At 46.8% G+C, this 64,357-nt stretch overlaps 1 protein-coding gene across 1 annotated transcript; it reads left to right on the plus strand.

The window, feature by feature from the left end:
- Positions 1 to 8,377: 8,377 nt before the first annotated feature.
- CUNH1orf94 (chromosome unknown C1orf94 homolog) lies at positions 8,378 to 52,466 on the plus strand. Its single transcript, XM_008829248.1, has 8 exons — positions 8,378 to 8,387; positions 9,446 to 9,722; positions 29,083 to 29,777; positions 33,797 to 34,057; positions 35,313 to 35,488; positions 39,813 to 39,890; positions 43,788 to 43,984; positions 52,181 to 52,466. The coding sequence occupies exons 1-8, from the start codon at positions 8,378 to 8,380 to the stop codon at positions 52,254 to 52,256; spliced, it is 1,770 nt and encodes a 589-aa protein (XP_008827470.1). The 3' UTR covers positions 52,257 to 52,466.
- Positions 52,467 to 64,357: the final 11,891 nt, after the last annotated feature.

Raw genomic sequence — 64,357 nt, forward strand, 5'->3', positions numbered from 1 at the left:
CCCTGGACCCTTTCACTTGACCCCCACATTCATGTTATCACTAGTTCTCTAAAGTCTGCCTCTGTCACACCTCCCAGGTCCTAATCAGGACCCTATCATCTATCCTCCAGGTGACTTAGAACCACTAAGCAACAGGCACTGTGCTTCTGCTCTTGCCTCATCCGATGTATCTTCGTAATTATCAGTTGTCTTTGAAAACACTAACCTAGTTTCATAGCTCCCCTACCCTCCCTGGACTCTGCATATAGCCTACAGGGTGAAATGCAAATGCCTGCCAGTCCCTCCCCTTAAGAGCCGCCACTGTCTGTCCTTAATCTCCTTGACAGGCTCAGATTTCCCTCTTCCTGGACCCACTCTCCAGCCCTTTCTAGCCCCTCACACTTCCACAGCAGTGCCTGTGTGTTCCCACCCTTCCTTCAAGGGGCCGCTGTGTGGCTGTGTGCTGCTGCTTCTACCTGGAATGCTTTCCTCCTCCTTCTGTCTGGCCCTTTCCTACTTGCTCTTCAAAACTCAGTGCAGTGCCATTCAGAGTCCCTTGGTGGAGTTTATAGTTTGAATGTGAAAAGCCCCCCGAAGGCTCACATGTTTGAATACTTGGTCCCAGGCTATTTAAGAAGGTTGTGGGACCTCCATGGAGGAAATAGGTCACTTGGGATAGGCCTTGGGACTTCATAACTCAGGCCCACTTCCTCCTCAGCCTCTTCTTCCTGAAAATGGAAACAATGACCCGCCAGCCTCATGCTCCTGCTGCCATGTCTCTCCTACCCAATGCCTTGTCTTCTAACCGTGATGGACTGTGTCCCCAGAGCTGTAAGACGAAAATAAACCCTCTCTCCCTTAGGTTACTTTTGCCAGGGTATTTAGTCACAGCAACAAAAAGCTAAGACAGTGGACATTAAATGAATTTGGATGGATAGATGGATGATGGATGGGTGGGTGGATGAGTAGATGGATCAATGGATAGGCAGATAGATTAATGGCTAGAGAGATAGGTGGATGGATAAATGGATGGGTAGACGGATGAATGGATGGATGGATTCTTGAGAAGTACTCAGTAATATTCGTAGAATGGACTCAATGCTATCTCTCCTGGATTTCATTGACTGAGTTTCTTAAAGGAATGCCTTCACTGAGTTATGATTTAATGTTATGCTTTCTGTCTTTAGAGAAGCTTGATATGAGAAACTGACCAACTTAACAGCAGTCTGTCTTTTATGAAAACAGAGTTGAATATATTGCCCACTATGTCACTCAGTGTCCTTTATTCAAGGACTCATGATAAATTCATGCTTGGGGTTATTTCCAGGAAACATTTTGTCTCTGCAGATGAAGATGGGTATTTTCTGCTATCAGAAAATAAAAACTGTGCCACCTGACATGTCTTCATTTTTGGTTTAGCTGACAAATAGGGATACCCAGTTTTATTACCTTATTACCTCTATGCAGCCACCCAATTCAAGGGCCCGAAAGTAGCAACCCTTGAAGCCTTCTTCAGATGGAGTCAGTTCCTGCTTTATCCTTCAGTCTGTATTTTGTACTTTTAACCTGAAAGATGCCTCAAATCAACCCAGCACCAAGCTAATAGAGACCTTAAAGGAATGCATATTTGTGACCAGTGTCTCAAGTCTGGAAGTCAATAAGGAAGGACAAAGCTGGAAGCTTCTGATTGGCAGGGACAGAACGTCTCCAGGAATCTCTGAGGTCCTAGTGTAACTGGGGGCTAGCAGAAAGACCAAAGAAGAGGTGATGAGCCCACAGATTCTACTTTCGTTGGTGTCTTATTAGGCTACCCCATAAGCCATACTTTACCACCTATGGCCTTTCTTTACCTCAACTTTAAGTGGAGTTTTCCTAGGCTGCCATTTTCACACGGTTGCTCACAATAATTGCTGATAATAGTTTCTTGTACTGAGTACACACTGAGAGCCAGGCCTTATGCTAGGAACCTCACATGCACTCCCCTCTTTATTCTTTGGTACTGGGGATGGATTGAGTCCCATTCATGCTAGGCAAGCGCTCCACCACTAAGCTACACCCCCAGCAGCATTTTCCTGTTTGAAATCCCTCACTTGTTGCTTTTGCTACTTTGCATATGAAAACATGCCAGAGAAATTCTGAATGTGCACAGCACATGAGCAAGGAACAGAGGGGGCATCAAGCACATCTGTTGCTACCTTCCAAACTCCCACCTGCTTCCTTGCAAGTGGTCAAGGAAGGAGGCCATTAGGAGGAGTCATCCCCTACCACACCCCCAGGGGTGACAGGGACTACAGGTGGTATTGCCAGGCGACAGATGCCACCGAGTCTTAGTCTTGCTTCCGTAACACTGCATGTTTCTTTCTGAAGCACTGGGAACGTCCTGCAGCCTCTTCCCTTGTTGAGACAACATGGTGGGCGGCAAATTCCTCTTATTGTCTCTCAAGAATTTGCCTGTAGTTACCAGATGCTCCAGTCCCACCTCTGGGCAGTTTGACTCTTCAGATATAATCAAAATAGAAATTGGGGTCTCTATAGATTTGAGGGCCTTCCAAAAGAAATTTTATTAGCCTCACAACAAAGAGAAGAAAATGGCAACATGGAAATCAGTAAATATTTAATTAAACGCAAAGTGTAAGATTATGTCAACTTCATTAACTGTTGAATTTAGTAGTCATAAAAATTTCATTACATTTGATAAGGATTTGTAGGTTGCAGTTTTTCTTGCTGCACAAGATTTCCCGAATAGGCACCAAGATTGGTAAGAAATCATAGTTGATCATAAATTAAATAAATTACTCATGGCCAAAATCTTTCTGAAACAAAATGGCAAAAATCCTTGCAATTTTCTTTTACAGCTGAAAAGTTTACTTGTTGTGAGAAGTGGGTATGTTTAATCAAAGATGTCAGGTAGTACCTTCCTACACAGTTAGCAGGCTTGGGGCCAGTGAAGAATTTGGTTTTCTGTTTTTTGAAACAGGTTCTACTCAGTATTCTAGGCTGGTTTTGAATTTGTGATCCTCCTGAAGATGGCTCTTTGGATTACTTAAAATTTTTTTAAAATTATTTTTGTTTTATGTGTATGAGTGTATTGCCTGAATGTGTGTAAGTACACCCATGTCGTCCAATACCCGAGAAAGTCAGAAGAAAGTGTTGGATTCCCCTGGAACCAGAGTTAAGGACGGTTGTTAGCTGCCATGTGGGTGCTGGGAATCGAACCTGGGTCCTCTGCAAGAGCAGCCAGTGTTCTTAATTGCTGAGTCATCTCTCCAGCCCCTGAATTTCTTTTTCTTCGTATATGCTAGGGTAAGTACTCTGAGCTATACCCTGCCTCCCATTAAGACTTTAGAAGAGCCCAGGCCATTCCTACTTCTTTGAGTTTTCCAACCTACCCATGTTTATGTCAGATATGGAAGACAGCCTTTGGCTATAGATCAGGTAGGAGTGCTGCCTCCACCTAAGGCTTCCTGATTCTAAATAATAAGTAAGAGGCTAGGTAAAGTAAGGGGCTCTTTTGGTAGACGGCTTGTCTAGCATGCCCTCTAGACCCTTGGTTCAATCTCTAGTACCCCATAAACCAGGTGCGGTAGTTCATGCCTGTAATCCCAGATATCCTGGGAGGTAGAACCAGGAGGATCAGAAGTTCAAGGTCATCCCTAGCAACAGCACAAGTTTCAGGCCAGTCTGGACTATATGCAACTGTGTTCCAAAAAAAAGAAGAAGAAAAAAAAAAAAATGAAAGGAAGAATCCCAGAATCCTACCCAATGACCGCTAACGTGCACTGGCAACACAGTATGTGCCAGACTGACTTCTAAACTCTTCACATGTCTTGTCTCAATTGTCACCAAACAACTCTCTGAGGTCAGTGTTTTATTATGTCTATTTTACAGAGAAGCCGACTGAAGCGCAAAAGGGTGAAACAAGCCGCTCAAGGTCATATTTGGAGTAACGGAATTTAAGAACTTTTCCAAGTTAAAAATAATTCAGAGATAAAATAGTGTCTATGACCATTAAATGCCTCCCGTTGAACTCTAAAAACGTCAGGTGCCAAGCCTGTCTTGTTCAGCACTTCCACAAGCACCAGGTGCTGGAGGGACAGAGCTCCCCAAACACTGGTATAAATTCAGTTTGTGCCATGCCTGCTCTGTGCCAGGCACTGGTGGGATGTTTCCAGGCTGTGACTCTATCTAGGGTAGAGGACTTACTCATCTCTAATCCTTATGCCTTCCACTATGAAAGCCCATGGCTGGTGTTCAAAAACACAGTCTGGAAATCAGGGAGTTGGTTTAGCGGATAAGCACCTTCCACACAAGCACTAGAAGTATTCAGGCACGTAGTACTCACATAAAAAGCCAAGTGGATGTGGCAACCCTTCTGTAATCCCGGCATTTGGGAGGCAGATAGGAGATCCTTCCAGGCAAGCTAGCTAGACTAGTCCAATTGAAGAGCCTCGAGAGACCCTGCCTCTGTGAAAAGCAGACAGTAGTCCAAAAAGTCAACTGATGGCAATTTCTGGCCTCCATATACATGTGTCCATATGCAAGCAAAATTGAATATACACCAACTATATGAGTGAAAACAAAACTCAGGCTGGAGATGCTCACATGGTGACTTCAGTCTATCACAGTACAATTTCCCCAGTACAGATAAGATTCTCCCCCCCGCTGTGTTTAGCCCAAAAGCTCCAATGGCATACATTTCCATGTCGTCAACAGGAGAACCAATGTAGAGTGCCTTTATAGGTCTCTTCTGTGCCAGGTGTTGTTCCAGTAATTATTATGTGTTAAGCAATTACTCAGTAATAGAACATCTACCATCATTCTACCCAGCCAGCGTTCTTTGTTACCATTCTGTACAGAGGAGGGAACTAAGTGGTATGGGTTGGATCTGTCTTCCTAACATTCAGATGTTAAAGCCCAAAGCCCCAGTCCCTCAGAATGCACCTTTATTTGGAGATAAGGATTTTAAAGAGATAAAAGGAAGCCATTAGGGTGGTAACTAGTGAACTCTGTGTGTATGTGTATGCGTGTGTGTGTATGTGTGTGTGTGTGTGTGTGTGTGTGTGTGTGCGTGCACGTGTGTGTTTACTCAGGAGCTGTTCACTTTTTTAAAAATATTTTTATTATTTTTATTTTACATGTATGCGTGTATTGCCTGCATATAGGTAAGTGCACCTGTGTTGTGCAATGTCAGCAGAGGACAGAAGAGGCTGTTGGATCCCCTGGAACTGGAGTTACGGACAGTTGTTAGCTGCCATGTGGGTGCTAGGATTTGAACCCGGGCCTTTTGCAAGAACAGTCAGTGTTCTTAACTGCTGAGCCATCTCTCCAGCCACCATTTTTTTTTTTTTTTTTTCGAGACAGGTCCTCTCCCTGAGATCTGGGACTCTCCAGTTAGGTTGGACTGGTAGGCCCTTGGGTGCTAAGGATTAAAAGCAAGTCCTTCAAGCTTGCATGGCAAACACTTTGCCAAGTGAACTGTCTCCCCAGTCCTCATGCCCTTTTCAAAGGAGGAGATGCCAAGTGAACTGTCTCCCCAGTCCTCATGCCCTTTTCAAAGGAGGAGACTCGGGGGCTGGAGAGTTGGCTCATGGTTAAGAGCACTGGCTGCTGTTCTTGCAGAGGACGTGGGTTCATTTCCCAGCACCCACATGGCACCTAAAACCATCCGTAACCCCGGTTCCAGGGACTCTTCTGACTTCTGCAGGCATTACACGACACAGGTGCACCTACACACAGGCAGGCAATACACTTATACACATAAAAAATAACAAAATATTTTTAAAAAAGAAGATTGGGATGCAGTCAAGCACAGAGACAAACCATGTGAAGACGGGAAAAAAGACTCCCTCCACACTAAGGAAGGGCTCTCCTGCTTTGCTTTCTTTTCCTATTGCTGTGATAAAATACCCTGACAAAAACAGCTTGAGGGAAAAAGGATCTATTTTGGCTCAGGATTCTAGTTCCTCATGGCAAGGAAGTAAAGGCAGCAGGAACCTGAAGCAGCTGGTCACATGACATCCACAATCAAGAGCAGAGAGAGATGAATTAATGCAAGCCTGTTAGTGCTCAGTCCATGCTCTCCCTTCATAAATAATCCAGGATCCTGGGACTGGTGCCAACCAAAGTAAGCAGGTTCTCCCACCTCAATTAATGTAATCAAGATAATCCCCCACAGGCATGCCCAGAGGCCAACCTAATCTAGTCAATCCCTCATTGAGACTCCCTTTGTAAGTGGTTGGAGAGTGTATCAAGTTGACAGTTAAAATGAACCTTCACACCCCAGAATGAAACCAACCTTGATCTTGACCTTCTAACTTCCAAAACTATAAAGGAAAGCAAGTTCTTCGTTTGGACCAATACACTTTGATGACCCTAGCAAACCATCAGCACATAGCACACACAATAGCTTGCCTCAGTTTACACTGCCAGAAAATTCAAAATGTGATGAACTCTGAATATGAGCTCAAATAGTCTGATTCTGGAGTTCACGTGTCTTGTGGTAAGATGTTCTCTATGTTGTTAAATATGCCCTAGGCTTGGGTGGTTTTTAAATACTTGAGATGTGGCTAGTGTAGGTGGAGAACCATTTTGTTGCTATTTTATTTATTTATTTATTCATTTATTTATTTATTTATTATTTAGTTAGTTAGTTGTATTTGTGTTGGTGTATATGCATGTTGTTATGTGTATATGTGCATGTGTGGAGGCCAGAAGTTGTCACTGGGTTTCTTACACTATTACGCTCCTAATTTTTTCAGTCAGAGTCTCTCACTGAACCTGGAGTTCACTGATTCCACTAGACTGGCTACAGCAAGCCCTCGGGATCCTTCTGTCTCCCCCTCTGCAGTGATGGCGTTATAGGCACACTGTTACCCACATTTTTGTACATGGGTTTTGGGAATCTGAACCCAGGTCCTCATGCTTACAAGGCAAGCGCTTTACCAACTGAGCCATCTTCTCGGCCCATGAGTCAAAATTTTAAACTAATGTTAAAATACAATTAAAATGTCAATCACCCTGTATGGCTGGTGGCACTTGTATTAGACGTAGCTTTATGCAGTTTCTAAATACAGCATTACTCTTGTAAAAGCCTGTGTGCGCCAGGAAACCCTACCTGTATCTTTGTTCATTCTCCTGGCTTTTTTATGCAGTCCTTTCTGATTTAGCCCCTACTGCCTGGTTTCCTGCTAAGGGGGGGTGGGGGGAAGCGAACAGAGGCAGCAGGGTAAGCTGGCTGACTTTCCTGAATCCTGTGGCCTGGGCACTGCAAGGTCTTGGTGCTCTGCTCGGAGCATGGGTGTTAGCCTACCAAATGCCAAGCAGCACAAACACTGGGTGACATTTTCAGAAATATTAATATTTCATCAGAAATGATCACTTTCCCTTTAAATACACTATCTTAAAAGGTTTTTCTACATTCTTAACTATAATCTTATTCAGTCTAGGTCCTTGGAATTTTCCCCAAAGGAACACAGCTTCAATTTCATAATGAAAATCAAAAAGGAATGAAGCCCGGATTTCAAAACTCAGAGTCAACATTTCCACGAACTCAGTCTCTCTGTAAAGAGCAAGGTTTTGTAGTGGGCACCTACTGCATACCAGGTACTTTAGATACAGCATACCATTAGTTCAACCAACATGAATTTATTGAGTGCCTACTATGTGCTGGAAGTGTGATGGGTCTCACTCTGCAGGCTTAGACTAATCTGGAACTTGAGGTCCTCCTGCCTCAGCCATCGGGCGGGCCCTTATCTGGACCACCATCTACAAGTGGCTGCAGCTCTGCCCTGTTGCCTCAGGTTGGTCAGTTTTGCCTGTTAGTGATTGGGCTACCTCCTTGGAAAATGGCTTCACTAGAGCAGGCAGGCACCAGACCTTCCCTTTGCCTTCTTGCCTGTCCAGTCCTCAGAAGCTTACCTGGAACAGAGAGGGGTCCATGGGTACTGGGGGAATGGTAATATAGCTAAGGGATACTGTGCCAGGTCACTGCAGCCGGCTTCTAGGGGAACCATCTTCATCCGTCTCCTTCTTCCTCTGCCTCTTGCAGTCCCTTCCCAGAGGGACACTTGCAGGAGTAACTACAGATTTAGGGGACCAGGGAGAGCTTGCTTAGGTGCTGGATTGGCTTTCTGTAGAGAAGATGATTCATTGAGTGGGGAGACTACTGATCCTCAGTAAAGAGCTAGGGAATGCCGCACCACCACTACCACCCAGCACCTGGGCCAGCCTCCCTGGCCCCGGACCCCTGAAGCTTGCACCAGCCCAGCGGCTGCCTGTCTGCCTGAGAGCCACCAGGCGCTATCAGGTGTAGAGTCCTGGCGTTTGAATCCCAAGCCTTGCTTCTTGAGCCCTGGACCTTTATGACTCTGAGACTCCGTTTCCACCATGTACAAGAATCATGGAGAGCGGTACTAACCTCATGAGTTTAACTAGAATTAGACTTGAGGCAGCACTTGGCATTCAATGCCCCACGGCATGGCAGTTAGGGCTAAAATCAGAGCTCAAAGGGGCGGGTCCCCCACCCCCGCAGGCCCTGAGGTTTTTTTGAAGTGGTGGAGTGGGAACAGACTTCAAATGGGGGAAGCGCCAGGGGGTCTTGCGGGCTCCATCCCAGTCCATCCCACGTGCTGGCCTTGGGTCCGAACGCCCTGGCCCGTGCGCCCCCCCTCCCCGCGCACCTAGCCGAGCCGTTGAGCTTGAACCCACAGAAAGAATCCCAGGTCTCCAGGGCAAGGGTGTGGGAGCTACTGACAAACAAAGGCGGAAGACACCCGCCTGGGCCCGCCCTGCCCAATCGGCGTCCTTTTAAGTGTTTGGGACCCTTCCTCTGGCGGTGTTGGCCTGGTCACAGCTCTGTGCAGGGACAGCAGGTGTCTGCTGGGAACCCGACCCGACCCGGCAAGCTGACCAAACAGCGCCACATTGGAGATTTCTAACCCCCGCCCCCGCACAGCAGAGGTGTCGGGGCAGCAGAGAGAGCAAAAGCCTGCCGGGGTTGGGCAGGGGCAGTTGGTCCTCTGGGTGCACTGGGTTCTTGGGAAGGTGGGAAGTGACAGTTCCATGGCCTTACCCAGGCACCGCAAGGTGTCATAGTGGTGCCACATAGGGGGAATGCTGGGTTTTGCGGGGAGAGCCAGTCCTCCCCTCCAGCTATTCCCAGATGTCATTCTGCCGGCCCAGGCGCTTGGTTCCTGAGCTCCAGGGGATTCCACGGTTACTAAGTTACTGGTTTTTGTTGACTTTTAAATATTTTCTTCTAAGGGAGAGGGGGAGGGGGGCAAAAGTCAGCAAAGAGCAAATAAAAACAAGTCAACTTAAGCCCCCCTCCCCAAAAGGAAGTTGCCCCTCACCCTCCACCCCACCCCAAACCAAAGGCTTCTGAAAGCCACTCTCTGGCTAGAGGCACAGCAGGCCAGCACTGACTGCTTCCGGGGCCCAGTCCTCAGCTCCCTTTCTGGTGAATGAGCCCTGGGTGGACAAAGGTGCTTCCGGAAAGAGAGGAAGAGGATGGCCAGTGGGAATGGGCTTCCTCCATCCTCTGCCCTGGTGGCCAAGCACCCCTCAGCCCTGGGGCCATTTCCCAGATATGTCTGGATTCACCAGAATACACCCCAAGACAGCCTAGACAAGATTTGCCATGAGATCTGGAAGAGAGTTCAGGGCTTGCCGGAGTCCCTGCAGCCCACGACCTCGATGGAAACGCTCTCTACCCAGGTGGCTGGGACTGTCAGCTTCCAAGAAGAGTGAGTAGCCCTCTATTTGGTTGGTAGCAAAGAGGGAAAGGGAGGGTGTAGAAATGGAAATCTCTGGTCTTTGATTCAATCTTCTGGCCCAGTGTTAATCCCTATCCCTTATGTTTTGTCTCCACCCCCATAATTATGGTAGTTTTAAAGGAAGGGCTGACCAAGGTTCTGAAGTTCTGGGGCAGAGAAGAACCAGGCCAGAGTTGCATTCCCGCCTGCCTCTTTTCCAGCTACTAAGGAGACATTTCTCATTCTAAAGGCACAAGCAACTCAGAAGCCAGTCTGGGGTCCTTGCTTGAGCATCCTAGCCAAGGCTGAGGGTTAGATGACTCATGAGTGTCCCCAGAGGCAACTTACTAAAAGATCCTTTTCCTCTCCCATGCAAAGTCCAGGCAATGGGCACAGATGAGTCTGGTGGTTTGAAACCACATCTGGAATTCCCTAATACGGGGAGCAGCTGTCCCATTCAGCCTCCACAGAAGCTACTGCAAGAGCGCACATCAAAATATTTACTGGGAAGGCATTGACATATTCAGAGGACATAATAGAAAATTAAAGTGCGGGAAGATGGCTGTAAATAGCTGGTTTCCTAGATAGGAAATTCCGTGTCTGGGAAACACAGAACTAAGTGTTTCTCCACTAGGGCAAAGTTGGGGAGACGTTGTTGGGGATGAATATTGGCAAGGAGAGGAAGGGGGCAGAAGAAAGGACCTCATTAAAAAAAGGGAGCACCTCAGCTGCAGTGATTAATGCCACATCTTCAAGGCTCTGCATCTTCAAAGTGGGCTACAAATATTAATTAATCCTTTCAGAGTCCCTATGAAGGGGTATTAGTGTCCCCATTTTACAGATGGATTAAGTGTTAATAATTAAGGGCTAATTAAAGACTAAGTGTTAATTAAATGTTTTCTGCTCCAACACATGTTCCAACTCAGTTCAGAGATGCTCTGGAGTGAGGAGACCATTCAGGCATTTAGTAATTGCCTCTGGTTTCAGGGCTATCTAAGGAAAAGCTAGGGAAAAAGTGTAGCTGATCCTCAGGTCATTACTCCCGCTGGCTGCCCCTTTACAAGCTTCTTTGCTTACTGCAGATGAAGGTGGAAGGCAGGCTGGCAGCTCTCGCCTCCCCTGCCTGGTACTCAGCATGACCCAGTTCAGATGGAAATGGCCTGTCTACCGCCAAAATCCTATGGCTAGTTCATTCAGTGGCGCTGGGCTGTTCTCCCCTGTTCGTTGCCATCTGTCTGGGACAGGACCTTGGCAGAGGTTTGAAACCTTGGGGCTGTACTCAGCTCTCAGTGGCCAAGGAGCTGATTGTCCACTTTCAGGACCAAAGGTCAGCAGCAATTTCCAGTAGATGGCACCTTCTCTGCCAGGTCACACTGAATTCATGGAGACGGACTCTACTTCCAGTCTGTTCTTGGCCAGAAATTGAACTGGCAAAACTTTGTGGCCAGTTGCTTCACTTCGTTTGGCCTTGATTTCCTCATCTGCAAATTGAGGATGATGGGTCCTGCCTTGTCCACCTCAGAGATGATAATGAGGATCGAATGTGATGGGAAACAAGGAAATGAAAGATGCATTATACAGGCAAGGCTGCCCTTAATATGGAATCCACAGAGTTCACTGCAGGGAGGGTTACTGCTGTTGGCTTCTATCTGGGGTCTTTACACTGTGCTCCAAGAAACCTAGAGTCAAGTAGGTTGGTGCCTGGGCCCCAGTCTGCCCCAACATTTCAACCAGAGCTGTTCAGATTTTTATCAGTTTTACTAACTGGAGTTCTGAGTATGGTTTTATTTGAAAAGAGTCTCGCTACTGAGAAAAGAACTGGGAAACCACTGACTTAGATGAATAAACGATATCATAATTGTGTCGCTATCAACGAAGTAGAGCACAATGAGCTCTTCCTGAAATAAAAGGCAGCCATGCTGGTAGAGTCAGATAACTGGGTTCAGATCACACTTCAGCCCCGCACCAGCTGCAGCATCTGTGCCTCATCTGTTGATCCGAGCTTTGGTTACCTTGTCTGCCAAATGGGGCTGACAGCTGTGTGTTTGGTAGGGGTTGCTGGAGTGACAAAGAGGGATAGTTGGACTGATAAAATTCCTTGTAATAATGATGGTTGTCAATTCTATACACCCTACAGTTTTTATGCAAGGTAGGCACTATTTTGAACTCCATATGAGATAGGACGGTAAGAGTTTATGTTTGTGTGAAACTGACTTTCGATAATTATTAGACTGTGTCATTCTGGTTTCAATTACTCCTTTCTCCCACTTTTAAATTTTTAAAAGATTTATTTGTATGGTTTTATTTATGTGTATGTGTATGTGTATGTGTGTCTACTTGTGTGAGTGTTTGCCACTTGTGTGAGTGCCTGAGAAAATCGAAGAGGGCATCAGATCCCTGGGAAATGGAGTCACCGGTGTCCATGAGCCTGCCTGGTGTGGGTGCTAGGAACCAAACTCAGGTCCTCTGGAAGAATGGCAAGTACTCCCAAACACTGAGCCACATCTCCAGTCCCCTCTCCCATTTTTAACTGAAGCTCATTTGTTTATCTGTTTGTCATTTTGTTTTTTGAGACAGAGTCTCACTGTTTAGTCCAAGGCGGCCTAGAATGCACTGTGTATCCCGAGATGAACTCAAACTTATGGAAATCCTCTTGCCTCAGCCTCCCAAGCATTGTTTTACAGATCTGGCTAAGTAAGCACTTTGATACAAAAGAGGCAGGTGAGATTTGAAGGGGCTTCTTTCTTTTTTTATTTATTATTGTTATTTTATGTATATGTGTGCATTGCCTGCATGTATTGCCTGCACCCATGTGTCATACATAACAATGCCTGCAGAGGACAGAAGAGGGTGTCAGATGCCCTGGAACTGGAGTTACGGACTGTTGTTAGCTGCTGTGTGGGTGCTGGGATTTGAACCAGGGTTTTCTGCAAGAACAGCCAGTGTTCTGAACTGCTGAACCATCTCTCCAACCCCTGAAGAAGAGGTAGAATTCCAAAACTGAAACCAAGACCATCTTAGCCTAGATGCGAGATGGTGGCCATCCTCCCTTGGAATATAAAGTATTTCTACACAGATTACTTGGGAGCCCTGTGCTCTGAGTGATCATGAGTAGATTTTTATATCCGGGGAGCAGTCCACAGTGTCTCACGCTCATTCAAGGCCTTGAAACACCTATCTACAAGCCTTTCCCCTGCCTACTGTGTAAAGTTGTGTTTGGTGTTATCCTCTTCAGAATAGTTAGTGAGCAAGTTCTCAAACCTTGTTATCCAGAACCTTTTTCTTGACCCTGTCCCTAAATGTCATAGAAATCTTGGACACCATCTTATGCTGCCTGAGTCACTTCCTCAACATTTTTGCCAAGTAGGCAGTCACTCATACCCTTTCCCGGAGCTGGAGGTGCTGTGTTCTGAGACAGCCCTTGCTGTGAACTCTCTCAAAGGGTCATGCTCTCCCTATAACTGAAATCTGTTTCTATCAAGCTAAGTGATCTGGATTCTGCTCTTGGGGCTCCAGAATGAATTTATCCCCTCTCCCTTCTGTAATGCTTTAGATGGTAAAGGATGGCAGCAAGATTCCTCCTGGGATTTCTTGTCTCTACAAACTAAATGCCCCTGGTTTTTTGTTTCCCTTCACCTGACGACTTGGTTGTTTCCTGCCTACAGTGCTGGTGATTGTGGCAGCGGGGACCCCAGAACCAACTGCAGAAATAGGAATGTGAACAATGCACACTGACTGGACTATCCCCCAACTCCTGCAGGTGGTGATTGACACCACATTCGCTTTCATGATGAATTTGCGCCATGGACACATTTGAGTTCATTCATTCAATTAGAAAAATACGTATTAGGCAGCTGCTGTGTGCCAGGCATTGTGTTAAGAGCTGGGGGACAGGATTTTGAACCAGGTAGAATAACAAATAATGAGAGCAAATTTAAAAAAAAAATACTGTGATAACTTCAGAATAGGAATGTATTCTCATTGGAGGGGACCGATGATAAGCACATAAATTAAACGAGCTACTTTCAGATAGCAACAAGTCCAAGGCTGGAAATAAAGTACAGCAAAGTAATAGCTAGAGCCCTTTTAGCTGAGGTTTCAGTTTTGAGCTGAGTCCTGGACAACAATCCTGGAAAAGACATCCAGGCAGAGGGCAGAGCAAGAGCAAAGACCCTGAGGGGAAGATGTGAGCTTTGAGAAGGATACCATGGTTAGAGGGTTGAGGACACAGTGACAACGGACACCTGAATCAGGCAAGCCAGGTCTCAGAGGCCTGAAGTGTCACTGTACAGAGCTGAAATTTATTGTATGAGTGGTGGAACGCTTTAGGAGTTTTTCAAAGATCCTTCAGCTTCTGTGAAGAGATGTCTTAGAATGTGTGAGAGAGAAAGTCAGAGGTCTCTGAGAAAATGCTGCAACAGGTCAACTGAGGCCCACAGGGGATAGTGTCTGGACCACAGCGAGTAGAGCAGAGATGGAAGGAACTGGGAATTCAGTGTGTAGCCCAAGAGGAGCCACAGGCTCTGCTGATGGCTTGGAGCACACAGAGACATGGAGACTGAACCCAGGTTTTTGGCTTGGGTTTCTGGTTGACCAATGGTGCTGTCTGAAGAGGTGGGTAAGAAGTGAGAAGAAATGGGTTTTGGCAAGAAATCAATAGTTCTGTTTAGAGTCAATTAAACTCCAGAATCTTGTTCAGTTATCTTTTAATTAGTCTTAAATTTGGGCTTGAGAATTGTGGCAATCCTCTTTACTGACTCATATTCAAGGATTACATCTTCATTCATTGCCTCCTCACTAACTTTCCTCAGCCAAATGAGGGCTTTGGGTTTTCTATTGACCCCATTGCTCTGACTGCGGAACAGCACCTGTTCATTTACTTTTGGGTTCCTTCAACAAATGCTCACTGTTGCCTTCTGCAGGGCAGACTCAGTGAAGACCTCCCAACTCAGTGAGTGACACTGAGCAAACATATACACTCACACAGTGACACTCAGCAAATATTTATCGTGCACCTGCTGTTTGCCAGATAATGTTTGTAGACAGAATACACTCAATGGAAAGATGGAAACATGCTCTGAACTCCTTCATGGACCTTCAGTGCTTTGCAAAAGATAGAGGGCAACAGGTGATGATAAGTGTGTTGATTAAAGAACACACTGAGGGCACGTGCTTGAGATTTGGTTTAAGCTTTTGGGGCAGGGCAGGGAAGCAAGTTGAGAGCTCTACACCTTGAGTATGACAGAAGGCATGGGTGCAGTTCTCTGGGAGATGGTGTCCTGATTAACAGTAGCTTAGCTGTCAGGGTTTCCTGAGGTGAAGTTTTCTCTAATCTTGAGACGAAGGAACAGACTGTGGAAAAGTCTAGCAGGCATGGGAAAGGAAGGGAGTTTGTAAGAACAGAATGCATCATGGGTGAGGAAAAAGAGTGGGAAAGCGGTCCTGGATTGGCTGGTTGTGATCAGCTTCCCTGAGTGCTTCTAGTCCCTTCCTGAGCACATGAGATCATCAAGTTAAACAGAACCTGGTTTACAGAGGCAAAAGGCTTTGCGGAGCATCATTCCAAGCCAGAGTCTAACGGGAAGAGCAGTCTGCAGGAAGAAATCTGTGTTAAGCATTCCAAATCCAAACAACAACAGAACCAAGATCAAGAAAGAGCTTCTGGCTGGTAGCCTGGTGCTTCACTCTGTTCACTTGTTTCAGTAGATCCTTGTTCAAACCAGTCTTCCACACAGGGGAAACCGGAGACATGTGGGAACCCAAGCCACTGCCTTGTTTGAATGAGTTTCCCAAGAGGGCAATTCTTTCTACTGTTGTTATTAAGCAATTGAGTAGATTTTATTTTTCTGGAAAATTGCTTCAGACACACATTGTCTTTTTACTATCATTTTGAAAGCTTGAAACCTGTCGATGGGAATGAGAAGGACAAAATCCACACAAGGAAACCCAGACTGATGTCCCTTCCTAGGAGCTAGCGATGGAGATCTTTGCAGTGTAAAGTGCTAGGCTGTGCTTTCTTCTCCTTGAGAGTCTGCGGAAAGCAGTTAAGCACCCTTCCATGGAAATAGATATTCCTACATCTCTTAATATTTGGAGAATGACTGCAGAGGTCATTTGGGATGAATCTTTTGCCCTGAGACCCAGCACTGGAACAGGAGTGCCTCTTCTTTAAGCTCCCCAGTCTGGGTCTCAGCACCTGTCGCTTTGACATGGAGGCACCCCCATTCTTGCCTGCCACACGAGCTAGTGCATGGCACGGTGCTGGCAGACAGAAGCTCAGGAGTTCCTCGCCCGTCTGCTCCAGCCCCTCCATCATGGCTTTCTAGCTCGCATCCCTGTCATTTTCTGCCACCTTCACATCTTGCTCTGCTGCAGTTGTTTCCTCTCCCCATAGGAAACCTTCTGCCTCTTACCAGCTTCATCCTCCTGAAGCGCATCAACAGCATGATCGGACATCTCCCAAGGCTCCCCATTGACCTCCGCTCCCTTGGCTGGGCCTTTGGGGGTCTGTGTAGCAGCGCTGCTTATATCTCTAGATACAGGTCTTTCTGCTGTCCTTCACTTCAGCGGGCGGGCAAAGCCTTGCCTCTGCTCAGGCTACTCAACTACCAGGAATGTCTATTGAATTCCTTCTCACTCTTAAAGATCCAGAGTAAGTATGCTGTCCTCTGTATTCTTACGGCTCACCGTTCAACACCTTTGCCCCTTCTTCAGTGTTTCTTTCTCCTTTTACTTTATTTTTGGTACTGGGGATTGAACAAGGGCCTGTCAGTTCTACCACTAAGCTACATTCCACAGTGCTTCTCTCTCTCTCTCTCTCTCTCTCTCTCTCTCTCTCTCTCTCTTCTTTCTCTCTCCTTTGTGATGGGGTCTTTCTATGTTGTACAAGCTGGTCTCAAATTCCTGGAATCAAGCAATCATCTATCCCAGCCTCTTGAGTACTGGAACTACAGGCATGAGGCTTTGGTCTGGCTCCATGTTCTCCTTTTTAACTTAAATAGACAGTGATATCTCATCTCTTTATTAAAGATTTGTAGTGTTGTCACATGGCTGGAGGATTAGAATCACAGCTCTTGCTAGCTGAAACCAAGTTCCTTAAACTGTGTGTGTTTTAGTTTCCTCATCTGAAAAATGTGAAAAGGTCATAGTGATGACCTTCAAGGGTTGTGTTGATGGAGTAATGACTGTAATGCCTACACAGCATCTGGAATGAGATAAATGCTCCATGTTCATCATTATCACCATCATCGTCATACGACACCACTGTCATCACTGCCATCGTCAACATCACCATCATCACCACCATAATCACCATCATCACTATCACCACTCTCATTGTCATTACCATCATTATACCACCAGTCATTGTCATCATCACCACCATCATCATGTACCACCGTCATCTTCATCATCATTGTCAACATCACCACTATCAACACCGTCCCCATCACCATTATCACCATGACCATTATTATTACTGTCATCATCATCATCGCCATCACCATCATCATCACCACCATGGCCATGATTACTACCACCATCATCACCATCACCATTAATATTATTATCATCATCACATGACCATTATCATCATTATCACCATCACCACAATCACCATCATAATCACCACCATCATGAAAATCATCATCATCATTATCACCATCACCACCATCACCATCTTATCACCAGTACCAGCACCATGATCACCATCATCATTATTACCATTATGACCCTCATCACACTGTCATCATCACCATCACCATCGTCCCAATCAGCACCATCACTATTATCTTCACTATCATCATTGCTGTTATCAAAGATGAAATGATAGAATGAGGATAAAAACAGGGTGAGTTTATTCTTCATGAAACAGTCCAAGAGAAACTGCTCAAGTGACCAAAACATTTACTTTGAGATTTTGGGAGCGAGGGCAAAAATGTAGAACAGGGTTGGCTTGGTTTCCATAGCTCATATTATTTAATGAGAGAAAGCAGACAAGATCACTGTTAAGAGACAACACCTCCCTGTCTCTGAGGGACAGGTGGTGTGATCTTTATAAGAGGGTGGTGGAATGGAAGAGCCAGATTCAAACCAGCACCCTCGCTGCCTTTTGGCCAGAAGTATACCTTGTAGCTCAGTCCTGGGTGAAAATCTTGATGTTCTGATGAGGGTGGCGACCTGGTTCTTATTGTACACTACCTTGTGGCAACTACTCCCTCTCTCTCAATGTGCTATGGACTCCTTAAGGTCAGAGCTTGTGTCTTACTCATCTTTGTCTCCCCAGTGTCCAGCCAAGTTCCTGGCACTCTGTGACTAGGCACTGTGTATGAATGAGTGAAGAAGTAAATGATGGATGAGCCATTAAAATGCCACCTGCAGGAGAGTGAGGCCCAGAAGTGGCCAAGATCCAAGCCAAGGGTTGCAGGCATCAGAGAAAGTCCCGAGGCAAGTAGGGACAGGATATCACCTAAGCCAAGACAAAGCAAGTTTTCTTCCTCTTTCTGCCTTAATGCTGCATGGAATGGAGCTAACACTTTGTAGAGCAGCTGATGTGTGCCAGGCTCTGCATTCCAATGTTCCTTCTTGTTTCATTGTTCTGGCAACCTTTCTTAGTAAATGGTCAAAATTCCTATTGTTTTATAAATGAGGATGATGAGGCTCAGAGGCGACTTGACCAGGGTCACCCAGCCAGAAGGGACCTGAGGAAAGATGAGAGTCCCATGGGGCTTCAAGAGCTCACTGGACAGCAGGAGCCCTTCGAACAGCCCTCCATGTGTCTGCTTAGCACTAGGAGCCCAGAGCCGAGAAAGAAGATGAATCATGATTAACGTCCCGCTTCCCGTGTCCCCCTTTGTAATTTAATTTTATGGTTTCGGGAGCTGTGTCGCAGGTTGTGGGAGCCTGCAGAGATGGGCCACCAGTGGTTTGCTTTAATCCCCTTTTTAATATCTTTGTTGCAACGTTCTTTCCAATTCAGCTCCCAAGTCACATTAAAAAAATACCTCTTCCTTAGGGTAAGCCTTCCCTTATTAAACAGATTCAAATGAAAAGTTTTAAAGATAATTTGAACAATAAGAATCACTCGGTAGCTCACAGCTGAAGCTCCTTTATTGCTGAATTTATTCTCCAGTATTTCCTGTCTCATTCCCCAGCTCACTGAGTCCCTCATTCTTCACACCCAGCTCTCCCAGGCCTTGGCCCAACTCAGCATCTGCTTCCCAGAGGGAGACTCCTGGAAGCCTGCGGTGTGGAGGGGCGTGTCTCATTTCCATCTGCCAATGCATCTTCTGAGGCTGTCACACTGCCTGACTGTCAGTCACAGAACTGCTGTAAAGAATCTCCAGGGAGATATAGATCTTCCAAGGTGTCTCTAAATATAGCATACAGAGGAATCAGGAGGGGTGATGGGAGGAGGGCAAGGGGGACCCGCTCAAAATGCACATGCATGGAGCTTCTCTCACACTCTAGGGGTCAAAGATGAGCAACCCCAGCCCTAAAAAGGTAAGCACTTTGAGAAGTTTTAAAGAAAATCATGGCACCAGGCGTGGTGGCACATCTTTAATCCCGGCACTTGGGAGGCAGAGGCGGGCAGATCTCTGTGAGTTCAAGGCCAGCCTGGTCTACATAGCATGTTCCAGGCCAGCTGGGGCTACAGAGAGACCCTGTCTCAAAAAGACCAAAGAAAAGCGTGGCAAGAAGAGGCTGGCCACTGGGTTCTGTGCGTTCTAGGGACAGTTAAGGAGATGGACTCTATCATGTGTGAAGACCTTTGCTGAGAAATACATAAACAGGCTTACCATTGTAGGGGCAGAGTGATTTCACGGGGTTGCCACCTTTAACCGGGATGGTGTCGCCATCCCATCTCCACTTAGCAGCTGCAGAGATGAGGTCTCAGTGACTTCACACCTTGATCAGCATGGTGGTGGGGCTCCAGGCTGTGAACCTGGCCTGTGGGACTTCAAAGCCTATAGCCAGACCTGGCTCTGCTGCACACCCCTGGGCTGCCTCCCAGTTAGAGCCGCTAACATTTGCATTGCACTCCTTACAATTTACCAAGCACTTTCACATTCATCATCTCACTTAATCCTGCTGAGGCCTGGAGAGGGGAGGATGGTTAAGGGGATGAGGAGCAATGGAAGCTTTTCCAAGGACTTCTGTGCACCCCCTGGCCCCAGCATAGAGGCAACAGCTGATAGCTTGGCACTGTTCCAGGTACCTTTGGGACACAGCCTACCTAGGTGACTCAATCTTCAGACTCTCTTAACTGCAACACCCCTAAACTGAGAGAACTTGGTGTCTCTCAGGTGACCAGAGAGGTACTTCTCACCTTCTTCTGCAAGCAAGAAGGCTATGGTGGTATGTATACATGTGTATACAGGCCGGGGTGTACATGTGCACCAGTATGCACATATGGATATATAGGTGTGTATATGGTTGTGGTGTGTGTGCAGATGTGTATGTGCATATATATGCATGGCTATGGTGCATGTGTGTACATGACTCTGGTACATGTCTACGCACGGGTATAAGTATGTGTGCCTCCCCTCTGCTTCCTTAGTCTATAGACACTTAGTCCCTCCCCCCTTGTGAAGCTAGTACAGGCTGATTGGTTGGGAGGTATGACTGACTCTCCCTGCCCCTCCTTTCTTGCAGAGTATAACAGTCAGCAAGGGGCTTGGCTGTGATGATCCTAGGCAAGTGGGCAAGTGGGTGCAACCAAGCTTGGGAAGACAGCATCTGTCCATGGAAGGACAGTCCTATGCAACAGCATGGCTATGGTGTGTGTATGGTGGTGTGTGTACATGCCTGTGGGATGTATACGTACGTGTGTGTGTGTGTGTGTGTGTGTGTGTGTGAGAGAGAGAGAGAGAGAGAGAGAGAGAGAGAGAGAGAGAGATCCAGTAGTCTTATAAAGTATTAGACCTGAGCAGAGGGAAGATGCACGAGGACACAAGCAGCTTTGGTGGGCTAGCTTCCTCCCTCCCCTCCATTCTGGGCATGGGCTATCCTGAGTGCTGTGGCTATGCATCAGGGGAATAGAAGGGAACTCCTGATCCCCATGGAGGCCGGAGGAGCAGGAACTCCACCAGCCTCACCCCTATCCAGGGTGGGATTCCCTCGGGGAGGATGCAGGCTGGGTGCCAGAGCCTCTGCCTCTCCGGGGAGGCCTTTCTTTGTCTGGGGCCCTGGGCGCTGCTTCTCCAATTCAGTGCCAGTCTCTGCACTGAATGACTACCAGTCCTCAGATTCTGTCTTCTCCTGCTTCATCCTTCTGGCCCCTGGCAGAACTCTGTAGGACCGCTGTGCTACCTGTAGTCAGTCTTGGAGCAGGAACATGACTAGAAAGTCACTTTTTCAGGAAGGTCTCTACTTGCAAAATCCCCATGTTCTCCTTTGGAATATGCAGGGCAATGGTGGCTTCTAGGGGTTTGGAGCCACACGGACCTGGGTTCTAATCTGGTCCCAGCCCTGATCCTTTTAAGTAAACTTGAACAAGTTTTTCACCATCTCGAGCTTCCTTCTAAGTTGGGAAGGGAGGTGTCCCTTGTCATTCACGGTTCTTGTGGGGACATATGGCTCCTAGCAGAGTCTTCACGGGTCCTGGGCTCATCTCTCCCATCCTCAGCACTCCTCTGCCTACTCCCTGTGAGGAACTTCCCACCCATGGAATCCAGAGCCCGACACCTCCCTGATGAAATCTCTGCTGCAGCTTTCCTAGGCTTTTCTAGTAAACTCTTGACATAACCCTGAGGCCCAGCAGGCTGTGTCCTCATCCCATTTGAGCACAGTTCCCGCCAGTGCATAGGCTCTTTCTCACCCTATGGTCTCTGCACACGCTGCTTCCTGTGTCTGGAAACCTTTACCTAGCTAAAGGATTGCGGTGACTCTTTAGTCCTGGCTTAAAGGACACCTCACAGAGGCTTTTTTGCTCTTAGAGCTGTGTGTCCCTGGTACCCTCACACACATTTTATTCTTGCTTTCCCAAGCAGAATAATCAGCTGGGTAAGAGAGAAGCTGCTGGGCCAGACTGCCTTGGATCACCCAATTTGTCCCCTCGTAATTCTGTGACCTTTGGAAAATTGCCTAATGTCTCTGTCCCCTGGCATCTTCATTTTCAAAAGGGCAATTGCATAGATTTTTGTCAGTTAGCTTTTAATAGCTTATCAACCACCTCAAAATTTAGTAACTTGAAACTATAACTACATAGGTAGACCCCATTTTCGCGGTTAAGCAGTTTTGGCTGGGTTCAGCGAGGCGGTTCTTCTGGTAAGGACTAGGCTTAACTGAACCGGGCTGGTGCAATTGTATGTGCTTTCAGCTGGGTCTGGCTAACTATGGGCGGAGGCTCCTTGGGGGTTTCCTCCATTGGATATGTCATCCTCCGGCAGCCTGGCCTGGGCTTGTGTGTGGTGGGGAGCGGAGTATCTCTCTCAAGAGAAAGAACCAACTAAACCCCAAATCTTAAGCATATTTCAAGTCTCTGCTTTTTACTGACTCCTGAAGAGAAGTAACCATCAAAGGATGTGATAGAAAAGTATGATAAAGTGGAGATCGTTATCAGATGATCACACCACCTCACTGGGGGTGAGGTGTAGTGTCTTTCCCATGCGTAATACTAGCATACTGTTTGGCGCAATAGTTGGTACATAACTGCTGACTCTTATTGTTATTTTGAGGAATAGTACGTGAGGCTTAAATATGAGACCACTTTAACGGAGGTCTGGCTCTTAACCGCTGAGCCGTCTCTCCAGCCCCAATGATGGGGGTTTGAATAAGCCCCCAAGAGCTGACCTCTTAAATACACTGCTGTTTCACTCCCATCATGTAGACAACACAGAGAAATCAGAAACTCACCCAAACCTGTGAAGTCAGCCTGCAGAGTGGCCACATTTCAAGTCCTGGTTTGCCTGTGACTCCAAAGCCTTCTACTTCTTCTGCTCTGTAATCGGCCACGTGGACAGGGCACCCGGCCTGGGTCCTGTGTTTGTCGTTGGTCTGAGGTGCCACAGCTGGAAGAAATACTTATCCTGGTGTCCTCCTCCGGCACTAGCAATTTCTTGTTTGTGTTTTTCTGTTGTTTGGCTCAGCTGAGTAGCAGTTTTCATCTTTGCTCTGTGTTATCATGTACAGAGAACTGCTGCTGGGGGAGCTAACAACATGCTTGCTTAGTCATTATGCTGGGAAGGGGTGCCAGCCAGCCAGTAGCCTTTATTTTTATACAACTCTATACATTGAAAAAGCAGAAATAACATACAACATTGGAGCCACGTTCATACACCTGTCATTTCCAGGGGTGGGTGAAACAGAGGGGCCGGTGTGGACCTGGAGCCCCAGAGCCCTGGCTCAGAGTCTGATTTGCTTCCTTTGTTAGGAGCCCAGGAGTTGGGTTGCCCTCCTGGAATGATTCACTACATAGAGTCTGGTAGATTTTTATGGCGTTTACCAGCCCAAAGGAGAAAGCAAACAGCACAGGAAAAATGCTGGGACCAGCAAAACTCAGGAAAAAAATTAGGGACTGGTGAGAGGGTTCAGTGGGTAAAGTGCATGCTGGGCATGAATGAGGGTCCAGGCATGGAAACACACACCTGTAACCCCAACACTGGAGAGTGCGGACAGAGATAGGCAGATTCCTAGAGCTCTTGGCCAGTCAGCCTAACAAAATTTATGAACTCTAGGTTAGTAGGAGACTCTGATTCAAAAAATAAAGTGGAGAGTAGTGACCAAGTAAACCTCTGGCATGATGTACAGTCATGCATACATGCACAGATCCACATGAACTTGTAATGTAACATTGCCAACCCACACAATTTAAAGGTGGGTTCTACGAAATGCTTGCCTAACTTTGAACTTAGCAAAGGTGCATGATGCGTGGGAAATCTTATTGTGACCGGCAAAATGACCACTCAGAGTCAGCGTGGGTTCTCTGTGGATCTGTTCATCCTAAACTCCACCTCGTTGCCAGTGGGAGACTGGATCGTCTGATGAAAGGCCTCTACCTCTGCTTTGCAGAGATCAGAAGTTCTCAGGTCCAGGCTAAGCAGGAGAGTGAGGGGCATCTGATCAGCTTACAGGGATGCTGGACCATAGCTGAGACCAAAGCCAGAGAGACTGTAAGCAGTGGGTGGAACTGGCACAGTTCTTGGCCAGGAGAGGGAAACAGGAGTATACAGCAGGGGATAGAGATGCCCTGAAAGGGGGATGCAGGCAAGAAAGCATCTTTTTTCATTTATTCAACAAATTATTTGCTAGAGCTATGTGCAGAGCAAGGCTCGGAAGCCTCTGTGGTGACCAAGGCAGAATCCCTGCCTTTTTGGAGTGCATGCGAAAGAAAGTAAAGACTTTAAAAAGATACCGAATGATAGGGACAGAGGCTTATGAAGGAAACAGACTGATGGAGACCCCACAGAGCATGTCTAGCAAGAAGGAGAGGGGCAGTTCTTAAAAAACGGATAGGAAAGGCCACTTTGAGACTACATCTGAACTGATACCTCCATGATGTGGAGGAGTCAGGCAAGGGGCAATCTTGGGGTTAGTAGATTATTCCACAGGAAATGCAAGAGCCCCAGGACTGGAATGAGCTTGACAGTTCAAGGAGCAGCTAAAAGATCAAGCTGACTAGAAGGAGTAGGAGATGGGGCCAATTTGTGTAGTATCCTGGGGATCATAAAGGAGTTTGGATTTTTATCCTGTGAGTAATGAGAATCCACAAGACGGTTTTAAGCAGGAGAATAGCTTGATCTGAGTTCTGAGAATGTTCTAGCTCTGTGACCGTGCAGTTTTCTAAAACAAATAAGAATGAGCAAATCTTATTTTCTTGGGGATGTAGGGAAGGGAGGTAGGGGAGACACAGGATTAGGGACCTCTGAGTATGTGGGGAATCTTGATTGCAGCAGGATGTTGATGAAGGGCTCTCATGGAGGAGTTGAGACAGGTGATGGGGGTGATTTATTTCTCCCAAGTGCTCATCCCAGATTGGTGTCAGGCTAGAAGTGTGGTCTTCAGGGGTGTCCCCATGGCCCTGCTCTGGACTCTTTCCTGTTCAACATTTCTAACTATAAATTGCCAGAAGAGTCAGAAGACGCATTCATCAGACATGCAGCTGACATGGAGCTGTCAGGGATGGCTAATGCCATGGATGACAGACTCAAGATTTACTGTGATGATCCTCTAAGGGTTGGAGTGATGGGATGAGTGAGGCAATATGCCTGATTGCATTTAGATTGGAGAACAAAGCCCAGCCAGGAACTGGGGGACCTCATTGGGGAACTCTCCAGAGAGGAAGCCCGCTGAGGGAGGCGGAGTGAGTGCAGGCAGTTGGGCCAGTTGTGTCCTTACACCAACCTCCTCCTGAGCATGGTGACAGGTCCTTGGTCAGTCGGGGTTACTCTCCCCATCTGTGAAGTGTGGATGATACCGTCTGGTGTCCGTGGATGTGGAGAAGATCAAGCGTGTGACTACTGGCTACCCATCTGGCCCGTGGTGACCTCAAGATAAACAATGCCTCAAGTGGCCTTTGAGGGACAAGTGGAGGCCTTGCCAGGGAGGCACCTCTGTTTTAAGCGTGCTGCTTATTCTCTAGATTGCTAAAAGCCCCACTGGCCTCTGCAGAGTGTCCAGAGGGGAATGACCAGGATGGGTCAGTAGAAGCGATGTCCCCCAGGCTGTGGATTTAGATGGTGAAAAGGAAGTGGGAGCAACCAGGAGGAACATAAGTGATTCCTCAGATGCCACAGGGCTGTGGGGTAGAAAGAGGAGGGGGCTTCTGTGTTGCTGCAGGTGTCTGCAGGGTCTGGTGGTGGTGGTGGTGGTGGTGGTGGTGGGCTGTGCAAGAGGTATGTTGGGTGACTTTTCACAGATTTAGTCACAAATGAATATACACTTGTGCTGAGTGTTTGCCTGACTTACCTCACAGCATCTTTGCAGTATAACCCTGAGAGGAGAGTGTGACCCTACTAGACAGATGGGAAAAAGCAAGGCTTAGAAAGTAGCTGTTAAGGGGCAGCTCAGGAATTCCCACTTGGCACCTGCTGCTCCCGCTCCACTGCCTGGCTCTTGGACTAGGGATGGCAAGAGGGTCAAGATGGGTGTCAATTAAGGGCCATACTTAGGTGTTTTGGTCCAAGGACCTCAAGGTCCCTTAGACAGTGCATTTGTGGGAGCTTAGGAAACGACTCAGAGTGCTTGCCTTACAAGCAAAAGGACTGAAATTCAATCCCCTGACCTCATGCAAAAATTCCAGGCATTCTGATATGCACTTGTAATCGCAGTGCCAGGCAGGTGGAAATGGGTGGTTTCTAAGGCTTGCTGGCCAGCGATTTTAGCCTCATTAGTGAGCTCCCAGCCAACAAGAGACCCCTGTCTCAAAGGAGGTGGACAGTGTTCCCGAGGATGATGCCTGAGGTTGACACCTGGCATCAACATGCACACACATGCATGTACATGCACACCCCCCCCCACATCCACCTATCCCCCAGAGGCATTGGGAAATAAAGCTGCTTTTCTGCAGCTTGGAGCTGGTATTTTAAAAGATTCAGTGGTGACTTTTTGTGTGTATATGCATGTAACATGTTTTATTAAAAACCAAAAAACAACAGAAACCAAATATAGACCCAAGCAGAGTGACTAGCATGGTGACCCCACGTGTCTGCCTCCAGCTTTCCCCACAACTGACATGTGTAGCCAATGAGGGGCTTTGTTTCGTCTATTACATCCTCTCCTTCCCTCCCTCCTTTTCTCCCCCCTCCCTCCCTTCCCTAGCCGGATTAATTTTAAAGGAAACTCCAGACATAATTTGATCTATAAATATTTAATGTGTAGCTCTGAGAGATAGGGACTGCTTTTGTTGTTGTTTAAGTGTGACCACAATACCACGATCAGTGTTAAAAATGAATATCATTGAGGTGAGTGTAATTCTGAAAAGCTATTGGCATTCCACCTGCTTTACAAGTGGAGGTGGGAGGGGGAACTAGTCCTTCAAGTGTCTGATTTCTGGGAGTTGAGACTCACCTGTTCCCTTGGAGAAGGAGAAGGAAGAGGAGGAGGAGGAGGAGGAAGAGGAGGAGGAGGAGGAGGACGACAAGGGGGAGGACGAGGGGAGGAGGAGGAGGGGGAAGAGGAGGAGGAGGAAGAGGAAGAAGAGGAGGAGGAGGAAGAGGAGGAGTAGGAGGAAAAGGAAGAGGAGGAGGAGGAAGAGGAAGAGGAGGAAGAGGAGAGGAGGAGGAAGAGGAGGAAGAAGAAGAGGAGGAGGAGGAAGCAGATCTGAAAGTTGGGGCATCTTCTTTATTCTGATTGTTCACAGGGCACATCAGTGAGCATGGGCCTATTTATAGCCCTAAGTCTAGACATGGGAAGGAGGCAAAAGGAAAGGGATAAGAAAGAGGGTCAGGGAGGAGGAGAGAGAGCATGAGGGAAAGAGAAAATTTCAAGTAGGAGGTAAGCCTGCCTCACACACAGCCCCAATGGCCCTGCAGGACTTGTCAGGTCCAGTTCTCATTGCTAAATGCTCATAACCCATAGTAATTGGGTTACCCAACACGTGCACGAGGCATGTTCCATTAGGTGTTACATTCATTTTATAGGGGAGGACCTTGAGGTTCCAGGGCCTGGCATGACCTAAGTAACATTGCTAGGGTTCAAACCCAGGTCTGTGTGGCTGGAGTTGGTTGGAGTTAACTTGTGCTAGGCATTCTTTTCTGCCTCCAGGTCTGGAGAGGATACCCAAAGGGCTGAGGTTCAGGGAGTGGTAGAGTGGGCTCAGGATGGGGGATTGGAATGTAGAGACATGCCCTATATATCTTTGGTATGTAGCTCACCTCTAACATCCCAGCTCCCTGAGTACCCTGGCTATTCAGCCTTTCTCATTAAGACCCAGCAGCTAAAAGGGTCATGTGTGGCACAGAAGAAGCTTTTAAGACTGGAACCTGTCCCTATACTGCAGACTCCCAAGAGCAGGGGCTACATCCCTGGTCCTGCAGGTGATGACATCATATAAGCTGAGTACTTGCCTGCTTCTGTGCAGATGTGTGTGCATCAAGATGTGTATGCATTTTATTTTGCGTGTGTGTGTGTGTGTGTGTGTGTAGACAGCACTACCAGGAAGGTAGGGGCATCTCACCAGCACTGTGTTATGAACACCTTGTGCCCTCTTAATGGACCATGTCTTGGTTATGCACTGTGAACCAGCCGAGGCTAAATTCTGCCCATGGTTTCCTTTCATTTTTTCCCTGACTCTTCATCATCTTCCCTCTTGGTGTGCCCAAGGTGGAGCGTTGAGTGGGTTTCCAGAATGTTCCAGGCTTAGGCCACTCCATCTACACCTCCCAGGATCCCTTCGAGTAGGGATAGCAGATGAATCTAAGCTGGGGGGTCTTGGTTCCTTTGGTAATGCAGTGTGAGAAAGTATTCCCCCCCAAGGATGCTGGTGGGTAGCTTGGATGGCAGGCTTACCTTCTCTGTCTCCCAAGGAGATTCAGTAATCAGGAGCTCAGTGTCCATGGGACTATCAAGTGTCATCAGACTGTGGGAGTCCAGGGCCAATGATGTGGGTAGAGGACAGGAGTATGGGAATACAAGGGAAGCTTTATGAACCAGTTCAAGGACTAACTAAGTGCTGCTGTCTCCTATAATTTGAAACCAATCCAGATGCCATGATCCAGTCAGAAGTTACCCCAGCAAGGGTAGACACAAGTACCTAGATGGTCACACTGAGGAATCTAGGATACAGGGTCTGGTCAAACTGTGAGTCCTGTGGAATAGCAGCTGACAGGTGTGTCACCCTTGGGATACTGTGTCTGCTCTGTTCAAATGTACTTCTGTGATATCCTTTGTAATCACATGAGAAGACGGGGGTGACCGAAATCCTGAAAAGCTTGCTCAGAGTCATACAGATGAGTAGTGACAGAGCCAGGCATGAGGTTGACTGTCTGTCCACTCCTCCAAGAGGGGGGCCAGCTGTGCTGTGTTCCTGGGGACTTCTCCAGGCTCAGACTCAGTGCTCTGGACCCCTTGCTTTGAGCTGCTCACTCACTGCCAGCCCCTTTCCTGCTGGGCAGATTTTCCTCAGTGAACCACCTCTCTGGTCTTTGTTGCTTCAGGTCCTCATTATGAGGGATCAGGGTATGATGGATGCTTTCAGCACTATGGCTCAGTGGGCAATGTTGAGTCCTGTTGAGAGTTCAGTGCATCTCTGTCTGGTCCCTTTCCTCTCTTGAGAAAGCAACAGGTTTTTCTCAACAGGAAACGTGTTCATCAGGCTGTGAATCCACTCCCTTTCCCTGGGGCCCATGTCCTACTGACAGAGCCAATGGTTGAAGAGCAGACACTAACTCATCTGTCTCTGACCTGTTTTCAGTGCTCTGGAGCTGAGCAGTGGCAAAGATGAGATCTCCCTGCTTGTGGAGAAGGAATTCTTGAGCCTCACCAAAGAGCACCTCATCTTGGTCCAAGAGGGCCTTGGGGAGCTGGCAACACCTGTCGGCCCTCTGCAAGGGACCCAGGAGCTGGATCCCTGTTTTCTTGTGCCTCCTTTGGGGGCAGAGAACACCGAGTACCCAGGGACCTCCATCATGGCTGGTGACAAGCTTTGGGAGCAGAAGTTGTCCGTGCCCATGCCCGTCATCGCCACCAGGCAGGACTGTGATTCTGCCATGCCTACAGTCACAGGAATCCTGAGAGCTGCCAAGGCCAAGAGTGCCAAAGGGACTAAGGACAAAGGCCAGAGTCTAGGTGCCTCTAATTCAGAGATCAGCAAGCTCCTAGCCCAGTTTCCGCCGAAGTCCACAGAACTTTCCACGGCCCCCGACAACAAGATGGTACTGGAGGAGACCAAGGTCATCAAGGACTTCCTGCAGAACAACATGTTCAGTGGCTCTGGACCCCAGGAGCCCACGGAGCTTGGCCCGTTCCTGCTGCTGCAGCCCCCACCTCCTCCTGCCCTTTCTGACAAACCACCTGAGTGCCCACCTCCGGAGAGGCAGCTCCCTGTGTTTGCCAAGATCTGCTCTAAGAATGAGGCTGACTCCACCCTGGAGAGGCACCACTGGACGCGTGAGTGGGGCTGGGAACAGGGAGGTGAAGGAGTTTGCCAGGAGGAGAGCCTTCTAGGAAGCTGATCAAGGCCGATGCAGATCTTTGTGCAAAGCAGGGCAAAGCAGCCTCCAGGGGAGGTGCAGGCTCCCAGTGCAGACTTTAGTCTTGTAGCTCCTCAGCTGGATACAGATGGGCAAGGCACAACACACATGAGGTATGTGCAAACACACATGAGGTATGTGCAAACATGGAGGCCCTGCTTCCAGCTCATTTTGAGAAGAGATAAGCACTTCATGGGCTCAGTTCCCATCTGTGTGAGTGGAAGGGTGTATGTATATACACATGTTCGTGTGTGCACATGTGTGTGCATGCATGTGTATGTGTGAAGGCCAGAGATCACTGTTGGGTGTCTTCTATGAATCTGCATTCCACTTTTTTGATTTATTAATTTTTATTTTATGTGTATACGTATATTGCCTGCACGTATGTAAGTGCACCTGCGTCATACAATACCTGTGGAGGACAGAAGAGGCCATCAGATCCCCTGGAACTGGAGTTACAGATGGTTGTTAGCCACCATGTGGGTGCTAGGATTGTTAGCTACCATGTGGGTCCCAGGTCTTCTGCAAGAGCAACCAGTGCTTTTAACCGCTGGGCCGTCTCTCCAGCCCCATCCATTCTATTTTTTGATATAAGGTCTCTCACTCACTGAACTTGCAGCTCACTAGATGGCCAGGGAGCTCCAGGGATCCTCCTAACTCTGCCTACCCCACATTTAGGATTACACACACTCACTACCACACAGAGCTTTTGACACAGATGCTGGGAATCTGAACATATAATCCTCACACTTATGTATCGAGCATGTACCAACTGAACCATCCCTGCAGTCCCTGGAAGTAGCAAATCTCTGACTCTATCAGGTACCCAGGGCACTCCTACAGGAGGAAGCCCTAGCCTGGGGATGAGGCTAGAAAGGGAAATTGATTGGCAGTTGGGGTCACTGAACTTCTGATGAATCCATCTGCTCTGGCCATCAGGCTTGGTCCACCACTTAGGGTGTAAGTTATCCAGGCACAGTTCTGATTGTTGGTCCTGGGATTTGTTTTCTGGGACTCTAGAGGCTTAGATAAGTATATTCCCAACACCTGATTGAAGAGTCCACAGCTTTCCCTGGAAACCCAATCCCTCCTGTATCTCCCCACCTCTCCCTGAGATTCTGTGCTGTGTACATTCAGATTGGATGGTTCCAAGAAGGCTGATAGATGACAGGCTCATTTGCCTACAGTCAGCACCCACTAGGAGAGTAGATCATGCTTGTGCCAGTCAAAAGAAAGGCCACCCCCCCCCCGATAAGGCTGTGGGTGTGAAGCAATAACTGACAGTGCCTGTCTGGGGAGAGCCCAGTTCACCTCCCTGAAAACCAAGAACAGTCACCATCCAGAACATTCTGTGTTCTGGTGCACTAGAGGGAGCCCAGGAAATCAGAGCAAATATGGCAAGCTGGACTCAGTGTGCAGCAGGTCTAGAGGAGTCGCAGGGTTTTGGGATGACAGCTGTGGGTGGGAGAGGCTTGATCCCTTCCCTAGGGAATAGAGGGACACCCAACCTCTTCCTTCTAGAGAGAACCTTCCATCTTCCTTGCCTAAGGGATTGCTGGATTAGAGGTATCATGCCCATTTCCCCCTAACTACCTTCTGAAAGTGTCTTTGTGTACAAATCTGTAGGCAAAGGTGTGCCAGAGGGAGCTTTGCCAGGGTGAGTGCATTAGAGAAAGCACAGGAGTGGTTCATCTGTTGGGTGTCTGCCTGTTTATATGTTGGTATTTGTACTTATCATGTGTGTAGTTACATAGGTGTGAAGCAAAAGACAGGAGAGAGAGAGAGAGAGAGAGAGAGAGAGAGAGAGAGAGAGAGTCAGCCAAGAAATTGGTAAGTAAACCCAGACCCGGACCTCAGAGGGGGCATATTGCAGACGTTCAGGGGACTGATTGTAGGTGTATGAGAGGTGCAGGTGTACCAGTCTAGTCTCTGGGGAAAGGGCTATTATTAGTGGGTTTGCTGTTATTTCAGCACACTAGCTGGGGGCTAAACTCAGCAACCAGAGAAGCTCCTGGAAGAGACTCTGGGGATATGTTCTGCTAAAATTGTCATTGTCTCCTAAACTGGCCCAGGCTGGAGCGGCTCTTCCCTTTGCCGGAATGACTCTGGGATGGCAGGTCTGATGTGCAGATCAGTCCTGGAGACCGATGGGCTGGGTTAGGGATTCATGATCTGGTGGGATCATGTCCACTCCCAATAATAACACTGAGACACAGGTCCTCAGATCTGCCCTTTACCAGAGTTTCCAGATGCCTGCAGTGTGTCCAGGGCAGTACACTGCCATCCAGTTGCAGGTGGACTTCACGGTCAGCTTTATAGCTTTATGGAGGCTTTCAGAGACAGTCAAGCTGGGGAAACTGAAGGAGCTAGAGGGCAAGCCCACTTCCTGCTTCCAACACTTAAATGTCTTAATAACAACGTGTATGTATACGTATGTATTCACATGTGTATATTATATAACATAGAACACAATTTATGTATACACGTGCACACATATATAAAGCTGTCTCTGTATTTTGGTTCCAGTCTCAAATACCCAACTCCACTGATGCTGAATACCCGTATGTGCAATGGCGTACAACCTACACACATCCTCCTACGCAATGTAGTTTACTTATGATACCTAATACCACATAAATGCTGTGTAAATACTTGTTAGATTGTGTTGTTTAGGGAATAATGACAAGAAAAATCTGTACGTGTTCAGTACAGACGCAATTTTTCTTAGAATGTTTTCCATCCTCTGTTCCGCATATACACACATGCACTTGATTTTTGAAGAAAGAATTCCAACACTAAGGGGAAAGGTAAGTGAGAGCCTTGTTGAGGAGGGGGGCTCTGCTGTGTCACCGTGTTCTTGCAGGAGGGATGGACACTTGGTGTGTTTGGAGTGAGACCTGAGTTTGGCACCCATCGTGTCCTTCTCCAGCCAATTACGGTGACTCACTGTGTCTCTTTGATGTTTCCTGATGTTTGTCTGCAGTTGTCTAGGCCTGTGGCACCTTTCTCCCAGATACTCTTGCATGTGAGGCCTTGCTAAAACTTTACTTCCTTCTTGGTTAAAGGACTCACTCAGACAAAAGTGATCCCAGGCAATGTCTTCTCCCATTTTGTCTCTCTGTCACCTCATGGTGCCCATCTGCCTTGTCCTAGAGCTATTTCTGGGCACATCTCTCCCTCCTTCTCTGTGTGAGCTCCTACAGGGCAGTCTGGTTCTGACTCATCACTGTGTCCCCAGTACTCAGGGCAAGGCCTGGCACTGGCAGGAGAGCTGAATTGCCTGTAAGAAACACAGCAGAGGTGAAGTTCGTGATAAGCAGCCAAGCTATGTGGCTCAGACTGTGTATTTTGTAGTGTTATGTGCCTCCTCAACTAAGCCACGTGCTCCCTCATGGCAAGAACTATATTCAAGTCATCTTTACATACTCAGCCTGGCACTGTGTGTGGAAAGAAGGAGGGAATGAATGAAGAAAAGGAAGGAAAAGAGAGAGGGAAGAATGAAGATGTAGATGGATGGATGATGGATGGATGGATGAGAAATCACTAGTAGATGATGAATGGATAGGTGGATGAATGGATAGATGAATAGATGAATAAGTGGATAGCTAGGAAGATGGATGGATACATAGATGGATGGGAATGGATAGATGAGTAGATGAGTGGATAGGTGGATGAATGAATGGACAGGCAGATGGATGAGTGGATGGGTGAATGGGGAGATGGAGAGATGGATGCACACAGCAGGAAGGCCAGCATGAGTAGCAATCAGAGCTACAGAATGAGCCTGGGGCTGTATTTGACTGCAAGAGTCCCTAGAGTGGCTTGAACCTCTAGCATGTGCTATAGAAGATCCATCATTTACTCTACAAGAAATCACTCCCGGCTTCCGGAACTTGACTTTCCAGACTCATTGACTCAGTTTCCCTTCTTCTGTAGAACGGAACCCTGGCACCAAAGAGCTGGCCAAAGGTCCAGAGAGCCTCTTTCTCAGCCAGTTGCCCCAGAGCTGGAAGGATACCTGTGGTGAGGAGGGCCACAGTGACCCAGTGGGCACTATCTCCATGGCCCTGCCAAGCAAGAAGCCCATGTGGCCTGCTGAGAAGAACCTGCTCTATGAAATCTTCGGGGCCCCCAAGAACCCCAGTGGGCAGCTGAAGCTTCGTAGCAAAGTGGATGTGGATGGGCTGGATCTGAAATGTAAGTGGACTTTTCTTGAGGAAGAAAGCTTCCCAGAAAACCTTGAAGACCAGGCAGGGTGCCTTCCTTGTCTTCCCCACGGGAAGTCGCTACCTTTCCTCAGGTGTCAGGTTTTTTTAAAACCATAAAAATGGGGAAATAACTTTCTCCTGGAGTCCCTCATGGGAATCAGTGTAGTTGGTTATCAGGGATCCCATGGGCACTAACAGTGTCTGATAGGAAACACAGCCCTTACCTAGGATAAATTACAGTTTCTCTGGTTGCCCAGTTCACAGCAAAACCCACTCTTGAGAATCTTTTTACATGGAGACTAATTAGCCTGGCTCCCTCTCCTTTCCCTTCCCTTCCTACAACTGCCTCAGTCAAACTTTTGTTTTTTAAAGAAATGCCTTTGCAGGGGGAAACCGAGGATCCATTTCTGATTCTATAATCTCACAGAATGTCTTTGTAGAGGAAGAGAATCCAGCAGGATTCATATCCAGAAACAATTGAATGTAACCGTATGTTTTTAGATTCGGTTTTGAATTAGCCCACATTGAACTATTTCGTGTTTTAAAATATTTAGAAAAGCTTTGGGAACTAGAGGGATGGTTTAGAGGTAAAGAGCACTTGCTGCTCTTACAGAGGAGCTGAAGGTTCCCAGGATTCATGTTGGGTGGCTCATAATTGCCTCTAACTCCAGCTCCAGGGGATCCAATGCCCTCTTCTAACCTCCACGGATACCAGCACACATGTGGCAATCTCTCTCTCTCTCTCTCTCTCTCTCTCTCTCTCTGCCTCTCTCTCTGTCTCTTTCTCATACACACACACACACACACACACACACACACACAAATAAATCTATAGATACAACTTCACACAAAGTTCTCTAGTTTTGCTGAGTGTCCAGCACTGGTGGGAGCAGCTGTAATCACTAAAGAGGAATGCATTACAATAAACTTGTACTTGTTTGTATAAAGTATAAATCTGGAATTTGATTTTTCAAGCAGGTAAAATGTAGTCTTAGCAACATTGTTTACCACACGTCTTGCTAAGGAGCCTCATTTACCAGTGAATGATGAGAGAGAAACCAGCCCTTCCAACTAGCAAAGTGTTTTCCCGGAGTTGTGTATCATCTAGACTTGGAAGGACCCTCTTGGAGCTTAAAAGGGCCCCACCCCTGAGACTGTGATTCCCTGTGTAGTTGTGGTACAGAAGGGATCCTGGCCTCTCTCCGCCTCTCACTGAGCTGCCTGCCTTCTGCTGTGACTTGCAGTTAACCCACCAGCAACAGTGCCCGACAAGAACAACGTGAAGTATGCAGGCAATGTCTTCACCCCACGCTTCACCACAGCCTTGACCTCCACCACCCTGAACCAGCCTCTCTGGCTCAACCTGAACTGTCCGCCTCCACCAGTATTCTCTAGCCACTCCACCTTTCCACAGTACCAGGTGAGCAAGCAGCTCTGGCTCTCTGTAACCATGCCATACATTCTGGCTAGCAGACTAGAGGGGCTTGGAGGGAGCCTACTGCTCAGAGAACCTTGGAAGTTCCCCATGAACGGCATGGCATCAACTCTAGAGGTCACGTGGGGAGCAAGACACTATCAACCTGTGAGCTCCTGTTACTGTAATCTTATCAGGCCAACCACTTGGCACACACATACACACACACACACACACACACACACGCACACACGCACACACTCATGCACACACGCATAATGGTCTTGGGCTTCTAGATGAAAGGGAATTAGTAGTCACACACAAAAGGATGGTGAAGAATTTGTAGCAGGGTTTGAAATTTTACTCACAGAACATGTTTATGCAGGGAAAATGTAGTTTCTTCATTTTGTCCATTTAACTTAATATCCCTTAAGAGCTGTGGTCCACTCAGTAGAAGAAGAAAGAATCAAATAAATGTCCACTGTAGTTTAAGCCTTTGTCCAATCCAATAACTTAACAGTCCCTTTATGTAGTGCTCTGTATTTTCAGGAGCGATGCTCAGCATCTAAGATTTCTCCATCTTCTGTTCCCGCTCCTGGCTCCTCTCCAGCATGCCACAGAGCTCTGAAGCATGGGGACTTAGACCTGTGCAACCAGGGCTTTGGCTACCTGCTAGCCCAGCCCAATTCAGTCCAGCCCAGCCCAGCAAAGTCTGGAGAGGGGAGATGGAGGAGGAATTTGCTCCATGCTCAGCTGCTCGGCTTCCTACCCTTCCTGCTTAAGCCCAGTGTTTTCTCGTTCTTTTTTTTCTTTTCTTTTCTTTCTTTTTTTGGTCTTTTTGAGTCAGTTACAGACGAGGTTTGGCTTTGAACTCCCAGATATCTACCTTCTGCCTGCCTCTGCCTCTGCAGTGCTGAGACTAAAGGAGTGCACCACCATGCCCAGCTGTCTTCTCCTTTAACATGCTTGTGGCATACACATAGGTATTCTGTATTTGGACTTTTATCTTAATCTTAAAGGAGTTTCACAAAGAATCAGTTTTTATTTGGTTCTCAAATTTATTTGTTATAAAGAAATACTTGCTCCCTGTAGGTACAAAAAGTCTTGCACTCCACTATTGAGGTGGGAGATGGCAAAGGGGGGAATTAAAGTGCATCAGTTTCCTATTAGTAATAATATTTTAAAAAATATTTCATTTATTATTTTTATTTTATTTTATTTATGTGTATGAGTGTATTGCCTGCATGAAGGTAAGTGTACCTGTGTCTTGCAATGCCCACGGAGGACAGAAGAGGCTGTTGGATCCCCTGGAACTGGAGTTATGGACAGTTGTTAGCTGTCATGTGGGTGCTGGGATTCGAACCCGGGTCTTCTGCAAGAACAGTCAGTGTTCTTAGCTGCTCAGCCATCTCTCCAGCCTGGTAATAATATTTTTGCATACATCCCGAGAGAAGCCTTTGGGTCATTAACCCATGGCTTCCTTTGCTGGTTTTTCTCTCCTTGGGATTTGAAGCTTGCTTAATCACCATTAATTTATTCGCACACTCATCGGCTTACTCATTTCTATTTATTTATTTGTTTAAGTGATTTAAAAGACCTCTGCTCCATGCTTACTGTAGGCTGAGCACTGTGCTAAGTGAGGGAATTCAAAGGTAATGAAGAAGCTTGGAGTACAGCGCAAGTTCAAGAGCAAATCAAAGAGCAGAGGGATGTGCCTCTCTCAAAATGAGGAACAGTTGCACAATTTTATATAGTGAAAGGATATTCATTCTAAACGTATGCACGGAGCTCTCTGTTTCAGGCTGCGTTGCGATGGTCTGCTGGCTTGGCTTTTTGGAGTGTATGAGATTTGGACACATTTTCTGAACATGAAGGCCATTCCTTGTCTTCAGAGACACTGATGTTTGCACTGTAGGGCTGAGTGTGATGAGGTTTCCCAGCCTCTGCCCAGAAGTGGTACAGGGTCCCTGGCTGGGAGGGCCTGCTGGGTTCTGTGAGGCAGCAGAGGCACTGAATGGACCCGGCTGACGCTGGCAGTAGGAGTCGACCCTACCAGGTGGCGACAAAAGACAGCACCTCTGCCTTCTCTGCTTCTCACAACCATCTAGTGCAGGACAGATGGTCAGGAGGCCTGATCCAATAGAGAGAAGAAAGATCTGGAAACCAGGAGACTAGCATGAGGATTCTGCTGCCTCCACACTGTGTGGCCTTGGGCAAATTTATTAACTGTTCTGAGTTCCAGCTTCTCTCCTTGTGAGATGGATTTATCATATTTACAACAACAGCCTAAACTGATTTGTTTGTAAGGATTAATTGAGACTAAGCACAGGAAAGTACTCTTAAAATCTAAGTATGACAAAGATTTTTTTTTTTAATTGATATTCAGCTCTGGTTTTCCAAGAGAAGGGGGTCAGGGAGCTCAGCTAACCTTGAGGGGGACACAGAGGAGAACAGGAGGTAGTCTATCATGACCTCCCCCACATGTGACCTTAGGAATAAAAATGAGCCCCCAAATTCAAGTTACTTATAGCTCCATGATGGAGAAACTTAGAGATGGGAAGACAAAGTTCCCAACACCAAGCTCCTGGACCATTTGGAATAACGGCAGCTCCAGATGAAGAAGGGAGGCCGTGTGGGGAACATCTATGGTCTCAAGCAAGAGGAGAGATGCTTATTTACCCAATTTTAGAAAACTGTAGGGTTTTTTTTTGTTTGTTTTTGTTTTTTTGGTTTTTTTGAGACAGGGTTTCCATGTAGCCCCAGCTGGCCTGGAACTCACTATGTAGACCAGGCTGGCCTCAAACTCACAGAGATCCACCTGCCTCTGCCTCCCAAATGCTGGTATTAAAGGCGTGTACCACCGCACCCGACAAAAACTGTAGTTTTAGCAACTGGGAACGTCCCTAAGTCAGGCTCATACTAAGAAACATAGCATAGTCTCCTTCAAGGATGGAGCAGAGCTGGCCAGGTGTTTGCTATGGGAGGGGTTGGTGGAGGCTTGCTTGGTGTTCTCTGACCTGGAAGAGGTGGCGAGTTAAATGTATTAATCGGGTCAAAAGGGGGTAAAAACAGTAGAGGGGCCCTTAGCAACCTACCCATCTGCCTTGCAGTTCACTGAGGGCTAGGAATGGGTAACACCCCTGTGACCTAGGCAGTGGTTGAGCCGACAGTTGGAGGGGTCATGGGATGACCCACCCCTTGCAGCAGTTATTCTAGGTACACGTATCTTGTGTCTGTGTGTGGATACATGGAAATCCCAGGCCTTACTTTGACAAGAGTTGTGAATAAAATTTCCATTTCCCTTGGGCTAAGCTGCCAGAGAGCCTTCTGGAAGGAGGGGGCAGCAGGGGATGATGGACAGACCTAACATTTACAGAGTCCTTACTATGTGCCGAGGTACTTTCTCCTGCTCTTCCTCACGGTGAGCTACAGACACACACAGAACACCAGTAGCAGAAACCCAGATGAACATACGTAAAAGCACAGTTGCACATCTGTACACAGAAACACAGCTGTATAGACACAGGCACAATCACACATGCAGATATACTTAAGCATAGATTTAAATCAATATGCACACAAGGGGAAGTGTTGGGGACACCTCATATCTTAGGAAGGAATGGGCTTAGGGTATGGTAGAAAAGGTATACCAGGGCCAGGGGACAACTCAATAAAGTACTTGCCTTGAAGGCAGGAGGATCTGCGTTCCATCCCTAAAACCCAAGTAAAAAAAGCTGGGCAAGGTGGGGTAGGCTTGTAATTCTAACACAGTGGGGAGGAGGAGAAAGCAGGATCTCTGGGGATCACTGGCCAGCCACCCTAGTCTACTTGGTGAGCCCCAGGCCAGTGAGAGACCTTGTCTGAAAAAACAAGGTGGACAGCACCCGAGGAATGAATGACATGGAAGGTTGACCTCTAGTTTCTACACACGCTTGTGTAGACAATAGCACAGATAATGTGGTTATTTCTACAGGCTTTGCCACCTGATCACGTACACCTCTGAAGCTAAGGAAAAGAGTCTCAGGGGTGTAGTAGATTTCCCAGGGCCACAGAGCAGCCACTAAAGGGCAGATCTGGGCTCCAAAACATGGTCAGTCTCCAAAGCTCCTTTCCTAAACTCTTACCAAAGAGGTTTTGGAGTCTGTGGAAGCGGGGTTTCTCACATGGCCTGAGCTATCTGGTCAGGTCTAGGCATGGGAGGCATGGGAGGACCTCAATCCAGGCTGCAGATCTGGGCCTGTGAGCAGGCAGGAGGCTGCACAGTGCAGCTCTTGTATTTGAATTGTGGACCTTCGCCCAGCGTCTTGAACTGCTCTCTTTTTCTCCCTAGGGCCTGTACCCACAGCGGTCAACAAGAATACCCTATCAGCAGCCTGTGCACCCCCAACTGGGTTGCTACTCCAGACAGGTGAGCGGGTGACCTTTCTATGCCCCAGCTCCACGAGGACTTTTGGTCACATTGCCATCTTCTCTCTCATCATTACCCAGTGGTCACTGCCTCTATTTTCTGGCCCATCATTGGCTCCTGGGGACAGACACACATACCAACATGGGTGCCGAATCATAAACCAATGTCTTTACATGATGATAACAGGTGACATTTAGCAGAGCCCTTACTGTGTGCCAGTGCCAGGTGTTTCCACAAGGGCCTTAGCTGTAATAATTTAACCTTCTTAACCTACCTTATGAAGTATGCTAATGATGGGGAAACTGAGGCTATAACATTAACATACAAGTTAGGGTTTGCTGTGGCAACAAATAGCTTCAATGATGTAGACTGATTCAATAATGAATCTTAGATTCTTGCTCACAAGTCTTCCGGTTGGCTGAATGGGCTGTGGATCAGGTTCAGGCCTGCTCTCCTCTCTGCCCTTTGGGGCCTGGGCTGAAGATGTGGGAGCTGTTGCTCCTCTCCTGTTGGGTATCAGGAGCAGAAGAGACAACAAAGACACTCACAGTGCCTCTGGGAGCCTTGGCGCTAGTGCGTGGTGATGCCCACCCACTTTCCAATTGCCCAAAGTGAACCCACAGTTTTGCCTGGCATCTTCCTGCTGTGTGGGCTAGACAGTTCCAATATAGGAATACCCAGTTCAGTTTGAATTCAGGTAAATGATGATTAAGACTTTAGCATATGTCCTAAATATTGCACAGGACATATTTATGTTAAAAATACATTCATACTTTATCTCCAATTCAGATTCAACCTGGTGTTCTGTAGTTTTATTTGCTGAATGTGGCAACACAACTTGTAAAGATACTTCGGTATAATACCCCCTGTAAAGTAACGCAGAGCAGATCTGAGGCCTGACCTTGGCAACCTAGTATTCTGGTCACCAGGTCTGACACTCCTTGTACACAGATGAACAAAAGTACTGTGTCAGAATAAGGCATCGGACATGGTAACAGATACACAGAGAGAAGCAGACAGAAGTACAGATGGTGGGCTATGGAGATGGCTCAGTGGATATAACACCTGCTGTGCAAGCATGGGGGCCGGAGTTTTGATCCTCAGAACTCACATAAAGCCAGCATGTAATCCCAACATGCTAAGGAATGATGGGAGAAGGAGACAGGAGAGTCCCCAGAATCATATGGGCCAGCTAGCCTGGCATACACAGCAGTAAACAAGAGACCCTGCCACAAACAAGGGGGAGAGTGGGGACCAGTGCCCAAGGTTGTCCTCTGACCACCACGTGTGCGCCGTAACGCTTATGCACTTGTGCGCGCGCGCGCGCACACACACACACACACACACACACACACACACACACACACAGAGTGGACAAAGAAGTGGTATTGGATCTTGAGGCAGAAATGAGACACGAGGAAAGTAACTAACTGGGTCTGGAGACAGAGAGGGAGCTGAAGACTAGCCTGTTACATTCCCAGGCTGGACCAGGGAGTCCCACCCTTCCCCTGCAAATCACAGCTCTGACCTGAAATCTGCTAGTATGGTTTGGGAGGTTTAGAAAAGGGCCCACAGGTGCGAAGTCCTTTATTACCTGGGTCAGGACTGCTTAATCAGCAGTATGAAGTCTTTTTCATCCTGACTAAGGTAGAGATGTGAGCCTGTCTCAAGCAATCCCAGCCCCATCACCTCCATCCACCAACGGTGACCCTCCTCCTGGCTCAAAGTATCTTTTTAGGCAATTATAAACGTGCATATATTTGAAAAACATGATACAAAACATGGTGAAAATTTGAAAAACAGGCCGCCACTGTTGACTGGTTTCTTTCACAGCCTTCCAGGGACACCTATTTATATAAATATTTCTGAACAAATGCATTCTGGGCACACTGTTCTATGCTTTTGTCAGAGATGAGTGTATTTGGAGATGGTTCCAGAGCGCCACACAAAGCTCCATGTGCTGGCTTTGATCAGCCCTGTGGAATCATGGGCATATCCCTGAACAAAGCTTGTGTGAGCTCTAGGACTCACCTCTTCATTTCAGTCTCTGCCAGGGCCAGGCACTTCTCTTCCCACCATGGAGACCAGGGGTATTTCCTACCTCAGCCCCACAGAGTCTGTCCTGGGAGCCTCCTCCCTGTGACTCTCCGTGATCCCCTGGCACACTTGTCCTCTCAGGCTTTTGGTGCCCATGTCCAGCATCATGAGGCCTCGTATTCTCTTTTGGAGAATTTTGTCAAGGACTGGGGGAAGGGCTTGTCTCCCAGGGAGGACACAGCAGAGCAAGGCTGGAATAGATTCCAGGCTCTGGACCCCACGCTGGGGGAGGACTTAGAGACACTAAGCAAGTCTTTTTCTTTTTCTGAGCCTGTTTGGCTCCAAAACAGAAATCAGAAAGGGCCGCATTACTTGTTTTACTCGTTGCTGTGACAGAAAAACTGACAAAAGCAACCTAGGGAAGGGTTTTCTCTTGCTCACAGTCTCAGAGGACAGTCCGTCAGGGTGGGGAGGCAGGGTTGCAGGTACCTGAGGCAGCCGGCCCCAGTGCGACCACAGTCAGGAAACAGAGACCGATGGACGCTGCTGCTCAGTTAGTTTTTCCTTTGTCCTTGATTTATTCAGTCTGGGACTCCAGTGCATGAAGATGGAGCCACCACATTCAGGATGGGCCTTCCTTCCTCAGTTAAACCTCTCTGGAAACACATTCACAGACACACACAGGGGTGTGTTTCCTAGGTGATTCTAAATCCCATGAAGTTAACTATGGAGCTTAGCCATCACAGAGTCTTATCTCACAGAGTTTGAGGGTTTAGTGACAGCCCAGATGAGGGGTCTGCTGAGTTCAAGGCTCCATACATGCTAGCCCAAGTGGGTTCATGTTAGAAATGGGCGTGCAGGGTTGAGAGGGGGCCCCAATCCCTGGGACTCTAAGCTCTTATGGGTAGAGTGGAAATCTAGAAGTTTCCCCAGCTTTGACAGAAACTCAGCACCCAGGAGTATGGATGTGAGCTCCATGTGCGAAAAGGTATTCTGGTGTGTGCGCTGTCAGTAGTGAGAACCATTGCTTCTGATGCATGCAGGCCCATCACACCACCAGACTCCTGGTGCTCCTCTCCTTCCAGTCTCCTCCCTGGCCTCTCTTGCCCGGATTCATTCACACAGTGTAACCTGTCTTAGAGCTGGGGCCATAGCAAGGAATGAGAAAGATGACGTCCTTCCCAGTTCTCAGTAGACGTTTGCCCAGGTAGTTGCAGAAACCCCAGTGAATTCCCATCTTCCCCTTGGGTTGCTCCCACTGCACCCCTTTTTATTTTTTGCACCTTTTCCTGTACTGCCCAATATGGTAGCCTCTAGTCATGTGTGTCTGTTTAAAGTAATCACAGTTCAGTAAAATCCAGTCTTTGGCTCCTCATTTACTCTAGCCAGATTTCAAGAGTTCTGTAACCTCCTGTGGCTGGTGGTTACCACAGTGGATGTCTTCCATGGTGTGGATTGCTGCTGGGTGGGGCTGTCTAGGATTTGCAATCTATGGATGCTTCTGAGACAGGAGCCAGTAATATAAATCAAAGCAGCTAGAATTTTTTTTTTTTTTTAGCTAATAAAGGCATTAACATTGAACACAGAGCTTGGGGATGGTTATTGACAGAAAGGCAGGGGACAGGGAGGAGCATGGAAAAGATACTCAGCTGCTATTTCCTGCGTGCCCGCCTCTTTGCTCCTGTTAACTGATTCCATCCCCATACCATGTAGGTAGTGCTTGTCTGTTTTATGGATGAGGAACATGAGGCTCAGACACATAAAGCAAGCAAGGGGCACAGGAATTAGGAGGTGGCAGCCGGGATGAGGATCAAGGTTGGGGGATGGTGAACCTGTTCCTCTCTCCTCTCTGCCCTGCAGGTGACACCGTACAACCCACAGCAGATGGGACAACAAATTTTCCACTCTTCCTACACACCACTGATGAGCTACATCTCCTTCGTCCAGCCCAACTATTCGTACCCTCAGAGGACCCCTCAGAAGCTGCCCACCAATCCTAGAGACCCTCCCCCCATGACAGGAGATGGGCCTCCCTACCTCTTCCCCCAGGGATATGGGTGAGTCCTCAGCTGCACTGGGAGTGGGATCTGACTTGTATTCAGGCAGCTGTCAGAGAGGGGAGGCCAGTGGGGTGGCCTTCACACAGCATTTCTTGGTGCATGTGTCCCGTGGCTGCGGTGGGGTTGGGGTGCTTGTACCTGTGGCCAGTGGCAATGAGGACCTTGGAGGGAGCAGGTGTGGAGGTGAGCAGCGGCTGGGGTCCAGGAGGTTCTTTGAAGGTCAATTATAGGTTGCTGCCCACAGGCTAATTGCAGAACTGCAGCTGCCCAATCAGAAGCAAAACTACACTGCATGGGTGTGGAACTGGCCCTTGATGCACTGGCTTTACAATGTAATGGTTTGTTTAATGGTTTGCAGAGGACTTGGTTAGGTAATCTGCCTATGACTCCCACCCCCACCGGCTGCATCACGGAGTCCTTGCCAGGCTAACACTGCCCTTGATTTCCTGACAGGTTGGCGAAGGATCTTCCATGGCTTATCCACCAAATCCCCCCAAAAGTAGAAAAGTCTGGTGTGGCCTGGGTTTTTGTGAGGGCTCAACTAGAAGCTGCCAACACAAACTCCGCCGTTAAGCTGAAAATTCCACTTGGACTTTGCATGGTGTCGATTTGTGTTTGTTTTAACCTAATAACAAGTAACCTCTTATTCCAACCAGCCAAATCATCACTACTGGTGATATTGGTAGGAGACACCACATCATTCCGGTGGATTCACACTCCTAGGCAGATCATGGGGCATGTGTGCCCCACTTTTCGAAAGTCAGTTTCTAGGATTAGGACCAGACTCTCTAGGATGACACTGATTCCTGTCCTCCCCATTGCCCGGCACAGACCCCTCACACCGTGCCTGCTGCATGACCACAGACTCTCATCCTTTCAGTCAGTATCTTCTTGAACATCCTGTGAAAAGGGATAAGTGCTGCAAAGATGTTTTGGTAGTCAGATCTGTTTGGGGAAAAACTGTGTGGAGCAAAGATAGACAGATTTCTTACCCATTGGAACTCTCAGATCATTTAATTTCCTAGGGTGCATGGAAAATGTCAGAGGAAGTGGTCGATAGCGGTATTTGAACATGATAGCCACAACTTTTTATGCATCTTTATTTTCTCCTCTACGCCCTCCTTTTCTCCCTCTCTCTCTTTCTCTCTCTCTCTCCCTCTCTCTCGCTTCTCTGTTTTGTAGAGCACATCATAGCATGTTGTAAACCCTGGAAAACAGACAGACAGACAGACAGACAGACACACACACACATGAAAAGTATTGTGTTAATCTAGAGAGTTAATGCAAATAGCCTACAGGAAAATCATAGATGATAAAGCATACATCTATTCTTCAAAAAGTTGGGGGCTGGGGGCTAGAGAGATGGCTCAGGGTTAAGAGCCCCTTACTGCTCTTGCAGAGGACCTGGGTTTGGTTCCTAGTACCCATATCAGCTATCTTACAACCACCTGTAACTCCAGTTCCAGGAGATTCAATGTCTTTTCTATCCTCTGGGAGCACACGTATGCATATGGTATACATAAACTCTTTCTTTCAGAGAGAGAGAGGGAGAGAAAGAGAGAGAGAGAGAGAGAGAGAGAGAGAGAGAGAGAGAGAGAGAGAGAGAGAACAAGCTAACAGAACTGGGGAACAATGCGCTCTGGCAAAGTGAAGGCCATCCAGGTGGCCCCAGGCTGAGCAGGTCTCACTGAGAGGCTAGAGGAGGCATTCCAGACAGGGGAAGCAGGTCCTGCAGTGGGATGGGGCCAGAAAATCATGGAAATGGTCCCCTTGATTCTTTTTTTTTGTGGTACTAGGAATGGAACCTAGGGCCTCACACACCCGCAGCCCAGAAGGTGCCAGGCAAGCAAGAAAGAGTCTGGGGATAAAGGTGTGTGTGTTTGAAGTATTAGCTTTGTCCCTGGAAAGGGTAGGAAACAGAATTGGAAATAAGGATTATTAAAGGCATTTGGCTGCTAGGCCTGAGGATCTAATAAAGGCTTGTGCACGTCAGGGTGAAGCAATGAGTCGAGGGGAGAGCACAAGCGGCGAAGTGTAGTTTGGGGGGATCTCAACAAGAGGTTATCTTTCATCTTTCTGGAGGTGAGAAGGTATGAGGCAGAGAGATCCAGACAGACATCCTGCATCATGGCAAGTGCCCCCACAGTGCAGCCTTAGATTCTCCACTCAGGAACAGGCCTGCGGGAGAAATGACTACCTGTCCCAGAGAGCCAGGGGAGTTGTAAGCACCCAGGGCAGAGGCCTGGTCTCTGCATGTCTGTGGAGGGACAGGGGCATGACACGGAAAGAACAGGCAGGAGACCCAGGATGGAGCAGTCTAAGGAGTAGAAGTGACACTGGGGAGAGTAGGAGACATTGAGGCAAAGAGGAGAGATAAATGAAGAAAGGGGAAGGTGTTGGCAGGGTGGTGGTGGCCCCAGAGGCTGGGAAGACCAGAAGGACGGAGCCGGAACAGGGTGATGGGATACATTTGTTCATTAAGAAAATACTAACACGTGGAAAACCACCTAGCCTTCCAAGTATGAGACACCCATAAATCATAGTCCCAAATGAGAAGCAGATCTGTTTTGGTCTTTATATCATATGAATGTGCCCATCATATTACCACCACATCTGAAACAGATGAAGCATATGTTTATGGGGCACGTGGACCTGTGTTAAACTAGATTGCTTGAGAAAAAGAAGAAAATACTGATAAAGGAAACTGGGGAGATTGCTCAGTTGGTAAAGTGCGTGCCTTTCCACGTAAGCACGAGGACCTGAGGTTGAGTCCCAGAACCCACTAGAAAGTCAGGCACAATGGTGCACACTTGTAATCCCAGGGCTGGAGAGACAGACAGGTGGATCTCCTGAGCTCAGTGGCCTAGTCTAATTTAGGGTCCCAATGAGAGACCCTATCTCAAAAAAAAAAAAAAAATCAGCGGATGGTTCCTAGAAATGATACCCAAAGTTGACCTCTGGCTGCCACATGCATGCACACACATATACACACACATGTATGCATGTACACCTATGCACATGCCTGAAATCAAACACTTGGGAAGTGAGCTGGTAAGATCTTGAGTTTGAGGCCAACCTAGGCTACATGGTGATATCTTGTCTCAAACCAAACAAAATAAATCTGCTTGAACCTCTTTCTGTGCCTGGCACTGTCCGCAGCACTGGGGATCTGGAATGAACAAGTCGAAGTGTTTTCTTCTTTCATGGAGATCACAATCTAGGGGTAACAGAGACTAGAGGCCAACATGCACCATCAGATTCTGGGGAGAAGAGGCTGGAGACCCAGGGAAGGAATTTTTTTGAGACGAGTTCTCATGTTGACCGTGCTTGCCTCACTGTGTAGCCAGAACTCCTCCCTGAGCCTCTGAAGTGCTGAGTTTGCAGGTGTGCACTGCCGTGCTTGGCTCTTTTTTGTTTACTGGTCTTTGAAGCAGGTCTTACTATATTGTCCAGAGCTAGCCTTGAAATCACGGCCATCCTCTTATCTCAGCTTAATGAGTGCTAGGACTGCAGACGTGACCTGCAGTTACCTGGAAAGGGAAGCTTCTCCTCCTCTTCCCCTTCTGCTCCTCCTCCTGTCCCTCCCCCTCCTCCTCCTGTCCCCTTCCTCTCCTCCTCCTGTCCCTCCCCCTCCTCCTCCTGTCCCCTTCTGCTCCTCCTCCTGTCCCTCCCCCTCCTCCTCCTGTCCCCTTCCTCTCCTCCTCCTGTCCCTCCCCCTCCTCCTCCTGTCCCCTTCTGCTCCTCCTCCTGTCCCTCCCCCTCCTCCTCCTGTCCCCTTCCCCTCCTCCTCCTGTCCCTCCCCCTCCTCCTTCTCCCTCTGCCTCCATATTCTTCATCACAAGTCCTCACTATGCTGCCCAGGGCTGATCATTAATGTCTATCCTCCTGCCTCAGTCTTCCAAGTGCGGAGACTGCAGGCATGAAGCACCACATTTGTCTGGGAGGCTTTGTGAGCCAGGGTCTCAGTGCAATGAGAACGAACCAGGCATCCATATGAGGGAAAGGCACACTATGCAGAAAGACCAGCAATAGCTCCCAGGTGGGAACATGTGACTGAAGCAAAGGGAGAGGGAGAGAGTGGGCGGGCCTGGTCAGCACCAGAAGAGTTTTAAGACCAGGGCGATATCATGGAGGGCTTTGAATTGGGGAGAGCATGCTCTCATTTCCTGCATAGAACAGGTCATGTTGCCCAATCAGTGTATGAAAAAGGGCAGTGGGGGAGGGGGCTGATGCAGGAGAACAGGTCAGGCGTCTTCAATGCTGTTCAAGCAAGAGATACTTGTGATGTAGATGAGGGTGGTGCCTGTGGGGAAAGAGACAACTGAAATGATCTAGGATGTGCATTTGCTTGGGAGAACTGGAGGCACTTGATCCCAGAAGGAGGACAAGGGGAGCCATGTACAAATCCTAGGCTTCTGACATGTGCACCTGCTCGAGCCACAGTGGCAAATTGACTAGAGCAGGGGGTTATTCATAAGTTCAGTCTTGGACATTCAACTTGTTAGACAGATGAGTGGAGCTGTTGGTAGACAGGTGGATGTAGGCGTCTGCAGCTTGGGGTAAAGCTGGTGCTGGCAATGAATTGGGGAGAGCATCCAAATAAAGGCCTGGGATGGAATGAGATCACCGGGAGTGCACATGTAGAAGAGATGACGCCCAAGGACCCAGCCATGAGGCCTCTAGGAGGTAGAGAGGCTGGGAGAGGCAGAGAGACCAGCAAAGAATCTAAGAAGCAGCTTCTAGTGAACTACGAGCAACAATTGGAGTCTCAGGAAGAGGACTGGAAAGTAAATAGAGGAAGGAGTGAGGGATCCAGGGATGGGAGTGATGTAAAGTAGGTCAGGTACCACAGGATGGAATGCTGGGAATACCGGGCAGTGTGGTGTTGGGGACTTAGGAAGTGTGAATGGGACAAGCCCTGGTCGGAAGACCAGGCAAGGGAAGACGGATGCACGGATCCAAACGGAGAGTTTGATCTGGAAGGCAGGGATAGTCAGTGGAAACAGAGGAAAGATGAAAGGGGACTAAAGAGAGGAAGAAACAAGGGGCTCCTGTGCTTAGAGGAGGAGAAGGAGAGCCCCTCTGTCCTTCTGCCGAGTCGGTTTGCATGCTTTCATAAGGGCTGACAACCATGTCTTCTAAGCAATAATAAAAATGACAGTTTACTGGGGCGTGAGTAATAATTATACTGGAAACAGCATTCTATCAGGTGTCTCAGATAAACCAGGATGCATGCTCACCACATCCAAGGAGCCTCTGCCTCCTCCCCTCCTCCTCCTCCTCCTTCCTCCTCTTCCCCTCCCCTTCCTCTTTCTTCTCTCCCTCCTCCTCCTCCCTCCTCCTTCTTCCTAGGTTGCATTCCTTGGTAGCTCTAGTGCATACAGATTGCTCTTCCTCTAGGGCCCCTAGTGTTTATGTCTCTTGTCCTTGGCACTTGATCTGATTTAGGAGGTCAGCCTGGAGGAGCTTTATGGATGGGGTGTGGCAATCAGATACAAGATACAGCATGGTCAATCTGTTGCTGATAACTATTATGGATTTTAGCTTTTATTTTATAAATCAGAACAGAATCCAGTGTAACCCTATAATAATACCACTTTGTTTTTTTACGGGGCTGGAATTGAACCCAGGGCCTGCATGCTAGGCAAGCATTCTAGCATGGAGGCACGCCCCTAGCCCTTAGCTTTTTGAAAAGATCTCTTTTTTTTTTTTCATGAAAAATTGCCTATGGCTGACTTTTATTTTTATTTATTTTTAAATTTAATTTGTTAAAAATGAATTATTGAGAATTTTATACATTGCATATAAGGTGTTTTGATCAAATCCATGCCCACTCCCTCCCCTCCAACTCTGAAGAGGTAACCCTAAAATCTTTTAAGGACTAGATACAAGCTCCCAAATACTTTTGATATTTTTGGCCTTTGGGATAGAGTATGTTGTTAATAGGCTCAAGGACATGTTGCCGTATTTTGCTAAAAGGCCCAAGGAGATTGTGAGTTTTAGCCAAGAAACTGGCTACATTTCTTTGGGGTATTTTTACCCTAACTGCCTAGCCAATTCCTACCTCCTATTCTTATCACACCATCCTCTGAAGGGGTTACCCAAATTTCCAATAGGGAATAGGGACACAGACCGCTCTGGTTTCTTCCATGCTGAACAGGGATGCAGGGTGAGGCAATTGGAGTACCCCTTCAGTGCATCTAAAAGACTCCCAAATTGCATAACTCTTATCTCAAGGGGGGAAAGAAAGTCCTTGAATTGTGAATAGGAGATGTAAAGAAGTAAAGACAAGAGTAATTAGCATTACAAGTTCTAGACAGGGAACTAGAAAAAAGAAGAGGGCAATTTTCAAATGTTCATATGAGAGTCCATTGGAATTTCTTGACAAGGGCTTCCAAAAGCATCCCTCTATTGGATTCCTCCTCATTTTCCTTTTGTCTTCCAAGGCTGGACTCTAGAGTGATGGATTCAGGATTTGCTTTCAGGTATTTTGATAGCTGTTGGAGTGGTTAGAATCAGCGTCAGTTCCCTCTCACAGGCTTCTAGATAGGGGGAGAAAACAAATTTATCCATCATTTTAGAGCAATAGCTGGTTGTCTCCCTTAGCTACAGGTGGGCACTACAGGATTGGAGACCAAGATTTGAAGTCTTACATCTGAGCAGCACTTTCTGATTAGGAGCAAAGTCATCATTGAGAAAAATTGCCTAAGTAACTGTTTATATAGACTTAAGCCTAATGTCTAGGAAGTGTAATCCCCTGAACTCTTAAAGAAATATACTGATGACTTTACACTTTGGTTATACTTTCTTTTTGGGTGTTTAAGACCATACAGTTGGCCCATGTTGACGGTTGAAAAGATCTCTTATTATGTGGCCTAGGCCAGCCTCAAAGTCTTGATCTCCTGTTCCACCTCCCAAGCTCTGGGATGACAGGCAGGCACCACCACATCTAGCTACCATCACTTTCAGTCATTTATAATCCAGTATGATTTTTGAAAGAGAGAAAAGTGGGTGTGGTTTCTACAGGCATTCGTTACCTATTAGGACCTGGCTGCAGGGTACTGAGTGTGGAAGAGCGAGCAGCCCATAAACTATCTCTGCTCTCCTCAAACTTATTTTAGTGAGAAGGGAATGAAATATTATCCAAAGCCTTGCTGGTCCACGGATGCTTGCAACTAGTGAGCCACAGATACTGTTTATAGCTGAGGCATTACAAATTAGTGCTGTGGTCTGTTTCCATCACCCATTCCCTCCTGCATCCCTCCCCTTCGCAGCTTCATCATCTCACGGGAAGGTGCCTTGAACGTGACTCTCCTCTGTAATATGCACCTGTCCAACTGAGAAGTGGTGGAGAATCCCTGGATTAGACTAAATCTAGCCATTTGTTTGGCACAATTTGTATTGAGCTCAATTTCAATTTGAAGTATCCTAGCAAAACGGTGGGAAAAATTGCAATCAGATCCCAGAAGTCTGAGTCAGTTGTTCCATCCAGAGAGGTCAGGGAAGTCTTTGTGGAGGAGATGACCTTTGAACTCTGTTTTAAAGTATGAATGTAAGTGTGCTAGGAGGAAAATCAGGGAGGTGTGCAGATTTCTGCTTAGAAGCCCAGGCTCACATCTCAGGTCTTCCTTCCCTGAAGATCTAGCAGTCCAGCAGGTTCTCACTGTGTGATGTCTCAAGGTTATTTCTCTGATGAAGGTCGACATAAAGGGACTGGTTTAGTGAGATGCTGGTGAGGGGGATGTTGCATCGGGATTGTCCAGATTCGGAGATCAAGTGTCAGGACCAGCACTTTTCTGTGATGGTGCAGACTTTCCTAACTCACCTGGTCCTTTAAGAACAGATAGGGTGCTCTTGGGCATGCAAGCAAGGTGCTCAGATCCAGAGAGCTTCCTGCTTTGTGGTTCCTGCGTGGAAAGAGCATAGATCCCACAGACAGAGCTCTTAAAAGCTCATAGCAGTTCCCTGGACCAAGTGAGTGGCAGAAGCAGCCCTTCACTACCCCTCAATTGTGTCATTTTTGTATTTTACTTTCCTAGAGCCAAAGACTTTGTAGGGTCCTGAAGCTTCCAGTCTTCAAGCCTGTCATGGCTTTCCAACCTTTGACAGCCACAAAACTAATATATTATTTTTTGTAATGTCTCTTGTAACATCAGGAATTCCATAACGATATCCATTTTCCCTCTCTTTCAGTTTCAACTCAGCGTCCAGTGGCCCTTTGATGAACACCCCCTATTTTTCCTCCAGTGGGAATGGCATACGCTTTTGACTTCTTCCTTCCTCTTTTTGCACTTGGATCAGGGCTAAGGGTTCTGGAATTCTGGATTCTGCAACAGCATGGTGTGAAGTTTGGAAAGCCAAGGCTCCAACCAGGTCACTGACAGGAAACAGCAAAACCAGATTCATCTTCTGACCAACACTTACAAGCACAGACCCCTTGCGCATAGCACATGCCAGACACCCTCCCGTTCACACTTGATTGACCACACAGGCATCTCTACTTAGCTAACGTGAGTGATTTTTGTTTTTGTTGTTGTTGGTAAGATAGAAGTAAGACACTTAATTTTAGAACATTTGTATTTTATGATTAAACTAGGAGCTGCTTGAAATGGTGTGTGCCTCCTTTGTTTTTATTTTGATCCGTGTAATCGTAACTGCTCATTTCCCTCCATGAGACTCAACATTTCTCTAAGAAGGTGTCACAAACTGGGGTCTTTGTGGTGTGGCTATCTATACATGGGACCTCAGGGGTCCAAAGCCTAAGTGCTTATCTCCTTCCTCCTGTAATCCATGGACTTCTCAACTCTCCAGTGCCTGCATCCTGAGAATATCTGTGAGGCATTTTCTTGATTGTTGAGTGATGTGGGAGGACTCAGCCCACTGTGGGTGGTGCCATACCTGGACAGGTGGTCCTGGGTTGTGTAAGAAAGCAGGCTGAGCACAGGCCAGGGGAGCAGGCCAGTGAGCAACATTGCTCCATTTTCTGTGCTTTGGTTCTTACCGCAGGTTTCTTCCCTCAAGGATGAACTGTGGTCTGGGTGTGTAAGCCAACAAAACCCTTTCCTCCTCATGTTGTTTCTGGTCATGGTGATAGAGAAACCAAACTAAGACACTAACCAAAGAGACATAAGGGAGGAAGGGTTGACTTTGGCTGAAAGATCAAGGGTCAGTCCATCACGTATGGGAAGAATTGTCAGCAGGAACACACGAGTCTGCTGGTCACCTTACATCAACAGTCAAGAAATTAAGAGTAATAAATGTTTCATGCTCAGCCGATTTCTCCTTTTTATTATTTTTATTTTGTATATGAGTGCATTGCCTGCATGTATGTAAATGCACCCATGTCTTGCAATGCCCTTAGAAGTCAGAAGAGGGCGCTGGATTCCCCTGGACCTGGAGTTACTGATGGCTGTTAGCCACCATGTGGGTGCTGGAAATTGAACCTGGGTGCTTTGCAAGAGCAGATGTGCTCTTAACCATGGAGCCATCTTTCCAGCCCCACTAATTTTTCCTTTTCTAAATGCAATCTGGAGCCCCTAGTCCATGGGATGCTGTTTCCCATCCCAACGATCTAATCTAGAAAATCCTTCACAAACACATCCAGAGAGTTATTTCCAAGCTAATGCTAGATCCTGCCAACCATCCAGCTGCTAAGATTGTCCTCAAGTCGTGCAGATCCAGGCTTGGCTAGAGTTTACCACTCTCTCCTGAGCTCAGCATAGTGGGAAGAGGAGAGAATGCGAGAAAGAACAGGTCTCCCATTGGCTAGATCTGGTTCCTTAGCTACTTGGCAACTCTGACCCTGTCAGAGAACTTAACACCCTCCATAAATGAGTTCTATTAATGACAATGGCAAGAGTTGTGAGGATTAAAAGATAATGTAGACTCAGTGTAGACTTGGTTTTAAGATGGGGAAATAAAGATGCTTCTGTCTTCCTATTCCCGAAAATTATTTCCAAATAACAGAGCGAAAAGAAAAAAAAAAAAAAAACCCTCTATACTTAACGAAACTGGGGGAAGTTCATAACCTCACCTTGTACACAGACAGAAATGTCTGGGAGGGGCAGATCATGTAGAGAAACCAAGCAGCCATGGCAAGTGGCAAACCACGTTTCCTCACAGAGCCCCAAAGTCTCAGAAGCTGGAGAGAGCTCATGTGCTGGGCATCGCGGAAGGTGGTGTAGCTAGAGACTGATGAAAGCTGGGGGAGGGGTGATGTTGTGAGTAGCTCCTATCCCAGCCTCACGAAGACCAGGACCACGGACAGTTCTACGGGCACCGTGAGACATTTTCTCCGGGGAAACTTACAGGCTATACATCAGAGTTGTGGAACTGGGGGGATAGGTGGAAAATGGGGATTAAGTGAAATACACATACATGCCTTGAGGGAAGCAGCTAGGCTCTAATGAAGAAGGAGCTTGGAGAGTCTAAGCAATAAGCTCAAAGACCTTTGACAATCAACCCACAATCAATGCCCTCATAAATACCTTCTAATAAACTTTTAGGACTGGATACTTAATAGAAATAGATATTCTCCAATAAGAAACTTCAAAACAAAGGCAAAGATGAACTAAAAAGAGGCATACTATGATTTTGTAAGGGATACAAGTGAAGTCATTATGTTTAAAAAATGATAATTAAAATAATCTGAAGGGGCACAGTTTCCCTGCTCTCCTTGTTCAAATTTCAAGATATTATTTTCAGTGAAGGGTTAGGAAATTAATATCAGAGAGAGCTCATGGGAAGGAGAATAAGAAAGGACACAGGGTGCATTATAGAAGATAAAGGATGAGAAGAAGTGAGACTGAGTCCTGGAGACTGATGATCTGGCTGACAAGAACTCAAGAGCGATAGTAGAGCCGAAGACATTGAAGAAAAAAATGCAAAGCAATCTCCCGATGGAGCGGTCCAAACCAGTGCTCAGGAAAATGAATGAATAAGACTTCTACCAAGGCATATCCTTATGAAACTTCTGAATCTGAAGGATAAAGACAAGATTCCAAAATTTTTAAAAGGACCTGGAACATAAAAAATGTTCAAGAACAGGGCTGACACCAGATTTCTCAAGAGTTACATCAGAGAACCAAGAGGATTCGGGACAAAGTTGTCATAACTTTGAGTGGGAATGATTCCCAACCTGGAATTCCAAACCCAAACTCTGAACGCTGGAGGCAGAAGTTATTTTCAGATATTCAATCCTCAGAAACCTACATGTTTGCAGCTTTACCAGGAAGCGAAGGGAGGGCGTGGTCCACTAAAACTGATTTACCAAGAAAGAAAACCCATGCTCAGGGATCAGGAATCCAGGGTGAGAAGGAAGCTCGGGAGATTCCCCGGGTGATGTGTGGCAGACTTTTCCTGGGGTTATGCAACGCTCACGTCTATTCACCCCAGAATGGGAACCCACAATAGACCAAAATACTGATTTCACCAGTCTTGAACTTGGTGAACCCAATGAGTTTTTATTGGGATGACTAACAGGAACATGGGTGGAGGGATACTTAAAAGGGACAGGAGTGGTGCAAAAGCAACTGCATCAACAAAAAGTCCACCCCACACAAGTGACGACTCAAGAAAGCTGCAACCTTGGCGCTCTCTTCAGACTGCAGGCAGCTGGACACTGAGACTCTCTCTCTCTCTGTAGCCCGATTGATCAGAGCCTCCTCCTCCTCCAACAGCTGTTTACTCCTTTTTATACTGCCTGGGAGGGGCCTTGAGAATCTTCCAAGTTTCTGTTCTCCCAGACCTTTCATTTGCTTCCTGAGTCTCGTGGCCCTCCCCCCTCCCTCCTGGAGGGAACATTTCAATTCTGAGTAAACTGTCACACAACAGGTGAGGAAACAGGAAGGGATTCGGTCAAGAGCCACAAGGCAGAGGCCCACCCCTACAGATTGGACTAGGAAGTCGCTAACCTCTAGAAAGGCAGGCTGTCGATGAGGGCCTGGGAGGGGCCGGGAAAAGAAGATGGTAGATTAATTATTCAGGGTTGACTCTGGAAAATTGCATTGATAGATGTGACAGTTGGTAGAAGTGGGAAGACTTAAATTCAAACAGCAAGTGAAATGATTGTTATTGGCTCACCAGTGAACAATGCTATGTGGTCCTAATAATAAAAAAACTAGGATATGGATTTAAACAAAAATCTGTGCTGTGCTTAGAGTGGGAAGATGAAAAGAGAGGTGTGAATAGATCAGACGTCGTTTATCATAATAGGAAATCAGGAGGGAATATTCAAAATGGATGATCACAGAATTGCCTGGAAGTCGGGCTGTAGTTCAGGATAGCACCAAGGGAACTGAGGAGGAGCCTTCGAGAAGCAGGATGAGGTTGAGGGGGGTGGTGGGGCAGGAATTGCTCTTTCTTTAGTGGAATGTGCCATTTAAACTGTGTGTGGTGTGTGTGTGTGTGTGTGTGTGTGTGTGTGTTGTTTAAGGAAATGTTTTAGTTACTCTTCTGTTGCTGTGATAAAACACCATGACCAAGGCAAGTTGTAGAAGAAAGAATTTATTTTGGCTTACGTTTCCGGTTGGATAAGAGTCCATCACGGTAGAGAGGCCTGGCAGCATGCAGCAGGTGTGGTGGCAGAAGCCGAGAACCGAGTGCTCACATCTCCAATGGCAAACAGGAAACAGAGCAAGTTGGAAGTGGAACAACACTATAAGCTGTCAAAGCCCGCCCCCAGTGACATACTTCCTCCAGCAAGGCCACACCTCCTAAAAGTTCCTCGACTGCCCCAAACTGAGCCAGTAACTGACAACCAAGTGCTCAAATAGTTAGGCTTATGAGGGATATTATGATTCAGGCCATCACAGAAAATAAGTGTTTATTTAGGGAGGGAGGGAGGGAGGGAGGGAGAGAGAGAGAGAGAGAGAGAGAGAGGGAGAGAGAGAGAACACGTTCTGGTCTGGTGCTTGACATAAGATGATGTAAACAATTCCTCTTGAGTTTTACTGAGCTACTTCCTGACCTCACCTGAGCCCAGTGCCCAAGGCCTCATTCCAGGCTGCCTGAGAAGATTTTCAGAAGTCTTTATGATCTTGTTTTCCTTAGGAAATCTCTAGAGGATATTTAGCTAAGGGAGGGCTTGGCATCAATGCTCAACATTTTTCCAACATATTGCAATCCTTGATTCTGCTTACCTCCCAGGGGACCCCAGAGACAGTTGGAGAGTCATGGAAGAGGCATCCTGAGAGCTATCCTTGATTCAGGACGGCCCCCATCTTTACTCACTGAAAGCTTATTCTTTGGGATACAGCAATGGGCAAGACAGACACAGTGTCACGAATTTCTCTCTCTCTCTCTCTCTCTCTCTCTCTCTCTCTCTCTCTCCTTCGTGTCTGTGTGTACATGTGCTGTATATGTGTATGTACACGTGTGGGGGGGTGCTCATGCCCATGTGTGGGCCAGAGGAGAACATCTGGTGTCCCCTCTGTGACTATCTGGCTCTTACCCTTGATGCAGGGTCTCTTTTTCATTCAATTTTTGTGTATTTCATACATAAAATCATCTTTATACCCCCTTCCCCTTTGGTACCCTCCCATAGCCCCTCCCCACTGGAATTCATACATTCTGTCATTTGTGTTAAGACCTATTATGTAAAGTTAGTGTCCTGAGATGTCCCTCAGTGAAAGTTCATCCACCGGGGTTTAGTCACCTATCTAGAGTCTCTCCCTTCAAGCAGATCAGCTCTTCCTCATCCAGCAATAATCAGCTGCCAATAATTCTTCAACCAAGATTGGGACCTTCTGTTCGTTTCCACAGTTATGTGCTGGGTTTGCTACCTAAGTTTGCACGGGTCTTGTGCATTCTGACACCATTGCTGTAGGTCTGTATGAAAAGGGTCCTAGGCATCTGTAGGACCATTTCTGTATGGTCACACACCTCCTCCCTGGCTCTTACAATCTTTCTACCTCCTCTTCCTCAATTGTCCCTGAACCCTGGGTGGGTGGACCTCAGTATAGGAGACCTGTCCAAGGACCCACACTCTGCAGACTCACATTCTCTGCAGTTTGGCCATTTATGGCCTTTTGTGTTCCTGGCTCTCTGTTGCTTGAAGGAGCTTTATTGATGAGAACTGAAAGATGCATTAGTGCTCTCTTCATCCCTTGTTCTATGTTCCATGAGTCTTAGGTGTAGAGGTTGTATCCTGGATGTACCACTTAGGCTTGGGCAATTCACAGACAATCTCTAGAAACTCTTATACTAAGTGAATTAACACAGATTCAGAAAAACAAGGCATATGTCCTTTCTTGTTTGTGGATCCTAGCACCAAATCCTTATAAACAAGTGTCCCAGTCACCACCCATCAATGTAGCTTCTTTTTCAACAGAGATTATTACAGAGTTACACCACTGGTCACACACAGAGATACAGGGTACTGAATCTGGAACTCTCAACTTTTAGGTTACACTGGTGGTCAGCAAACCCCAGTAATTCTCTTGTCTCTACCTAGTACTAGGGTTACAGGCTCATGTGGCCATATCCAGCTTTTCATGTGGATTCTGGCAATCTGAAGTCAGATCCTCATGCTTGCTCCCCAAGCTCTCTTACCCACTGCGCCATCTCCACAGCCCTTGAATTTTTAAACATAGTCATTAAACTATCATTATTAGAGAAGGTGATGAGGTTATTGGAGGGATATCCTGGGTCAATAAGAATGTGTCCCCTCTTCCAACTTCAAAAAGCCACACAAGTGACACCTGTTATTTGAACTTTCTTGGCATTTTGTCAGGACCAAAATACCCAACGAAGATAAGGGAGGGAGGGTTGGTTTTGTCTTAGATGATTCAGTCCGCAGTTGCTTGGATCCACGAACTTAGGTAGAGAGCACTGTGGTGGTGGGAGTGTGTGGCAGATCATGACAGGGAAGGGCCAGGCATAACAGAGCCCCCAGGGCACCCACCTCTAGAGATCTACTTCCGCTAGTCAGGTCTCACATCCCAAAGTTTCCAGAATATCCCAGAATAGTGCTCTCAGTTTGCCATTCCACCCAGACCTTATAATCCTGAATCAGGAAATGTTCTCAGGTTGCCTCTTCCCATGATTGTTTCTGGGGTCCCCTGAGAGCTGAGCAATGTGTTGGAAAGGTATTGGGCATTGGTGCCAAATCCTCCCTTAGCTGGGTTTTCCTCTCAAAAATTCCTCAACATTTCTTACATTCTTAAAGGAAATAAGATCTTAAATGCTTTGTGATATCTGATCTTCAGACAACTTTTCAATACATGAACTTTTGGGGGAAATACTTCATATCCAAACCAGAACATCTGGTCCCTGCATTGGAACGTCACAGGAGCTGTCTTCAAGGTGTGTGTCTTGTCTCCACCCCTTTGCAGTTCATTTCCCTGGGACAATTCTATTTGCAAATCTTCAAACGAATGTTAACCTGCATGCAGAACTTTTAAAAGAACATCATACTTGAGAGTTGTATGAAATTGACATCATTTCCAGCCTCCTCTCTCTTTGTCTGCCACCTCCTTTCAGTTTAAACAACAAACTCGAGGAGTAGGAAGTCTTTGTGGATCAGAAACTCTTGGTGAAATTATGACAGCCACTTATTGTCAAGGCCTTCATTGGGGCAATCCTAGTGCAACATACATGCATCACCTATTACCTAAAGTCGTGACAAGCCTGTGAGATACATATTTATTCCATATGCAGAAGCTGAAGTTGAAAGCAACTAAGTACATTACTTTAGGTCACTTGGTGAGTGATCCAAAGCCAGTATTCTCACGTGCCCTAAGTACACAGCCCTAAGTGATTGAACTCTGTCAGAACCTACATCATCTGCTTGGTGCTTATTAAGATCGTAGAGAACCAAGGCTTCGAAGTCATTTTCCACTATCGGCACTGTGATAAGACATGGAGGTGTAGAAGTGGGGCCTGGAGAGAACTGGCAGTGGACTCTTGCACAAGGAAAGATGGGGGGTGCCTGAAGCCAGGAGGCTGAGCCTGAGAACCTTTGAACTCCTCCACCAGGACTTCGGTCCTCAGCCATCCTCAGTTCTGAGTTATTTGGTCACTGTGTGACTGGCTTTGCTGTTGGTACTGCCCACACATTTCCCACTTTTCTTGGAAATAGAGCCCCACTTTCAGACTGACACTTGACCATCCAGCACGCACGACTCAGTTACGAACAGCGGGGAAACAAGCAGAGGTGTGTGCATGATTTCTGAAGGTGGAAGATACTCTGTGACATTGACGGAGCAACAAGAGGGAAGAGACTGGGCGCTTTGAACCCTTTCCAAAAAGCCCCGGGGTATCTGGGATTTGTTCACATGAGAAGAATTTGAACTCTTACTAAAAAGCAAATCCCATTGATTTTCTTTCACATATAGCCATTTCTAATCCTGACATATTAAAAAGTGAGTAACACCATTTTCCAGTAAGGCTTTATTTTCCCCACTACTAGATATTCTTGAGATCAGGTAATAGCCATTCATCCACATGTCTGTCTATACATCCATTTTCCCATCTATCCATTCATCCTTCCATTCACTTGTCCACCCATCCACCCACCCATCCATGTATCCATCTATTCATTCATTTGGTTACTTAGTAGACATTTTGGGGAGAGTTCCATTCAACAGACCATTTATTGAGCATATACCTTGCACCAGACAGGGAGCTAGATGCTGCTTACACAGATGGACAATCATAGTCATATTTGTTGCCTTAACAGAGCAAACTGACTGAAAGGAGAAAGAATTTTCAACCAGGAAAGTATTCCCTACCCCAACAGACATTACTCAAATGAGAAGTAGAAAGCCTGTTTAGTGGGGTCAGTCTCATAAATGAAACATATTTACCATTTGCTTTGCTTTAAAAGGGGAAGTCCTAGGGGATGCAAAGGTGGCCCATGTGTACTTTCCAAGGTGGCATCTTTCTGTCAGAGGAATGAGGTCAAGTTCCTACTATCAGTCAGGGCCGAAGCAAGAGATAATTGACTTAAGCTATTTCAACTGACAGACTCTAACAGAAATAATTGTTAACTCTATTGAAAAACTGAAAAGGCATGAAAAAAATTCCAAGAATAACCCAAGAAGCAGCCCATGCAGGGAGCAGCTGCCACTCAAACAGAGGGGGTGGGATTATTAAAATTCAAAAGACTTGGGAGCCTTTGGGAGCCTCTGGGAGCTGGCACTCACATCTGCATCTGGGGAACAGGGCGATTGGGCTGGGGTTACTGCTTCTGGACTCAGAGGAGGGCTCTTGGGGCTAGTGACTTTTACCTCTGATAGGAGACGCCAGCCTCCTGGTGTTAGTGTTCAAAGTAGCCACAGTGAGGCTGGGTGTGCAAGTGTTTTCAAATTGATAAAATAGATGTAACAGCTGTTACTGCAAAAATTTGCCACTAAGGTGCTAAGGTGACACTGACTGGAGTAGGAACCAAAGAGACATAAGCAATTGTTTTTTGTCCACTAGCCTTGGGCTTCCATCTAGTACCCCTTACTAGCAGAACCTAACAGAGAAGCAACAGGAAAAGCATAAATGGTTTATAGACGTTTTAGATTGTTAGGAGTAGGTTTGGAGCCACCTTGTGTATCTTCTGTTGTAAATGGAATGCTTGTGTTCCTACAAAATGGACAGGTAGAACTTCTAACCCCACTGTGAGGGTATTTGGAAATGGACCTTTGGGAAGTGACAAAGGTTGGATGAGGTCTTGAAGGTGGAGTTGTCACGATGGGATTAGTGTCTTTGTAAAAAGAGATACTGGAGGGCTAGAGAGATGGCTCAGCATTTAAAAACACTGGCTTTCCTTTTCAGAAGACTCAGGTTCGAATTCCAGCACCACATGGCAGCCAACAACTGTCTGTAACTACAGTTCCAGGGGATCCGACAGCCTCTTCTGTCCTACATAGCTGTTGCATGACACGGGTGCACTTACCTACATGCAGCCAATACATGCATACACATAAAATAAAAATAAAATAAAATATTAAAAAAAAGAGGTGCTGGAGAGCTTGCTCATTTTCCTAAAGATGAGGTTATATAAGCAAAGAGCAAGGTAATGGCCACATGCAAGCCAAGAGAAGAGGTCTTGGTGCTGCAGAGATGGTGCTCTTGCAGAAGACATGGGTTCAGTTCCCAGCACCCATATCAGGCTGTGTACAACCTCCTGTAACTCCAGATCCAAGGAATCTCATACCCTCTTCTGGCCCCCATAGGCATTGCATATATGCATGAACTTACATACATGCAGGCAAAACACTCAAACACATAAAAATAAATAAAGAGAAGACGAAGAGAGGAGATCTTAGAATGAACCCTTGCTGACATGTTGATCTTGGTCTTTCCAACTTTAAGAACTGTGAGAAGTAGATTTCTGTTTATGTAATGGAATACATAGTCTTCTTTTATGGTGGCTCCAGCAGAGTGAGAGGTCCCTTGATGACTTCGATATGGAAACTTTTTGAGGTTGGTGAAGTGCTTTGAAGTTGTCAACTTCAAGAGTCATCATGAGAATCACCTTACTCCACCTGTTAGCACCCAAAGCTTTAGAGAAGTGCGGGAGCGTGTGCGTGCATGCGTACGTGCGTGTGTGCGTGTGTGCGTGTGTGTGTGTGTGTGTGTGTACCTGGAGATTAAAGTCCCTTGGATAAGATGTCTTTAAACAATGTTTCCCCAAATCTTCTTTGTCACTCTTCAGAAACGACATATTGTCCTTCAGGAACCATCCCAGGAAGCTAGGGGTTGGGTGAGGGACGATCAGAAGCTATTAATCAATAGACAAGTCCTCCTCTTGCTGCATCATGAGTCTTAAGGCTTAGCTTCAGCAGTTTATTAAATTACCAGAACGCCAAGAAAAATAGCTTTAATAACACATTTCTGCCTGTCTATTATTTTTTTATAACCCAGAGTGGAGAATTAAAAGGCTCCCTACCATTTAAAATAGCATTTTTTAAATTAAAATGAACATGCTAGAGGGATTTTTTTTTAACTTAAAAAAGAAGCCATTGATTCAGGATGTGATTACTCTGAGCTGAAATTTTATGGCTACATCTTTGTGTAGTATAAAGAAAGGGGCAGAAATGGTTTTCCTTGAGAGGTTTAAAAGTATATTAATTAGACCAGGTAGACGGGCAGGTCACTTTGTCCTCTCATGCAGTTTAGTGTTATGAATATTATTTTCAGGAATTACATGGGGTCCAGCAAGATGGCTCAGTTGGTAAAAGCACTTGCTATCCAATGATGCAAGTCTGATGACCTGAGTTCAAACCCCAGAACCCATGTAAAGGTGAAAATATAGAACTTACTCCTGAAAGTTGTCTTCTGATCTCCGTACACACACCATGGTATATGTGACTTCATACATGTCACACATACAAATATTAATGTAAATAAGTTTTTAACAAATTAAAGAAATTACATGGCCCAAAATATTGAAATATATTGTTTTGGGTACCAGGTGGCAACCCAGTTGGAACCTCATGGGGAATAATGACATGCTGAAATGCCCACAGTTTGGGTTCCGCTTCTGAGCTTAGCAAAATCAGTAACTTTATTAGGTACAAAGGGCTGATCGAACAGATAGGTTAATGCATGAACCCAACTATTATTTACTTATTTATTTCATCAGTTATTTTAGGACAACATCTTGCTATGTAGCCCAGACTGTCCTTGAACTTGTGAGCCTCCTTTCTCAGCCTTCTAAGCTCTGAAATTACAGAAGTGTGCTACCGTGCTTGGCTCCCATAATTTATTTCTAATGAAGGATTTCATCGTAATTATTTTTTACTTAAAAAGCTTCAAGTCTCAAGTATGATAAACTTATAGAAAAATACACAAAGTACAAGTTTCAGATCAGCAAACCATTACAAACTCATACTCGCGTAATCACCATCTAACACAAAAGTCCAGATCCCACAACACTCTTCTTGCGTCCCCTCTTAGTCACCCACACAGCTTACTCCCTAGAGATGAGCTTGAATCAGGTTGCTAGCATCATAGGAAAAATGTCAAAGTTTGAATTTCATATGAACAATCTTGTATATTACTGTGTTTTTAAGTTTTATGTATTATTTTTATTTTAGTGTCTGAGTGTATTGCCTGAATGTGTGTGAAATGCCCCCGTTTCATGCAGCACCCACGGAGGTGAGAAGAGGGTATAGGATCCCCTGGATCTGAAGTTACAGATGGTTGTTAGCTGCCATGTGGGTACTGGAATTTGAACCCAGGTCCTCTGCAGGAACAGCCAGTGCTCTCCAGCCCGTATATTGCTGTGTTTTATGTTACTTTGATTTTTATTAATGATGTATAGAACAGAAGGTTTCATTATGGCATTTTCTTACATTTATATAAGATGCTTTGGTCATATTTGTCCCTTATTTCCTTCTCTACCAGCCCCCCTTCTAATTCCATGTTTTCCTATTA

This window comes from Nannospalax galili, unplaced genomic scaffold (assembly GCF_000622305.1).
Source record: "Nannospalax galili isolate Female #2095 unplaced genomic scaffold, S.galili_v1.0 scaffold473, whole genome shotgun sequence".
NCBI lineage: Eukaryota > Metazoa > Chordata > Mammalia > Rodentia > Spalacidae > Nannospalax > Nannospalax galili.

Excerpts from the sequence above, each read along its gene's own strand:
- CUNH1orf94 (XM_008829248.1), top strand. Across the intron at positions 29,778-33,796 it reads GGAGAGGCACCACTGGACGC|AACGGAACCCTGGCACCAAA; the intron begins GTGAGTGGGGCT and ends CTTCTTCTGTAG. Across the intron at positions 43,985-52,180 it reads CTCTTCCCCCAGGGATATGG|TTTCAACTCAGCGTCCAGTG; the intron begins GTGAGTCCTCAG and ends CCTCTCTTTCAG.